Source organism: Thermobia domestica, chromosome 5 (genome assembly GCF_964235325.1).
Source record: "Thermobia domestica chromosome 5, izTheDome1.hap1.1, whole genome shotgun sequence".
In the NCBI taxonomy this organism is placed as follows: Eukaryota; Metazoa; Arthropoda; class Insecta; order Zygentoma; family Lepismatidae; genus Thermobia; species Thermobia domestica.
This window is the reverse complement of record NC_137458.1, coordinates 208,157,882-208,229,970: the sequence shown is the minus strand read 5'-3', so window position 1 is coordinate 208,229,970 and position 72,089 is coordinate 208,157,882.

Sequence of the window (72,089 nt, the reverse complement as noted above, 5' to 3'; positions counted from 1 at the left end):
ACCTTTTTTTTTTTTTTTAACTAAGTAACATGAAGTCTAGGTATGCTGGTACATGTTACGTGTTTTGATTCGACTTTCTGTTTAAACATTTCCATTTAACTGCTATCCCAAATAATCTCAATCCAACAAATGCATCACAGAAGTCATACTGCAAGAGGTTCCGTCAGTAAAGTTTTAAAGTACACATTACGTAAGTTCTTCATACAAAGCGCACATTAAGCAGGAAAGACGATCATGATAAGCATATTGAGTTCTGCGAAATTATCATAGACTATAGCAGAACATGAGGGAGCTTTCTGAAAACGTTTGCTCCTGTAAAGAAAGTTCTTTTTACCTGGATGGGTGTTAAACACACTATATTCCTCTGGGAAGTTTCAATTTCCACATTTCTAGAGAAGGAAAAACGCAGTTACTACAAAAACAAACATACTATCAAAGGATGTGATAGGATCTATGTGATAGTATGTGTATTGGAAAAAATAAACATGAAAAACGCATATACTACATACTATAACAGGACAGTAAGTGACTATCTGAATGAACGATACCAATAAGTGGATTGATCATCGTACTCCCATCGAGTGATCTCTATGATCGCCTGATTTATCTCATAATGATTTTCTTTGAGTCATCGGTGGATCACAAGAATGAAAATATCTCTTATGGGGAAGAATTCCTCACTGAGACACTTGTACACATTTTAAAAATTCCATCCCAGTAGAATGAAGGAAAGAGCCATCTAACGTGTGTTATATATTTGTTCCGAATAGTTAAACAAAGATCGATTAAAAAGTAATGCACAATCCATTGTAGTTCAGTAATGGTAAGCACAAAAGAAAAAGAAGTTTGTAAAAAGAAGCATTGGTCCTTTGGTTAACTCAGTCAACATAGTAGCCTCAGTCAGTGAGACTTTACCGTCACTTTTCAAAATAGTCTTTGTCCACCTCCACACACCATAGCAGTCTGTGTATCCATCTTTCAAAAGCATCTGCAAAGTCATTTTGGGATGTAAGTTTTAGACACTTGTATGTGGCAGTTTCAAGAGAACTTTTGCATTAAACATGTCTGGCTTGCAATGGATTCATGAGCCTAGGAAACAGCTAGAATTCCCTGGGAGCAATCTCTTGGGAATAAGATGGGTCTAGGAGAGATTCGATGTGTTTGTGCTCCAAAAAGTCGAGAACAATTCCAAGTCTGTGCATTGTCTCACTGCAAGGGAAATCCAGAACTTCCGAGTTGTAGTCCACAGACAAATCCATGATATCATACCAACATCGAAAAGGGATTCTCTTTATACCCCCTAATGACAAACATGCAGAAAAATTTGCAATCAGAAATGTGCAATTTTGTATAGTTAAAACTTAAGACACATAAAACTATAGACACATCGTATGATCCATTTTCTTCACTGTATTGCAGCAATCGTTGTTACAAGACGCAAATACAGGTTTGTATACTATTGAGGTTTGTCATTGCACCACTTTTCCTTAGCTGGAATGGGCTTCTTGTCATCTCGAAATTATATCTCACGCAGACGAGCCGTCAATCGTCCAAACGGATGGACATCCGTTGGCGCTTGGTCGAGACTATATGGGGTTGTGCATCACTATCCATCACAGTCGGTTAATCTTCTGAACTGTCATGTGTGCAGCATGCGGCCTTGTATTACTGTGATGCTCTTTGATGTGTCTTTGGGTGTAACTTAGGCCTCTTTTTTCGTACGATACGCTACATATTGTCAAATAACGAACAATATCGTTGTTTGGTAATGGTCGTTCCTTGTTCGAGAAAGACTGTGAAACTCTCTCTCCTCTGGGTCCTCAGATATTGTCCCTACTAGTTTGTTGTTGATCTAGTAAATCGCATCTTCTTTCGAAGTGGAGATCCTTAATGCCTCACTACATCAACTTACTCTTGCTTTCAAGATCGAAACTAAGCACTCAGGTTTCGTCACACATGATGACTTCATGAAAGTATTCTGGACAATCCCCAGAAAAACTTTGTAGACAATAATCACACATACCCTTTCAGACTTACATCATCTCCTTTGCCAAGAATCATGGAACCCAGAAAGCACAGATTTTTCTAAATCCCAATCGTTGGATTAGCGTTAACACAGATGATTTTGCTATTCCTGTGTGCTCCATGATCCGCCTTATAGTGATATATCTGTTTTGCTTAAATGTGAAACTCAATGACTGATGTGTTTTCATGTGACAGTTGACGATCTATCTGATCATAATTGGTCCTGATAATGCAATCACACATTACCATAATTTATTGTATTGTGCCCATACACTAATAACATTTTATTTTGAATCGACACTGCTGAGTTAACCCCGGATTTGTAAGAGAATTCGATCACTGTAGGGTGTTTGTCACCCACGGTGACTCACTTGGGATACACAGGAAATGAAATTTAGACATTTAGGTTTGGTCCAATATTTGTTCCTGCAAAATGTTATTTTCTCTAGTGCTTATGATTACCAAGCTATAGTGGATTGTGTTCATTTTTTTCTTACCGACCTTTGTATGTGGTCACACCTGCTTTAGAGAAAATGATTCTATCAGTCAGTTTACTAGATAGAGTCCAATATACAAGAGTCCATGATACCTAACTGGTAGAGCGGTCACCATTGGGTACCAGTGGTCTTTAGTTCAATCACAGTTCATGTGAGTTTGTGATGAACAAGATTGTGTGATTCTCAAGGATTTTTCTTCCCACATTCCTATTCTATCAATTCTTTTACAATAATTCACTTTCATTAATCATCCGTCTCCTTTCATCTACAGGACATGACAGTGGGACATTCAACTACAGCTTTCATTTCATTTTGATATACAAGATACTCAGGGATGAAGCATAGAGAAAAGAAATATTCATACTCGTAAATGTTGACAACAATAATTAAGGGCTAGGGTATGTATATGTATAAATATGTTTAAGGTTGTTAATTACTCACTAAATTTACATTAAATACGAGGGACAGTCAAAAAATTTCCCGGAATTCTGTTGCAACTTTTTATTACCACAGACCCTAATATAAGTAAACATTTAGACCTACTTAATTACCTTCAAAGTTGTTACCTTCGGAATATCCACACACACGTTTGTTCTACCTTCCCTGCGATTGGTGGAAACACTGACGAAAGCCTCTTTTGGTACCTTCCGAAGTTAAACCGTCGCGTTAGTTTTGATTTCTTCTACGTTGGCGAAACGGAAAAGATCCATTTTTAGCTTTGGAAAGAAACAAACCTTCGATGGTGCTAAACTATTTTTAAGGCTATCAAACTCTCTGGATCAGATTTTCCTCCAATTTGCACATGAACTGGTTGCTTACGCGCTGTTTGATCTGTAAAACTGCGCCGACTGTTCATTACACATTCCTCCGTTCAGATATGCTACTCGTACACTGCCACCTATGACCTGTTTACACTTGACAACTTCATAATTAGATAACCTGAGGACTGTAATGTACAATATTCATTGTGATTACATCACAAATACCAAAACTATAACAGCATTCCTGGAACTTTTTGAATACTCCTCGTATATCAGTTTATCATACGGTTATAGGGTAAGGATCTTATTGGTAGTATATTATAAAGTCAATGAACTTTATGGTTGACGATGGACATAATTAGGCCTAATAGTAATAATTTCTGCAGTTGTGTCACTAAATGTTTAGTATCCTTTTCAAGTTTGGGAAACCGATGTTCGATTCCCGAAAGGAGTACATCTGGTTCGGATCTCTTATAAAAATAAAGATTCACATCTAAGACAACCTGTGTAGTGAAAAGAAATACATTGAATATAGAATAAACAGAAATGCATTCACTTGTATACCCTAGCTTACCTTCTGTTTGTAATACCTTTTAAGTAATCAAAGTTAATCACTGTTCTTTGTACTAAAAATATAGCCTCCCTTGTTAACTGTGCAATCATTTTTTTTTCTTGTTCGAAATTTTAAATGTCGTTTGCTTTATTTTTTTTCTTTTTTTTTAAAAAAAAACTGAACACTGAAATGCACTTTTATATTGATCACTAGTTGTGTAACGTGTGTTTACTTTTTCATATAACAACGTTGCTCCATATTTCTGTAGCCATTTCCGTCCTTATGAGCTAGCACCACTGCTTAGAATAGATGACAGCATCCAGAACAGGGGGAGGGAGGAGACGTAGTAGGAGGAAGGAAGAGCATTGTGAAGGAAACAGCCGGTAGAAAATGTCTTTGTCAGAAATGTCATGGCAGTCAATTATCGGCGAGAAAATCGTGTCCAGGCGTGACAGCAAGAGTTGACGCGTGTCACAGTAGCCTGTCACTATGTGGCAACGGAAACCTTCGGAAGGTGTTTGGGGAGAACGGAGGAGAAACCCTTGTCTGTCAACAGATACAGAGTGGCAGGCAGAGGGCAAGCGACCTTCTACCTGAGCTTACAAAACTATCACATTTCGATTTATTGTAGAACATGTCCGAGTCGGTCAGAGAACAATAAGTCACCTCAAAAGTAGTTCACCCTTGTTTTGTTGTCATTGTGACAGTACAATTATTATCACTAGCTGTAATTCTTCCCTGAAGATCAATAATCATTTTGGTATTTCTAAATCAAAATATCTTTTACCAATATTATATGATATAATTCCTTTACCAATGCCCTTCCTGGGATGGAATTACCTACAACGTGTACTAGACCAGCATTCTCCTTTTATACATTAGGAAGTCCCGAAGCCATAATATTCGGTGTAGATACTCCAAAGAGAGCAATCCGAAGATTAATTGTTGTCGTAAAAAAAGCTGACTTGATGGAATGCGGTACAAATACATAATACTACCCAGCCGGAATATTTCCTTATTCCGGTCTATTTGCGACAACGTAAAATGGATTCACTATTCCTCTTTTTAGTATAGCCAACTGATTTTTGCCATTTCTTTCCTAATAGTTGCATGCCAGTAGGAAATAACGTTTGTTCCCTCCTTCCTCTAGCGTATTAATCGACAGCATCCAATGCTTAAATTTTGGAATAAATAATAATCACTTGAGACCAAGTAAGTTGAATATCGTAATGATTAATCATTTGATACCTTGCTTGCCTTATACGAGGGTCATTTGGAAAGTTTCGGATTCAAAGAGGCTTACAACAAGAAAAGACCTCTCTTAACTAAGGACCAGGCACTATTGGACTAAGGAAGAAGATGTTCAAATGCTATATTTGTAGTATTGGACAGTATGGTTCACAGACTTGGACATTACGGAAGTTAGAGAAGATTGGTTGATTGTGGTTTAATGGGGATGTAAACATCGATACTATATGTTCCCGTCATGATGAACACGATTGCTCAAACACGGACAGCCGTAAATACAATTTAAAAACGAACATATCAAAATATAATTAACAAAAATACTGCTGCAAAATAGAAATAAAAACCTACAAGAAGAGATAAGATCATAAATATATGAGAATAAAAAATATATAATAATATTAATAAAAAGTAATAACAGAAACAATAGAGAAAATATATAACAATAACAATAAAGAGTAAAAACAATAACAAGTCAGCATAAAAGAAAAAAGTTTAGCAAAAATAAATAAAAAAGCGAAGGACTAAAAAACTCAGAGAACGTGAGAGCAATGTTACAAGCGTGAATAACAGCAAGTACACACCCAACAATATCAATATGGTTGTCCAATCTATTTACAAGTGTAAGCGGCAGTCCGTGATGCTCTCTGAGATCTGAGTATTCAGGACATTTAACAAGAATGTGCCGAATACTCAGTGCTACGATACACTCTTCACAATCCATACGATTCAAACCACGCAGCAAATAACTATTCATCATATGAGAGTGTCTGATATGTAAACGCGTCAGGAGCACTTCATCTCGACGACTAGGGCGAGAGGATGTGTGTCACTCTCCAAGGAGTGTTTTACCTCTTGAAGTTTATTTTCATTTGCTGGTCCCAATCTGTTTGTCAATGAGATCGATCCCAATCTGTTTGTCAATAAGACCGCATCAAGATGTGGAAATAACTACAGAAAATCGAAGTGGGAAAAACTATGCTCCAATGCTACTTACACCAAGATGGCGTGCTTGGCAGCTGTGTTAGCACGTTCATTTCCCAGAATGCCGACATGACCCGGCGCCCAGCAGACAACGAAGACCTAACTCGGTTGCTGTAGTTAATAGTATCTCACAAGAATGTCTTTAACAAGGGCATACTTACTCAAGACATTCTGTAGGCTCAACACTATGCTCTGAGAGTCAGTGCAAATCAGTACGTAACGAAAGTGGATGGTCAAGGGCAAACTTAATTACAGTTAAGCAGCAGTATATATTGAACATAGGCTGCGCAAATTTAATTCTGAGCTGCCCTCGTAGACAAAGACATAGCCAACAAAAATCCCATCCTTAAAACCGTCCGTATAAAATACATTTAAATCGGGGTGCTGCTCTAATAATGCTGCAAACTCCTGCTCGTATAGCTGGGAACTAGTGTGCTGTTTCGAATGTAAAGACAAGCGCAAATCAAGTCTTCGTATACGAAATATAAATGGAGATAGGCCTACACAGGAAAACGAAGCAACGAGAGAGACCACACGGAATTGTCAGAGAGAAAACTCTTATACCACGGATGTACCATCGGCGTGTAGCACAAGGACGTGCAGCATAGCGCTAGCAAATCCGCCCAACACGAATACAAGGTCTACAGGAGTGATTAGTAACACATCGCACGTACTCAGAATAATTGAGGAGGAGTCTCTTACGACGAAATGTCAACGGAGGTTCGTTGGCCTCAACATAAAGGCTGGAAACGGGACTAGTGCGGAAGGTGCCAGTAAATAATCGAATATCCAGGTGAAGGACTGTGTCAAGTTGTCTCAGCAGAGAAGAGCGAGCAGACGCATAAACAATATAGTCATATTCTAAATTAGACCAGATTAGAATCTGGTATAAGTGGAGCAGAGCAATACGATCATCACCCCAAGTGCGGCTGGACAGAACATGAAGGAGATTCAGAGTGTGGAGACAAAAATACTTAAGATAACTAATGTTCGGTGCCCACGTCAATCGATTGTCAAAAATCAGACACAGAAAAAGGACAGTATCAACAAACGACAAATGAGTGTCATCCAGCTACAATAAGACAATTGCGTTGACGGCAGAAGTGGACACATTGAGATTTCTTTGTGGAAAACCGAAATCCTGTCACGTTCGACCAGCGGACAAGACGGTATATAGTCAGCTTAAGTGTCGAGTAATATTGTGAAGGTGTCGGGAGAGACAATAAATTACAAGATTGTCAACATAAAATTTACCATGGACAGGAGCTTGGAGCTGCGAAAGAATACTGTTGAGGGCGACAGCAAACACCGTGATACTGAGTATACTAACTTGTGGAACATCATTTTCTTGGACAAACACTTTAAAGGACTAGATCCTTCACGCATTCTAAAATGTCGCTCATGAATAAAATTCACAATAAAGTGAGCCATATACCCACGAAGACCACATACATACTCAGGCATATAATTGTTTCAATATACCATAACGTCAAGTGAAACCATACACCTTCTTTCAGTCGAGAAAAAATGCAACAAGATGTTCCATAAATGTGCAGATGCAACAAGATGTTCCATAAAAGTTCCAAGGCATCATAAATGTGCCCCTCGAGATACGAAATTGTCAGTAGTGCATCGGAAGGAGCAAACTCCACTCTGATAGTTGCTCAAGAGGGGATTAGATTCCAAATACTACACCAAGCGCGTATTCACCATGTCTTTAAAGAACTTACAGATGCTGCTTGTAAGAGTAATAGATCTAACTCATGAAACTAGTTGCAAGTTACCCTAGTTTCAAGATGAGAAGAACCAAACCATCACGCCAACAGGATGGGAAAAGTTCCTCAGACCAGATGCGAATACACAATTGCGATAATGCAAGCTATGTGTCACAGGAGAGGTTACGTAACATTTCATAGGAGATGCGATCAAGTCCTGGACCAGTATTGGACGATTCTCTGAGAGAAGACTCAAACTCGACAAGTATTATAGTGCTGCTGTTGGCCTTATGGAAGATTAACGGGTTTCCCTTGTCTGAAAACGAGCAAACGCAGCAGGGTAGTATGCTGACTCAAAGATAAACCCAAAGTAATGGTTCAAAGGTTAACTATCTCTGAACGTTTAAATAGGCAAGATGAATAGTCTCTAACACACTATTCAGTGATAAAGCAGATACATCAACAGAAGAATTATTACCAGTATAAGAGCGAACCCCACACCACACTGTAGACAAGGACGTTCGACAACTAAGGAAAGAAACATAATATTTCCAGCTTTATTGCTTCAAGAGTTTTACAAGGCGTTTAGCCCGAGACGCAGAATGCAAATAAGTGAAAATTTTCGTCAGTTGAATGATGATTAGAAGCATCAACTGCTTGTCAACGAGCCAAGACAGCCTCACGGATTTCTGTAGACTATCAAGGAATTGGCCGACGGGGACCGTCGCATTGGCATTCTGGAATGGAATCACAAGCAGAGTCTGCTGGAAAGCCTACTTACAGCAGCTACAAGAAGATTATGACGACAATGAAACGCACTGAGAGCACGAAAGTTAGACCAGTCCGTACGCTTCAGATTGAAGCGATGGAGAGGTAATAGGGTAAACAGGGACACCTTCGTGGAACAACCGAAAGTGATCACTGCCTCAAAGAACAGGATGCAATCTCCAAGTCAATGAGGTTAACAGACTAGAGAGGCCGATGCAAAAATACGTAACATGAGCAGTAGAGAAATGGATAGGATTGCCATCTTTGAGGATGAAGAACCCCTCTTCTCAAGAAAGTCCCTTACTTGACGCCCACGATCGTCAGTACAAAGGGAACTCCACAGACGGTAACAGTAAATAAGATCTTCAAAAATAAGATCGTGATAGAGCTTAAGCAGATCAGCATTCGTAAAGGCTTCACATTGAGGATTGTATAATGAACAAATGATAAACGAGCAATGGAAGAAAACTCGCAGTTGGATAACTATGTTGATCTGCTTAGAATGAGAGAATCGGAGACACATGTGACCACGCTGCCAGAAGCGCGATCAGCACCAGGCTTGTCACATCGGTAGACAGTATAGCTAGAAATAAGAGAGAACTGCGTAGCTTGAAATGCGTTTCCTGTAAAATAGACAAGGACTGGTGAATAGTCTGAGAGAAGTTGTGTCAATTCCTCAAGATTATGACTAAAATAATTGAGATTCCACTGAAGAAGTGTCATGTCGTTAACCTGTCTAGCGTTATAAGTAGTAACTTCACCAATAAGGAAAGGGGAAAAACCTTTAATAGCACTCGGACAGTTAGCTTCGGCATTGGTACTATCAGTATCTTTAATTATAAGATATCGGACTACAGGCGTCCCGATACTTGTCTTTTCCACACTGTTTACAACTTGAGAGTTTGTTTTTCTTTGGTTTGGGCTTTTTAAGAGAGGATAAACCTGGACTCAACTTTTTAGTTTTAGTAGCCATAAAAGGTTGGTATTAAATACACATTTATGGATAGAAAATGTATGTAAACGCAGCAACTTCACACCGGGGTGCGTTCGAGAACTTACGCTACTCCCCTGGCTATCCCATAAGCACGTCCTCACCTTAGGATCAACGTAGGGCCGACGCCGTCAAGGGAAATGTGGGTGCAAGAAAACCATTTCCGTCGACAAAAACGCATGACCCCAGAAAGAGAAGAATTGGAACTAAAAGAAAGAAACTGTCGAACCAGAAAGATAGACCCCACCAGGCCATAAGAGAAAAAAGTTGTGGATTTTTGCTTTAACTTTCAATACTTTTTATGCTTTGTTATCATTGTTTGCACTTTCAAAGACTCGGACACCGGACAACACACAAACTGGACGCACACAACTGCAGGCTGGGATGGGTGCATGCCCACTTTAGATGGTGGAAGACATCCACGGACTGTCCACTTCCCAAGACTCACACCAACCACCCGCGAGTCTTCGCGGCTATGAAGGTATACGAGAACATGTGATGATTGATTGAAAGGGTTTGGATGAGCGCGTCGACATCGAGGTCTTTTGTACCCTTCTCTGACAGTAAAAAATGGAAGTACCCAAGAACAAAAAGCATAGTAGCGCAGAAATAATAAATTAAAAGCAAAGTCATGAGCACGTAAAAGGTGTCGGGTCACTTCCGAATTAAAATGTCATAGCATTAAGAAATGTGCAAACTCGATACACAAACACAAGGACGGGTTAGTATACACAATAGCATGTTAATCTTCTCTGCCGGGGCAGCTCGGCAATAGATGAACATACGTGGGGCAGCCCAGAATTAGTTATGAATATGACAGTGCAATAAAGAAGATAAAAGCAAGGAAATGCTATGACAAGCATAAAAACGCCATGAAAACAAAGAGGAACAGTAGATAAAATCAAAAATAAATTAATTAAAAGAAATTTGAGAAATGCACTCACAAATCAGCCAGGACGTGCAGATGCTGCAAGTAGGTGAAAGCTTTCTGGATCATCTGGAGTTCCTCTCCAAGCAAGGTAGACATATTAGCTAGTAAGCCAAGGCGGGCTCGCTCAGGAGCATGAGGAACACATTCCACAAGAAGGTGGCGGGTGATCAGGAATGCACCACAATGGGTGCAGGTAGGTGGGTTCTGCCGACGCAACAGGTAGCCATGGGTCAGATGGCTCTGCCCGATACGTAGGCGAATCGTCGTTCTTCCAGTCTTGAAGGACGAGAACTCGTGGCCCAAACAGCAAGTCGCTGCTTGACAGCATGCAATTTAAGCTGAAGGTGCTCATCCCAGTTTGTCTTCCAGCGCTGAAGGGGAAGACGGTCGATTACAGGACGAATATCGGAGCTGGGGAGCGGTGACGGATAGTCAGGTCCTGTAAGGGCAGTTTCTTTGGCAACACGGTCAGCACGCTCGTTCCCTGGAATACCAGCATGGTCAGGCACCAATCAAAATTGGACGTCGCAACCTTCAACAATGATAGGAATGGCAGGAGAGTAGAATTTGCTGAACTATAGCGTGCGCAGTTGACACATCAGTGAAACTACATAAAGCGCTGCTGGAGTCAGAGCACAGGAACAACATATCGAAGATGGCGTCGACGAATATAATGCAGAGTCACCAGAATAGCAACCAATTCAGCAGTGAACACAGTGAAAGTAGGATGGAGCTTCAAGCCAGCGCTATGATCATCCCTGACGAAGGCACAGCTAACAGAATCTTCATGCTTCGAACCATCTGTGTAAAAGACAGCGTAGGTACGGTACACGTCCAGAAAAGAGAAGAACTCCTGACAAAGTTGTTGATTGCTGGTGACAGACTTCTTAAATTGCGTTAAATGAAAGCTGACAACTGGTGGGAGAACAGTCCACAGAGGAATGGGCAGGAAACCCAATGGACTGATGGCAGGGACATCCAGTCCAAGAGAAGCCACAAGGTCTATAGCAGTAGGTCGTGCTTGATATCTGTCATAGCGAGCATCAACCTCAAGGGCAAAGGCCGAAGAATGGTCAGGTACGGCACGGATATGAATGTAATAGCGCAGGAGCAGGCAGTCACGACGGTGGGAAAGAGATGGTTCATGAGCCTTGACATAAAGACTAGGAATAGGACTGGATCGGAAAGCTCCAAGCGCCAAACGAAGGCCAAGATGATGGACAGAATCCAGATGACGTACTATGGAAGGTCGAGCAGAACCATATGCAACACAGCCATAATCCAATTGGGAGCGGTTGAGGCTACGATATAGGCGCAGCATCACCAGAATATGTGATGAGTGGTGATGCATGCAGGAGAAATGAAGCCGCCTTTTCAGGTCCACTCCCTTCCAAACGATGACAGTCCGCGACATGGAGGGGAGAAAGTTAGAGAATAAATATTTAGAGAATTTGGAAATGTGGTGTGGAGAAAGATGGAGAAGATAAAATGGACGGAGAGACTGACAAACGAAGATGTTTAAAATCGGGTAGAAGAGAAAAGGGTGTTTTCAGCCAGTATCCTTCTTAAGAAGGTAAATTGGATTGTACGCATCTTACGAATAATTTCTTCTTCGTACCGCCATAAATGGAAAGATGGAAGAAAACATATGAGTAAGAACACAAGTAATCGATGATTTGAAAAATAGAAGAAAATATTCTGATTTAAAAGAGGAAGCTGAAGATCGAGAAACATGGAAGAAACATTTCCAGACCTAAACCCAAAACAGAAAGAAAGAAACATCATTAGTCAAAGGGCCTGCCAACAGGCAGAATACTTAATCGTAATACTAATACTACTAATATAAAAGTAACCAAGAAAGTTCTATTGCTTTTTCACTCACCACCTTCAAACATCCATATGTCACCTAAGACGTACTTGGAAGATCAAAAATAGTCTCCATCGGCATCGACGACTTTCTGCCAACGTTCTGGAAGCCCATGGATTTCATCGCGGTAGACTTGGTGAGCCGTAAAGAGAAGAAGGTATAAGTGCATTTTGCACCTCTACTATTGATTTGAACTGGCGTTCTCTAAGATAATTGTCCAAGGAATGGTACAGGTGATAATCCGACAGTGCAATGACCGGGGAGTATGGCGGATGCAATAGTGTTTCCCATCCAGAACGTAGAATGGTGTCTCGGGTCATCCTAGTTACGTGGGGCTTAGCGTTGTCCTGTTACAGGAGGACCCCTTTGCCATTCAGAAGTGCTAGCTCCAGAGTTTTTAGGTTTTTTTTTGAATACGCCTCAACTGCTGACAGTACACAGTTGCATTGATGATCTGATCAGCTGCTAGCAGTTCCGATGCACGATGCCGCGAGCAATCGACAAAACACACAGGAGAATCTCCTTCTGGTGCAGTGCTGGTTTTGGCTATTTTGGAACCGTTCATGAAATGCTAACCAATGATGACGGCACCCTAGAATTTCGTACAGGACCCACTTCTCATCGCATGTTAACACCCTGTCCAGAAATGGCTTCTTCCTCAGATGAGACAGAAAGTAAATACATGTGTCTCCTCGCATTGCCTTCTGGCCCGGAGTCATATCATGTGGGACACATCGACCCAACTTGTAGTTCTTCGCAAGTTGATGAAGGTGCTGACGAATGGTTTCTCTATTTACACTGAATTGTAGTCCCAGTTTCTCACATGTCTGGCCACTGTTCGCCTCAATTGCTGTCTGAAGATCTTCATTTTGTACATATGTTGGTATTCCGGCAAGTGTTGCGTCTTCGAGTGTTTCGTTATCGTCCTTAAACTTGTTAAACCACCGCTACACTGTCCGCGTAGTGACGACACCCTCACCATAGGCCTGGCACTTCTTCCTCCATCTTCAGAATACCTTTAGTTAATATTTTATGTGGAAATGTGACAATAGGTAACCAGGATCTTTTACATAGAAGATACGAAATTTTAAGCAAAGTTGACTCATTATTTTAACGATAGTTAAATGAAACTTTAATTTCCATCGTTCTGTTAATAGTATTTTATGATATTGACTGTATCTATTTTAATCTTATTTTATAATCAGCTTTAATCTTGTAATGTGAATATATTAAACTTCTGACAAGGGTCTTAACCTACTAATATTCATTCTATATCACAAATTTTCTGGTCTGTTTTAAATGATTGCATAATAGTCTTAACATAGTGCTGTATTTTTGCCAATGAGCTGTTCACGGCACTGAAAATAAAGTTATTATTATTATTATTATTATTATTATTATTATTATTATTATTATTATTATTATTATTATTATTATTATTATTATTATTATTATTATTGGAATTTATAACTGTGTGAACGGCCCCAGGCTTAAACAGCTGTCCGAGTAATTCTACATTTAAAAAAACAATCATTCTCACTGGCCTTTGTAAGCTTTTCCTTGACAGATTAAGTTAATGCTGGAATAGTAGATATACACCAGCTTTTCAAATACGTTTGTCTGACAGTGTGCACAAGACTTAATAATGTATTAAGCAGTGATGAAACACCTTTCAATATCTGAGAAAATGTCTGATAAGGGAAATTTTAATCTACCTAGAAGAGCTAGATTTGCGGGTTTTCTAATTTGCCTTCTCGCTTTCAAGAAAAAAATTAAAAATGCAAATTTAAATAAAAAATGTGCAAAAGATACCATTTTCTCTTTTTAGTTTACAAATTTTATTTCTTTTAGAAAATACTTTAAGGGGAAGAACGTTTTTTGGCTTCGTCTTTGTCTATTTTTCCTTTCTTTTTCAGGGTGTGCATTTATATTATTTTATTTCCTTTATTTAACAATCACCAGATACACGTCAAAGGCCATTTTATGCTGGATATCTAACAATAACAATGGAAAGAATTTGGGTAGGTATTGGCCAGGGTCTGCCTAGTAGATACTATCCCGGCATTTGCTTGCTAGGACTGAGAAAAAACCTGGAAGAAAACCAGCCAATATGGTCAGCAGCGGGAATCGAACCCACGACCTCCCGAATGAGAAGCCAGCGGTCTACTACTTGAGCTATTTCACTCGGTAAGATTGTCATTTGTGATTTTTTTTTCTTTTTGAATCTCTCCTGACGGGAAACCTAAGCCTCGAAACATCTTGAATGTAGCATTTATCGAAAATACAAGTAGTTTCCTCTGAAATTCAGCATACAACTTCTTCTAACACTATTGATGTTTAAAGTTCAATTTTATGCAATTTCCTGCGCTTATAACTTGGAAAGAACACCGCTTTCGAATTCGGTGTAATAAATTATTTTGGTCTACTTTCAACTCCCAAGTGCTGTATTAGAAATATATATAAAGATAACCAAGGAAGTTCTGTTGCTTTTTCACCCACCACTTTCGAACATCGATATATCACCCAAGACATACCTGGAAGATCAAAAACAGTCCCCATCATCATCGACGACCTTCTGTCAACGTTCTGAAAGGCCGTGGATTTTATCGCCGTAGAACTTGGTGGGCCGTGAAGCGAAGAAGGTATGAAGTGAATTTTGCACCTTTACTAGGGATTTGAACTTGCATCCTCTAAGGTGAGTGTTCAAGGAATGGAACAGGTGATAATCGGACGGTGCAATGTCCGAAGAGTATGGTGGATGCAATAGTGTTTCCCATCCAGAGGGTAGAATGGTGTCCCGAGTAATCCTAGGCACGTAGGGCTTAGCGTTATTCTGTAACAGGAGGACCCCTTTGGGATACAGAAGTGCTGGCTCCAGAGTTTTGAGTTTTTCTTGAACACGGCTCAACTGCTGACAACTGGTAGCAGTTACCGATGCACGATGCAGCGAGCAGTCCACCAAAAGCACAGGAAGACTTTCTTCTGGTGCAGTGCTGGTTTCGGCTGGTTTGGAACCGTTTCATAGGATGCCGTGGAGCTTCGTACAGGACCCACTTCTCATCACATGTCAATACCTGTCCAGAAATGGCTCCTTCCTAGGGATGCGCTCGAGTCGAGACATGTCTCGAATCTCGACTCGACTCGACTCGAATTCGAGTCGAGATTCGAGTCGAGACACACTTTGTAAAATTCGAGACGAGTCGAGACAAACGTATTTCTCGACTCGAATTTTCGAGTCGAGACACGAGTCGAGTCGAGACGGCTCTTAAAAATCTCGACTCGACTCGAATGTCTCGAAAATCTTTCTATATTTTTTAATATTATTTTGAAGAAAGTATTCACTCAGAAACAGCCTTGAAACCAATTCCAGCTTTTATTCCTTCAGAAAGGTACAGAACGCATAAAATTAATAGTTAATCTTTAAAGATCAAGATTTAATTTTCAGCTCAATTCAGTTAATTAGAACTAATAGTTAATGTCGTTGTATTGCAAATATAATGATAATAATAATAATAATTGATTATCTAGTTTGTATAAAACTATTATCCGTAGTCTAAATCTAGTTTGTATAAAACTATTGCGATAAAGTGAACTTCATAAATTCTCTCAATGAGCAGTTGGTAGTCTATAGTAATTAGGGATGGTATCGAGACGAGACGAGACGAGACTTTGTACAGTCTCGGTCTCGTCTCGGTTGATAAATAGCGGTCTCGGTCTCGGTCTCGTCTCGAGTAAAAAATCATCGTCTCGGTCTCGGTCTCGTCTCGGTCAACAGATGCTTGTCTCGATCTCGGTCTCGGTCTCGAGTACCAAGTCTCGGTCTCGTCTCGAAAGTCTCGAAAGTCTCGAAATAAATAGTGTGAAATTAAAATAGTGAAAGTGTTATTCTCGTACAGTCTATCGTTTTCGCTTATTTTTTCCTTTCATTTTTGACTTTGAATTATGGTAAGGTGTACCTCTTCATAGCTGATTTGCTAGTGGTAATGCTTTCCATGCGTGTATTCCAGGCTCAATGATCAGTGGGTATATCACCCTAAAACTCTAATAGTAACCCATATTTCACTTTCAGCAATAGACTGACTCATATAGCCTCAGAACTGTCTATACAATTAAACTCTATTAAATTAATTCCAGTACTATATAGTAGTGTATTTCCTTCCTTTAAATCAGAATTGTTCAATACCGTACCTCCTAACGAATAACGTAACACATAGCAGCACGAATGTATTTAATCGTACCGAAATTCAAACTTTACAATTTCTCGTTTATTATTCAATACATTCTGCTTTGACTATTTTAAAAACAGAATATGACGTTCATTATCTTAACAATTTTATTTTAACAAAAGAGACACTGACCAAAGCTTAAAATTTTACTTTATTTTAAATTATAATTTGTAACTGTTTCGGATATCTAGCATATCCTTCTTCAGACACGATCGAAATTAATGAAAATACAGACATATATATAAATGTTGTTATAACAGAGTTTAAATTCTTTCTCACTCTGTTATAACAACATTTATATATATGTCTGTATTTTCATTAATTTCGATCGTGTCTGAAGAAGGATATGCTAGATATCCGAAACAGTTACAAATTATAATTTAAAATAAAGTAAAATTTTAAGCTTTGGTCAGTGTCTCTTTTGTTAAAACAATTAATCCAAAGCCATGAATAGTCTTATATCTTAACAAATAGGGTAAATAGGTACAATATACGTATTTTGTTTCAAATTGATGAAATGCTTTATTACCGTTTCACGTCTTCATGTTTAATTGACACTTTATAACACGAACGTCCTGAACCTTGTGGTGGGAGCTACTACACTCATCTTTGCTATGTGAGGTCTCGAGTTGGATCACAAAACAAGTTAGATTCAAAGTCCGATGTTTCGCATAGTTCGCGTCTTATTTTAAGTACATTCTGTTTGTTAAGGTCGTAATGCATTACGTAAGCACATATCCAGTGCCGTAACATAGATTAATCTTATTTCTGAGCTCTCAACGGTGCATGCAATCTTTATTCGAGAAAACTAATCGTGCGTTCATTACGTTGAAATTTTATATTGATTGAAAATTACTTGCGAAACATGGACATACGTATTATATAAGTATATAGGTAATTCGAGTTATCTGCATCTATTTTTGCTCACTCGCCAAAACAAGTGATTCTTAACTTTCTAGTTTTCTTTTGTATTACTCTTCGTAGTTTTGCTGCAACGTGATGGATTGAATAGTCAAAAATATTTTTTTCGCTCTACGACTTTATTAAATTTTGGATCCATTTTTACCCTACTTTACCTAGTGAAAGTTATATATGTATATATATTATGCTGTCACGTTTTGGTCGAAATTGAGTTAAGAATGCTTTTTTAATAGACTATGTTCTTTCTAGCGGTGTAATAATGTAGGTCTGAGTGCATCCTACTACTTTGAAACTACTTAGTAAGTTTGAAAAACAGTACTATAGGTCTTAGTTGAGGAACCGGTTTTTCGCTTCTGTAAAATTACGAAATTATGACTTGGTTTAGTTTACCTCCGAGGTCCAGCTATAATAAAATCATCACCATTATCATAATCAACCATTATCAATCAATTGCTGGATGAAGGTCTTTCCAAGTCTTCTCCACAACTATCTAACTGGGCCATTATTTTCCAGGTTACTCCTCAGTGGTTCTTGATTTCCGTCACACCTTCCTGTATGCGAAGGTTTCCTAGTCTGTTTTTATCTCGGGGTATCCAGTCTAGAATTGTTTTCGTTCGTCAATTATAATTTCTTCTTGCAATACGTCCAGCACATTTTCCAGCTCATATTAAATTATTTCATTAGCACCATCAGTATTCATATCTATATATTTGGGCTACAAATAGTTCGAATTCGCTACTTTCGGAGTACAGACACGCTAGTTTTTAATCTTCGGATCTGGCAACACTGACTGAATGATTTAAATCAACACAATGTAAGGACTCTCATTTGATCTAGCGGCAAGCACGCTTGATTTCGGTTCGCGTGGTTCCGAGTTCGATTTCCGGTATAAAGTTGAACGACCTAAGTGGTTCGGATTCCATTATAATCATTAGCTCCACGTCTCATTTAGCCGCCCTAGCATAACTGTGGGACCTTAAACTAAAACAAAACAAAACAAAAGTGAACACTGTGTATTACTAACTGTTAAGTCCTGGAATAATTGCATATAACTATACGGAATGGATCGAGTTTGAGGTGGTCGGTGGTCAAACTAAAGCAAGTGAAATTAGGGTGTAATTAGAACTTTTAATTAAGCACGGTCTTAATCTAAAGTGTACACCAGGCCTAAGGCTTAGGGGGAACAACTAGTGTTACTGAAAAGTATCAGTTACATTTAATTTCAGTTAATTTGCATTTACACGTATTGCTGGAACGAAGATTTAAACATTAACATTATAAGTAGCCCAAAGACTATGAAAAACCTCTCTTGAAAGCATTCTTGCACCATAAAACAAATTATGAGTAATTTTAAAATATTTTGCAGTTTATCTACGTTATTTGCACATGTTTAGAATAATATTTAGCAATTTATTTAAGTGGGCAACACTGCTTGAAAGAATGTAACTGCGACTTGTTGTAATTAAAACCACCAAAAACTATTGTTGTAATGTTATAGAAGCAAAGGAAAGCAATAATCATTATAAAAATTTAATACAAATACGTCATTTTAAGCAGTATAACACTCACTACCAAAATGTTTGGTATCTCTGAAACGATTTAAAATAATAATTGTTGTAAATGACATTATGTTCACTTAAATCTTTTGGAAGTATCTACATGATGAGACGTGATATGTCAGCACGTTTTCGAAGTAAAGTATTTAGAAACAGTTAAATTTTCCGTTCCGTGTAACTTTGTTCCTTCATTCATTCAAAACATATTATACCATGATCATAGTATTTGACGCTAAGATACAGTTGATGCGCCTTGCACCGTCCATGGAATTTGAGTTATTAGAGATCTCCAAAATGTTGATGCTAGCGATACTGTGGTGTACTTTGTTACACTAAATAATGTACGGGCTATTGTGGTTTTGTTAAATAATTAAATTAGAAATATGTAATACTTTACGTAGCGCAATTTGAGAAAATATAACAATTTTGCTTTAGCAGCATTGCTTGTTTATCTAGTGGTATTGCATAGTATCTAGAAGAATTTCTAGAAGAATTTCCTAACTTGGTACAAACTTTCAGCATTATATATATATATATATATATATATCAGATCCTAGGGGAGGGCTTTAGGGACTATAGCCCCCCTTAACGCTCAGGTATACACTAGATAAAATGGGCTTCAATCCTGGATAAAGCGGCAAACCATGGTTTAGCCCCTCCCTTGATCATATACTGTGTCCGCGGCTATATATATATATATATATATATATATACAGGATGGCCCATTTTAATCTTTCCATGGAGATATCTTGAAAACGATTGAACATAAATGAACCGAACCAAAACTCAAATAGGAAATGCCATGGGGAACACCGAATGGTGTTGTCGCGTTGCCTCCCGGGGCCGCCCTTCATGGGATCCCAGGGCCAAACTTTAAAATTTCAAATGGAAACATGGGGCGAGTAATACCTCGTTCCATAGATCTTTAAAAAGTAAAAAGCGTTGTGGCAAAAAAGATTTTTCATAACGGTCACCGTATTCAAAATGGCCGCCAAGACATTGTGCCTGTATCAGATAAAACGTCCAATACCACTAGACCCCTAATATGAAAATAGTTGGAGATAAATGAACAGAATAAAGCTCGTATAGGAAATCACAGAGGGTATTTATCATTCCACGGCTCGAGTATAATGCAACGGAGAAAAATATTATTAAAGTATAATTGACATAATGCAAAAGAGGAAATGATAGAAAATTATCTTTCCGATCTCTGTCCGTAAGTAGGTGAAGCGGGAATGAATAGTAAAATCTCAAATGAGAATCTCACTTTTATTTGCAATAGATATGGTTTGTCTAAAACACTTGTGTGTACAAATGACTAGTACTATAATGAATAAAAATAAAGTGAAATAAGGTGAATAAAAATAAGGTGAAATTCAATTTTAACAACATTTTGCCCGCCCCTGATAATTTAACGCAATGCGTGCAAGACTTTTGGGATATATCTGCATCAGTATGTACTGTTTCGTTACTAAGGATCGCAACTGAAATTACCGTTGAAAGTTATTCGGAATGGAACTGTGGACAACATCTCAGGGAAACTCATATTCTATCACATGCAAGAAGACAGAAGGAAAAGAAGTGAACCAATATCATGCAGACGACTGTTGAACAAAACCAACGTTTGTAAACATTGTTCTAACATTGCATTGTTCGACAAATTTGTTTCGCATTTCAGTTGATTCATTTTTGCATCAAACTATTGCCTGCAATCAAAATGGAAGGTACCATTTAACAAGAATTTTACATACTTTATCCCATTACTGAGACATTTATCTCTTATAATAACACACTTCAAATAACTTTGTTTCGTAGGTACAATTTGCAAAAACTAAGGCTCTCATTTGCAATTTCACCGATCCTTCCCGCTTCACGCAATTACGGAGTGAGGTTGGAGCGATAATATTCTAGGAGTTAGATTTATTCCTTTCCATTGTGGCACTTTCATTCTAATCATGATCTTTTCGACTGTTGCAACATTCCCGAGCTATAGAATGATAAATACCCTCTGTGGTTTCCTATTCGAATATTTGTTTTGGTGTTTTCATATTAGTGATAATGGACGTGTTATTTGATGCAGGTACCATGTCTTGGTGGTCATTTTGAAAACGGTGACCCATATGAATAATCTTGCGCCCTGGGCCCCTATGAAGGGTGGCCCCTGGGTGGAACCGCGCGAGAGAGGATTTTATTTGCATCAGCAGTTGATTTTGTTACGGGAGAGGCTTGAGGAACGAGTAAGAAACATTTCGTTGTACGTACAATGCAAAAAATGACCACAAACTTATTTCGGGAGGGGTTTGAGCCCGATAACCATTCCCTAAACGCCACTGTACATCAGTCAACCGTTCTCATATTATCTAACACAGCAACAAAACAAATTTTGAGTGAATGCAAATTTAGTATCTATCAATATCAATATTCGAGACGAGACCGAGACTTTCGAGACTGACCTAAGTCTCGTCTCGATCTCGTCTCGATTTATAGAGGTATGTTTCGGTCTCGGTCTCGTCTCGGTATTTAAAAGTCCGTCTCGGTCTCGGTCTCGTCTCGGTTTATAAAGCTCCGTCTCGGTCTCGGTACCATCCCTAATAGTAATTTAGCATAGTTATAATTATTGTGTTTTCGTTCCCATGAACGCAATAGGGTTACGTAACTTCTGGATTATTCGCTTGCCCAACTATTCTGAGGTTTTAATATGTTGCAGCATATCACGAGCTACGGATAATATATAATGTAACATTTGTTGTAAATCACATATTATGATACGAGACTATTTTACATAGTATATCTTATCTAATATAAATAAAATAAAGAGTTTGTTTGTGTGTTTGTGTGTCTGTCTGTGTGCGACCTGGGGACCAGACGAGTGGACCGAGAGTTCCCAAAATTTGGTCACGGGTACCTTAGTCCAGGCCCCAGATCAAGAAGAAGCGATTTTTTTTAATTTCGAACCAGCGGGGTCTCGGGGGGGACGTTTACTGGGACCGACCTGGGGACTAGACAAGTTGACCGAGAGTTACCAAATTTTGGTCACAGATACCTTGGTCCAGGTCCTAGTCTAAGGCGAAACGTTTGTGTCAAAATTGGAACCAGGGGGTCTCAGGGGGGCGTTAAGCTAGACATGTAGTAAAAGTAATCCAAATTGATCGACATTAGTGTCAAATCCATAGTTTTCACGGTCGCTGAGATCAATGGTGACACTTCCATCAGCGATGACTTGCAAATTCAGCTACTACTGTATGCGGGCCGGGTGTCAGCGGGTGAGGAATACCGAGACATGTATAAATAGCCCATATTGATTGATACTAGTGTCAAATCCATAGTTTTCGCGGTCACTGAAATAAATGGTGATACTTCCACAGGTGTTGATTTCCAAATACAGCCCCCATGCGAAGAATGGGTATATTAAGCTAGTATTACAATAAATGGACTGCTTGGATGCCAAGAACTAGTACAGATAAGTACCATTCACTTCTATGAATAGGTATTTTTTAAAAGGATTTTTGTAAACACTAAGTTATAAAACAATGAACTACATACAGTAGTTATAGTTTTGGTTCCCAACATAAAAGAAATATGGATTGTTCATGAGATATTGAACTTCAACTTTCACTCCTGGAAAATTTCAATTTTGGAGTTAGGCCACTTGGCATCAAAGCAGTTCACTGTAAGATAAATACATTCCGCACATTAGTAACATAGTTGTTCAGGGGCCTTCGATTTTCATCCTCTCAAATGAAAGCTGAACGATTGCTTGATACATGCTGACTATATAGGAGAAAGAGTGTATTAAGTTTTCGAGCTTTGGTGCATATCCGTATTTACACTCTGATATAACTTTAAGTTCACACTCAAATCGAGCTAATTGTTTAATGCATTTCGAAAGCTTTTGTTTTTATGCAGCTCGTTAAGGAAAATCTATTTCATAATCGTAACATTTATGTACTAAGAAACTATGAACGTAAAGTGGACTCGACCTAGCCCCGTGGCCGCTGTCACTCAGTGGCACAGCTCTCACGCTTGGTGTGTGAGGACTCTGATTCTGTGAGTGTGTGTCAACTCCGCGGCTAGTGTACGCGTCTTTGCCGTGGAAGACTCGGGTTCAATTCCCGGCGCGAGCTCATGTAGTTCGGATTCCACGTTAATCAGTAGGTCTACATTTCATATATCCTCGCTGCTGAAAGAGACGGTAAAGTCAAAATCAACTCAACAATATATATGTGTGTGTGCTTATGTGAATTTCCTCGTGGCTGTATGGTTAACACATGCGCCTTGATCGCGGGAGACTCTGGTTCGATTTACGGTGGAAGCTTATGAAGTTGTTACCGGTATCCCACTTTAAACTGTAGATCCATGCCTCATATAACTATAGATATAATATATATGCCTTTGATACACTTATTTTCCGACTTGGAAGCCATCGAAAATTTCCGGACACAGAGTCCCGTAGACCGAAAATGAGAAACATGGGTACAGAGTAAAACAGCCATAGAAATTTAAGCTTTTTAGGCTAACTTAATCCTTACATATAATGCAACTAGCTTGGCCAAGTTATAATGGAGGAAATGCTATCATTGCAAATAGAAAATGTTCGTCAGGTATTACTATCCCCCCTCTCCTGCAGAATGAAAACCATGACTAAAACTCAAGATATATATATATATATATATATATATATATATATATATATATATATATATATATATATATATATATATATATAAAACTATTTTGTCTAATGTAACAAACAGTGGCGGATAGTATTCATGTTTCCTTGCAGAGGTCCTTACGAGGGTTCGCTTCCATCTTCCTCTCCCAAGAACTAAAATAAATTAAAAAATTGCTATTACTTGTTAATCTTGTACAAAGGACGCAATTAAAGTCCCAGTGTAACACCCCTTCACATTTAGATTTTTCCCCTGGAAGAAAACCAGTTATTATTGTTTCTTGATTTCTCAGTCTCACCTACATAAACATACGAATAGAATTACAGGATAGGACATGTTTAGAGTGCTTGCACGTGACATCTATCTATATTTCTCATCAAATGTGTCACAGATGAAAATTTCCGTTTGTACTGCCTCTATTTTCTGGTACATATGATTCATTTATGTTATGTTGCTAAAATTTGTTAGGAAATAAGTACAGACTGCGCCTGTGTGCCTGACAAAACGTAAATGTACTGGATAATTATTTCTTCACTTTCTTCTAGAAAAAAAAATAACCCATCTCAAGTCGGCTAACAAAAGGAGGTAGCGGACCAAAGATAGCCGTTATTTACCTAAGGTCGTTACACAGCAGGGTTTTCATTCAGTCAGAGGGAAAAGAAAAAATATTTTAAGGTTTCTACATTTGTTTTGAACTGCAATATACTTTTTCCTTTTATTTTAAGAACCATTTCCTTCTCATTTCTCTGCATCAGAAAAAAATGCAAAAAAATCACTAGAATGTGCCTATTTACCCAAAGTACGTACTAGATCACTAGTTCAATAGTAAAATCACTAAATCTAGTACGAAATCATAAATGTGGCATCCCTGGGTTGGAGCGAAAGTAATGGTTGGAGTAAAAACTAGTCCGTATTTCTACTGCGTTCTGTTGTTGAATTCACAGAAATGTTCAAAAATAAATTCAAGAAGTAAAACACGATCCTACAAAAGACTGTTTACTTGCTCACTGGTTTTCGTATTGTGAACTGAAACTCAAGTGCGCAGTCAAGTTGAATACTTCTGTCCCTTTCTACTTTACAACTTGAGGTGGGATGAGGGTCAGGATAGATCTAGTGATATACCGCTAAAGGAAGTGCTTCAGTACAGAGTCGGAAGCGGTATGTATTGTTTATACTACTTACAACGTTACCCACCACATAAAATATAAATCACCCTTTCTCCCTTCCCTTTTTCGAATACAATGAACCGACTACTTTGCTGAAGAAAGATGCTAAAAGAAAATTGAAACATCTGTGTCTAAACTTTCTTTGAAGCGCAGTCTTTTGTATTTGTAAGGTTTTGCGAGTGTTTTCGAGATAGCCAAATCTTTTACCATGGACTCCTGCTGCGAACTGACCGTGAGTAAACACCCGATCTCGCTGTGCTCAATTTCTCTCGCACACGTGAAATGGGTTTGTTGTTTCCAAAACAAATAGGAAGTTACCTTGTGCTTTTGCATTTCTGCACGCACACAGGTACCATTGTTGTTTTAATGATCAGAAGAAATATCAAAACCATCCGATATATATGATAGGAAACAGCTAACAGAGGGAGGCAAAGATAAAAGTAGGCCTATACCAAGTTTTCCGCGTGGTACCATTATGGAGAATAAATATTTGATAAAGTCACGTAGATGCGCTTAAACCTATTCCATCTGTCCTTATAACTTTTCTGGTCTCATCAATTTCTCAGGAGAATACGTACAACATATGTCCAAATTCCATATATACTCTTTCTAAACTAATGAGTAAACTCATTAAGAACACCAACTGATATCAATAAACAGGAAAGAAAACAATGCTTTATACTTCTATCATTTGGTACACATCTCTATGAAGCACAGCTTGTTTCTTTTCGAAATAGCTCCTTCGTGTCACAGCTGTGGTTAGTTTTGTTTTGTGTCAGGATGAAAGAGAGAAATGCAACATTTGCTTCGCGGTGAAGTTATATATATTATTAAGATGAGCGGTGTTAAGCGAGGTTTAACAAAGAGTGCCTTTCGGATGCACAATTGAACGGGTAGTTGCAGTCCGTGTTGAGAATCGAACCAAAGCTATGTAAGACATGTTATGATAAATCCAAAAGGTGTGTTGTATCGGTGCAGTACCAGTTTTTCACATTGTTCAAAATGTTCCAAAACCCAAAGAATAATCTTTAATTTCTGATATTTTAGTCGTCACAAATTACAATTTTATAATGTAGTCAATGTTTATAATTACTGGGCAGTTGGGCGTTTAAACTAATGACATCATAATGAAGTCAAAACCATAATTTTGAGTTGAATTGATTCTGAGTTTAACGTCCCGTCAGCAGCGAGGCTATGCGAGACGTGGACCTACTGATTAACGTGGAATCCGAACCACATGAACTCCCACCGGGAATCAAGCCCAGATTTCCCACGCCAAAGGCAAGTATGCTAACCGTTAGCCACGAAGGAGCTCCACCATAATTTTAGTGGGCGATAAGAAATATCTCGCCAGTGCTTTTACAATAAATAAAATTTTATAAATATTAAAGAATAGTGGTAAGAGATTTTATAATAGCTCTTTTATTTATGAGATATGAGTATTTTGAAAAAAAAAACAACAACTAAAGAATAGGTTGGCGGAACCACAAAAGACTCGTAAAAGAAACTTTCTTTTAAATACATACGCACCTTACTCACCTTTTACAATTGCCATGCTTACGTTCTCTATAAAAACAGAAATTCTCTTTTAGTGATACTTTACACAAGATCATGAAGTGGGTTCAAATTTAATTAAAGGCAAAATACAATATAATAATCCACAAATATTGCCTCAAGTGAGTTTAAAGATTTCTAAACACTAGTGCGAAACGGGGCTCTGCCGTTGCGATTGATTTACAGGTCTTGAGACGAAAGTAAGAAGGGACTTACGCACACAGTAAGTAAAAACAATTAATATGCCTGTAACTTTCCCCCAAATGGGTGTATCTTAAAACTAACCTCACCATTATTTTTCTAATTAAATTCTAGCCCGAAATTATGTATCATATTACCCTATTCCCATTTTGAAAACTTGACCTTAATTCAAAATGGCGGATTTCAAGATGGCTGCCATCAAGGTCATATCTACCATACGATTTCCCCCCAGGACTTATATGTGTCCACATGGTTTTTCTTCACTTTTCTTCATTAACGCTCCGTTTACAAAGGGTAGTAAGGGACTTCTGTAGTAATCTCTAATAACGACATCACAATTATTAAAAGTTATTTTAAAAAATAGAAAACATGCACCACGGCAAAAATTTGTCATCACAAGTAATGATGCATACATGCCTTCTATCAGCAAAAAAAAGTTTCATTGAAATTGGAGCTGGACATTTGAATGGTGTCCCTTGTGGGATGTGATTGAACGTGACGTCAGAACACATCGCCCCCTTCCCGGAATTTACGGGAATTAGGTGACCTGAGTGAACACATGTGGTGCCAGCTCTCTCCAGCGACCTATCAAGGATCATTGCGTATATGCCAAGACGTGTCGCCGTTTTTATCCATGCCAAAAGTCGACATACTGACAATTAGGTAGGTGGTCATGATGGTCTGGCTGATGTGTGTGTATATTTTAACTCGTACATTTTGTCTCGACTCGAATTTCGAGACGTCTCGACTCGAATTCGAGTCGAGTCGAGACAGAGACTGTCGAGTCGAGACACGAGTCGAGACAGAAACATATTTTCGAGTCGAGACACGAGTCGAGACAACATTTTCTCGAGACGAGTCGAGACAGGCTTAAATCTCGACTCGACTCGACTCGAATGCATCCCTACTCCTTCCTCAGACGAGATAGCAAAGAAACACAGGTGTCTGCTCGCGTTGCCTTCTGTCCCGGGGTCCCAGAGCGATTAGTAAGGGATATATACTCTGAATCATCATTCGACGCCGCTGTGGGCAAGACATCTTACTTTTTGAATTTGAAACCACTTTTTTTGTGCTGAAGTTTTGTCTCCACACTGGAAAACATCTTATAAATTTTTTTATCATTTACAAGAACTTTGTAAATTTTGTAAAACACTAGTTTTATAATAAAACGGTGAAGGGTTCCCAGACTTTTCTTAGACTACACAAGCAAAATATTGCAATATTTGCACAAGTTTAGAGAATTGATGCGTTTCCTTTCCTCCTTTTTGATATAATAAAATCCTTTCTTTTCTCAATGGGATTATATTTCTGCTCACATAAAACTTGGTTTTCACAATTTCTTTTCAAGGCATTTATTGATGCAAAGTGCGTTATTTAAACCGCACTAAAACACGCAGTTCTTCTGTAGCAAATTTATAGCCTATTATTTTTAAATAGAATAAAATTTTATGGCAAATCTAATATCTCCAATATAGCATGTCTAATATGCATGTGAGCAGGGGTGCCCACCTCCATAAAGACTTGGATGCAGCTACTTAGCTTTACTATTCTCCTCATCAAATTAACGTCTCTTCCACTCAAATTTACCTCTCTTAATACAAATTTGCCATTTTTGAGTTTGCATCATTTTTAATGAAAAATTTTGTCCTCCCAAATATTCTCATGGGCATAATCTGCGCAGTAAAACCCAGCTATGGACACTCCTGCTTGTAAGACAAATCAAGAAAGAATTTTCGTGGAGAAATAAGAGATGAGATAGAGCTCTTCCTATGGAAAGAGTTACACTTTCCGAGACGAAACATCATCTTCACGGTACCTTTTCGAGACGAGACGTTCTCAACACTTGTCTTAATCAATACTAGGAACTAGTGTTTAGTGGCGTGTTCACTTGGGTTTGGAGTATCTCCAATGGAGATCTGCACTAACCATTTACTTCAATGAAATAATATGGGTCATAATCGAAGAAAAAATAGATTCGTCTTTCATGCGTGTAAGCTCAGAAGATCACACGATTATTCGTCATAAAATAGCCTATAGAGCAGGTACACTAGAAGTTAAATAAAACCTGAAAAGTAACAAAGAAATATATCAATGAAGCTTCTATAACTTCACCTCCCTGAAGAAAGCTTCAGCATAAGATGTTCTCGACAGAAAACTTGAATGAAGTTTGCAGAAGAATTAATGGAAAAGATGAATGAAGCATTCAGTATTCTCAAAGAAAAGTTGTGGATAACATCCAACATAATTTGCTTGTGCAAATGTGCATAACTGTTTCATTTCAAATAGTAAATCCCAACTAGACTCATACAAAACTATATTTCTTGCTTCTGCAAATAAGGTGTGGCAGTATGTTTGTTGAAAGTATTTTATGAGCTAAAAATAACAGAAACAAAGGGGATGGGGAGAATATAATACATTCTTTTTATTTGTTTTCATGTGTATCTACTTTGTTGCTTTATCCTTGCTTCTCAAGTTGGAAAACGCATTGAACGTATCCGTCATCGTTCACTTGACAGTTGCGCTCATTTGCTGTTCACGTGTTGATGATGATCGTCTCCAATGCACACACGTGTCCTCAGAGTTTCAGTCACCAACCTATCAATCACAAAATGGCTATAAAAGAGACGTCGAAAATAGCAACTGCCATGTCAGCGGAATCCCGCGACTACAGAGATCATCACCTCGTTAATCATCCGTTTTTTGCCCTTCCACTTCTCCTCTTGGACTCCATGAGTGATTTTCTGAAATAACAAGGGAGCTAAACATGAAAAGTGATGACTGCCAGAAGACCTTTGCATAGATGTACGTACTTCGTTAAAAAAAAAAAAAAAAAAAAAAAAATCTTTGGTCTCTCATCACATGAAATGGAAACGCTTGTCTGAAGATGCCAGATTATGAATGTATTATGTTTTCTCCAAGGACAAAACACACGTGTGTTGAGAAATGTTTTCTCCTTACTAAGTGCGGCATGAAAATTATCCAACATGTCATCATCATTATCATCATCTCTTATTTTCCTCTTCTCCTGTTCTTTTCTTTCATCCTACTTCTTTCTACCTTTCTATCACAACAAACTTTGTTTTTCAAGCAGAATTGCTAATTTTTTCTTTTTTCTTTCTTTCTTTTTTGTTACGTTATTGGTATACTAGTATATAAATACCTTTTTTTTTTTTTTTTTTTTTTGCAAATTACTAGTAAATAAATCACATACGCAATGAATTACATTTCTTTACCTGCCTCCCTAGCATTGATCTTCGTCACCAGTTTTCGTAATGTGTAATTTTAGAAAGGGATACGATTCACTCCAACATAGAGCAAGCTTATTAGTATTTCATCAGTAAATTCTTGTAATTTAAGCAATGTTTGAGTGCTAAAATTAAACTATTCTTGAGTACACAAAGTAGCTTAATACCACGTACTGATATGGGTCAAACAACTAATCTTGTAACTTCTACCAGAGAGTGAATTTAACAGTGTAAAATGTGTTGCTAGTGCTTTTTGTTTCTAAATCGGAAACTAGGAAGATGAATACGTCAGGCTCTATGTAATGCAAATTTCATGTTAGAGATCTGGAGTTTTGACATTATAAAAAACTTTATATCGAATGAATATAAATTGACTGTCCAAGTGAATACTTTTGTTTAGATTTAGTACTTCTGAACTTAATTTACAATCTATCATTCCTTTGGAGTTTCTACAGATACAGATAATGTCGATTCTTCACTTCCAAGGAAGTGGAAAAGCGACTAGCCTGTTTGGGCTTCTGTGCTCAGAGTGTTTTCTTCTGAACTGTTTTGGTGTTTAAATCTTCGAGAAGTTTCCCAAAAAGAATGATAATATTTATTCTATTGTAATGAATTAGTTCCTCTCTTCCTCAAATTGTGAAACTCATTCTGATTGGTTCGTTGAAGCAGATCTTCTATCTTCTTGTTAGTTGAATTTATTATAGTATTCTTTCTTCTGATTGGAGATCATGCTCGTACGCATTCTTAAAAACTTTATTTGTGTTGGGGAATGTACGAGTGTCCTCTGATTGGTAAATTCAAATTAAATAGTTTGCAGTTTCAGATTGGATAATTCTTCTTGTGTCGTTTTATAAAAGTATTTTTGATAGCAAAATAGCCGAGTAGGGCTATGCACAATTCACAAAGAGTGTAATGAATGGAAGTTGGAAGTAAATCCAAATACAAATCAGCTAAGTTATTAATTACATATCCAAACAGGAAAGACACAAGGACTGATCTATAAAAATAATTCAAAGTAACAGTTCTTATATACACCCAGTGATTGGACTTTAAAATTTTGGGGGGGGGGGGGCAAGATATGATCTGAATATTAGTATATCAATGTTAGTTTTCCTGGTTGTTCCTAACATTTTGTTTGTCTAAAGATTGTATAAATAATGATACTATCTTTCTCAGTAAAAATACCGTATATTGTATTTCATATTTTCTAAAAGTAATTTGATAAGAGCAATGCAAGTGGGCGCTAGCTCCTTGTACTCGTAAACAACAAAGGTATAAGAAGAGATTTGATTCCTTGCTCATGAACATCTTAAAATTCTGTCTGGAAAATTATGTGATCAGTGTATTTAATAACAAATATTTGGAACTGTTAATCTTTGTGCAACTAAAGAATAACTTGTGAAAGACATTTTTGTGAAATGTTCTGGCAATTATTTCCAAAGCGGCTCACTAACATATCGAGCCCTTGTAAGAATAAATGAAAGTACGCTGGAATAGTTGTGCTCCAATAGGTTAATTTTTGGATCATTTTCCGTGGCAATTGAAATGCAATTCTTATGGCTTTCTGAACTCCACGGCAAGACAAATAACCAATACGTACTCACGCAACGGCAAATATCATATGGCAACATTTTTTTTTCTATGAACCAATAATTCATACAAAAACTTAACATTTAGTAATGATACTATAAACATTAAGGGTCCCTTCAAAAAAGTGCGGGACAACTGCCCCCTCGTGCCCTCCCTAATCGCTTCCCCTGTATACACTTAACCATATGTTAAATAGTTAGGCATCAGGTATTTGATAACAAACTCAAATTAAACAAACATATACTGCAGACCATGTTAAAAAGAAAGCAATTAGAATTATATAAATATCTATTATATAAAAGAGAACGCACAAATCCTTTGTTAGTTCATCACGCTAATACGGCTGAACCAATTTCTTTCATTTTTGGGGGGTTATTAGGATTTGGACCCTAGATGGTTTTTATCATATCACTTTAATTTTTAATTACCAGTGTCTTGAGATAATTGACCATTCAAGTGTCCATAACGTACAAATCCTTTGTTAGTTCATCATAGGTATAAAAATAAACGTATTTATATGCAACCCGCATGACCGTGTCACTCGGCGGGTTAACATAAATGACAGGCGCTATAATGTTAACATTTACTGCAATTTGAAAGCGAAAAAGTAAAAATTATCTAAGTAACAAAGTTTATTGCGTTCCGGGGTGACCGCAGCGAAGCGGGGTGAACGCTGCTAGTTGAAACATATAGTGAAAAACAACAATTGGAAGACAATATAAAAACTAAATTATACAAAACAATCATTCGATTTCATTTAAGATATAGGTCTCCTTTGTTTAAAATCAAAAATATAGAATTACTTGAAACAACAGAGAGAGGATGGCTACGATTAACCACAAAAATGAATATCATCAGGGACTTAGACAGTACCAAATCAGAAGTCGAAATATTATCAAGAACATGAACAAATAAGAGATGCTATCAGATTAATGAGCTGACAAATCTATGATGATCATTTCAATGACAATATACAACAACAAATATATATTCCTAAAAACATTATTCAAACACAATGTAGTAAAGAATAGCAATGAAACGTATTTTTTATTTATTTATTTATTTTTTACAAAACTTAACCATAAATTTTTAAAAAGTAAATTGTGGATTTGGATCACCTGCTTCTATCCAATCGACTATGCGTTAGAATGCAAGAACTAAGACATTGGGTATCTTCTGTATTGTCGCATACTTACAGAAATTAGAGTTTCCCACAAACGAGACAAGACAGAATTTTCATAACGTGATACCAAACGAGACGGAGCAGATACATTTTTCGGTTTACGACAGTTTTTTTTTTTTTAAATACATATTTGAGTTGCCCAATTCCAAAAAGTTTCACGTAAATTTTACAAAACTTTTAGGAAATCAATTTTTATCTTACCATCTTAATTTCTACGTGTGGAAATAAACAAAATAAAGTGTTCCAAAATGTAAATACAGGGTACTAAATATACATATTTTTTTATTCTTAATAAATAATGGATAATAAACAAAACTTTATAAAAATAAGATTAATTTTTAGAAGCCACTTACGACAAACGTTTCGTTACTGAGCTACTGAGTGGCAGAATTCTCTTTCATGTCCTTTTATCATTCGACATATAATAATTTGTATAGTATAGTTTTACTTGTTGGAGAAGAACAACACAATTGCATATATTACGTACTAGCTACTTATACTTTCCTGTTGCATAAAGTATGTTTAATTGAATGAAAACTACTCAAAAATACATTCGTTTTGCTGTGGGAAAAGTGGGTTTTCTTCATTTGAGTCTACGGTTGTGAGCTTGATTTGTTGTTGTTACTTTATAAAGTATTTATAAAGTTGAATAATAATAATCATAAAAACACCCACGCGATTTACTCTGTTGTACAACAAGCTCGAGAAAAGGCAATTCAATAAATTTACAAAGATAAAAAAAGAGTAATGAGTAATGATTTTCAGCTATAAATCATAGGTGAGGAAACCACAAACCTAATAGAAAATATATTAAAATTATATTTCAATAACCACACAAAGTGTTGTTATGAGGCAAGAAATCTTCCGTGTCGTCTCGATTCTTATTTCAAAAATGACACAAGTAATTCGAGACTACACGAGAAGCATGACAATTTTCGTCTCTTTCTCGAGATGAGATTACAAACTTCATGAGTCTCTATTACATCAATGTCTTAAGTCTCAAACATTATTTTAGTAACTACAAGATTCTTAGTATGAAAACCATAAATTGATAAAGTGTGCGTTCAAACACAATGAAGAGCATTTATCAACGTTTAAAGATACACAGGTTATTACACAATATGCTTCAATAATGAATAGGCTTTAAATGTTATTGTTACATCCTTCATCATACGAAAGAATTTTGACCTCCCACGATGCGGAAGAGTTTTGATAACATTTAGATGAAATTAAGAAACAGGGCATAAATTTCGTATGTAAATTTGCAAAACGAGTTGTGAAATGTTTTGAGTCGAGGCTAGAAAATGTTTTCGAAACTAGACTTCTTCAAATTTTTCGTAACCGATAAAAAAAAATCTTATTCCTCGTCTCGCCTTGTGATCAACAGTAACCACGGGCAAATAACCTATCAAAATAAAACTTACAAAAGTAGGTAGAACATCATAACTTTTTGGTAATCAGTTTTTAGTTTGTTAATTTTTTTTAAAGTTAAATACTTGTATGTATTACTATTTGTTAGTAATTTCCTAGTTTGTTAATGTTTTTAAAATTAAATACTTGTATGTAGCACATGGAAACTATTTGATTATTATTTTGTTTTATCTTTTATACTAGATAGTTTCAGCTCTATCTTTGCTTTTTCAAATTAATTTTAAAAATATTTTTGTTGAAAAATTACCTTTAACAAAGTTATTGTTCTCATATTTGACAAATAGTTATAATATGCTACTTATTTTTGTAAATTCTTTTCTTTACAATTTTTTTTTTTTACCTTTGGTACAAATCATAACTTTTTAACATGTTTTTGTACTTGTACCTACTATTGATATATAAAAATTAATTACCCATTATTATTGTCTTTGTTTGTAAGTTTATTGCAGTATATGAGTTACCTTTTGTTAGGTTGGAAGGGAGTCGTTCTTGTTTTATTGATTGCGATTGCTGGTTTGTTTTCCTCGCGTTAAAAAAATAAAAAAAAGCTTGGCACTGAGATAAAATACCGTAGGAATTATATTTCTCTGCAGCGTTTATCGTATCGTTTCGTTCTTGGTGCAGGACAACTCGAAGCCTCTGAACTAACCCTCCATCGGTTTCTTTTCCTGCGGCAGGGCAATATCAGAGCTATTTTGTTATAAGCTTCAGCTCTTTTTATAGGGTTACTAATAGTCGAAGCGCAGTATCACACTAAGCTGATAAAAGTCGAATAGTATCTCGCTTACGTAAAACTTTTATTTTTATTTCTTCTTCCTTTTTTTCTGTATTTCTTTTCTTCTCTCTGGCAGTGTAGAAAGTGCATTTACGGTTTCATTTTTACAGTTCTCGAAGGGATAATATTCTCCTACGGGGACTATTTTCGGCTTTTGGAAAAGTTTCGAAAGAAATTGCTTACATTCGATCCCCCCGTTTTGTATATGTGTTTGTTTGCACCACATTGAAAACGGAAAATAGACAGAGAGGGAGAGAGAAAGGAGCAGAAAGTAGATAGGAAATAACTGACATGTACAGAAAGGATAAGAAGAATGAAAGAAAGATATTAGAGAAATTTAAAACATATCACCAAGGGAGATGTTAAAAAGAATACAGGCACAAAGTATACAATAAACGACAGAAGGGTAAACACACACATTTACAATGTTGTGAAAACCAGGGAATAACTTTTCTTAATAATATTATTGCCTTGCATCTTCCAAAATATCACTATTTCCAACTAATTGCGAAGGCATTAAAGTTTATTTTTCAACGAAGATACAATGCACAAATATGCTTCAATTAATGTTACTTTTAGTATTAGTTGTCTACTAGTTTGTCTTCTATAAATCAAATAACGTACAAGAAACACCATCAATATAGATATCCAAACAAAAGAGGGACTTCAATTTCAGCCAGAAACTGCTATTATGAATGAAGCAGAATGCAAGAGAACAGAAAAGGTATTGTAGCTGGCACACTAAGATTGCGCACGAGACATAATTTTCGTGATGAGTAGAGACCGGATGTTTAGGCACTAAAAACCTGGAAAATAGGCAGGCAAATAGGCACTTAAAATTTAAAAAATAGGCAGTAAAATAGGCACTAAAATGTAACTCGAAATAATGAAGATAAATACTCAATACCATTAAAAAATAGATTCAAGTCATAGATAATGTTCAAAGAATATAGAAACATACTTGTTTGTTAATAATATCTTCTTTTACTGTATGTACAAAAACGAGGCATGTTATGCATTGCACGTACTGGGTGAATCTGAAAGATGTGCACATACTTCGGGATGTAATTCGTGGCATGAAAAGAAGACAAAAAGTGCTGTTGCATGTTGTCGAATTCTGCGTCGTGTTCGAGTGACAGCCGTGCCAAATTGGAATCGAAATTGAATCCTGACAATTGGAACGGGACATAAAGGTGCGCACATACTTCAGATGATGATTCGTGAAATTCAAGAGGACTTTTATCTTCTTTTCATGTCACGAATCACCTCCCGAAGTATGTGAACATCTTTGAAGTTCATCCTGTATATATATATTGTAACGTACCACGAGCTTGTGTTTACAAACACATAATATAAGTAAATATGTGTGTATTATGTTACGTAAATTATATATTTTCCCAATGAAGGCTTATTTTGAAGAAAATGCATAGAATAGGCAATATTAGGCACTAAAACAATTATTTAGGCAGTAAAGGTCGAAATAGGCAAAATAGGCAAAATAAAATTGGCTTAAATCGAAACTATAACCCGCCATATAAACTTTAAAACGTTATTTTTGATCCTATCTTTAATATTAAAAAATAGGCATTTTGCCTAACATCCGGTCTCTAGTGATGAGACAGCCTAAATCTTGTCTTGTTCATAGTTATTGTTGTAGAATTAGATGGTCAACTAAACCATAAATCAAAGGATTCCCGTTGAGCTCTCAATCAATTCCAAAATTTCCTTAAAAACCACAACCTTTGTAGAATAGCACCGCCTATTGCCATGTACGACATGTACGAGGGGCTATTGGAAAGTTTTAATTTATCACCATGAACTAATAAAGACGTAGTATTGAATTGTATATGTTTTCTTAAGACATATCTACATAGTTTCAATATAGAGCTATTTTATTTCTCACACCGTTTTTTTTTAACCTGTCCAAGGCCGTCATTGTAGAATTTTGTAGATTGTATGAGAAACCACCATACCACCTTTATTATGATGTCTTCGTGTTGTCAAAATAACGATTCCAAAGTAAATTCTTCATCTGTGAGAACGGTAAGAAGCTGCTTGGTACCAGATCGGGAAAATAGGGTGGGTATGATCATATTTCTATCCTACATCTAGCAGCTTCCATGACGCTGCTTGGGACACATGAGTGAGTACCTTGTCCGAAAGGAGGGAGATTCTTTTAGTGAGCATACTGCGACATTTTTGCTTACCAACATCTTGCAATTTCCTTAGAAGTGAGCAGTAGCATGTGCCATTGAGAGTAACACCCTTCTGAAGGTGGTCTGTAGAGATGATCCCACAACAATCAAGAAACCAAGAGCATGATCTTACCAGCACACTTTTGGCACCTTTGCCTTTTGAAGGAGGAGGCGAGGAAAAGTGCCATCTCCTTTGTCCCAGGGTTATGTAGATAGTCATTCATCCATAGTTATTAGAGAGCAAAAAATCCTCCTCATCTTGGTCCAAAAGATTCAACAAATAACGCAACGTGTCATACCGCGTTTCTCTCTGAAAAGGAGTCGGTAAACGCGGAATCCAACGTGCTTACGCCTTAGACAGACGTCTTCTGTTTCTTTAAATCCTTTGTCAAAATTTCGTGAATCATGTCTTTCGTCGTATTTAATTCCTCCGTCATCCATCTCATAATCGAATTCGCATCGTGGCCCCGCGTAGCGTAGTTGCTAACGCTCTCGCCTTCGGTGCGAGCGGTCCAGGGTTCGATTCCCGGTGCGGTCACTCGCTCGAAAAGGTGTAACACGCTTTTTCAAGCCAGCCACTCTGAATGAGGTTTTCCTAAGTTTTCCTCATTCACACCAGGCAAATGCCGGGGTGGTACCTAACTTATAGGTCCCAGGCCGCTTCCTTCCTTCCCCCAATCCCTTCTTCCTTAACTTTCCCCGGATTGTGTGCTCGCTGAGGGACGTCACCCCCCAAATCGTGACGGGCTAAATGACTTTAGATGCCGAAAGCTCAGAAATATAAATCCTAAATCGAATTCGAATTGTGGGCGATCATTTCACGCACTTGTTCAACCAAGTCATCACGAATTTTTGTTATTCGATTTGCCTGGTTTGCGTCGTCTTCCAAGGACTTACGACAGTCTCGGAATCGCATATACCATTCGAACACACGTGTACAAGATAACTACTCATCACAATAGACTTTTATCATCATTTCCAATGTTCGTGTAAATGTTTTAACTTGCTTGAAACAAAAATTAATATTTTGACTCTTCGTTAAGACGTGTTTTTTGTGACGAGGTGACACCAGATACAGTCACTTTTCTTGCTATAACTTACACTTTAATCGGTTCTCATGATTGATTTTATTGAGCAGATATCCAGCCTTCCGATGATACGTGGTTATCTGTAAAGAAAAAAAGTTCCGTTACTTTTCCGACATACTTTGTATGTACCCACAGTAAATACTAACTAACCACCTAACTAACTAACTCTATGGCCTATGAAACCCAGAGGTTCAATGCCGCGTTCACAAAAGTTCTCCACTGACTTCTATCCTTAGCTAATTGGATCCAGTTTCTACTTTGTATTCCTACCTCTGGGAGATCCATCTTAATATTGTCCTCCCATCTGCGCCTAGGTCTTCCTAATGGTCGTTTTCCGATGGGTCTTCCAGTCAAGACTTTGAAAGCGTTTCTACTTTCTTCCATTCTAGCTACATGACCTGCCCGCCTAAGCCTCCTAGACTTGACGACCCTAACAATATTGGGTAAACCGTATAAATTATGTAGTTTAAATTACTAACCACCTAAACATTCATTATACCCACTATAAAACATGATTATTTCATCTGCAAATCAGTTTCTAATAGAAACATCACATTAGAAAAACCAATACAGATATGCAAAGATCCGAAGTTTAGTAATGTCATTTGATACGTGTTTAACTTGTGTCATTTCTTCTGATCTAATCCATTTGCAAGAAGAAATTAAATATTCTGAATTCACTACGTATTCATATTATGTTAAAGTATGCATTAAACAGAGGTACGACTACAATGTATTAAATTGTAAGATTTACATGTAAATAAAAAAATGAAATCTTTGAGTTTTACGTCCCACGTTTATGCCGGTAGGGTAAAGGAGACGGTACATTTAAATAATATATAATTGGTTGCGTATCTTTAAATGTTGATAAATACTCTTTCATTGTATTTACCAATATTCTATAAATTTATAATTTTTATACTGTGAACCACTAACACTAAAACAATGTTTAAGACTTTGATAAACAACTGTTACACACGAAAGTCGTGAAATTTTTCGTATCAGATACGAAACAACAATTATCATCTTTTTCGATTCGTTAGAATTTAAAAATGTACTTCTCGTATCATTTTCGAGACGCAATTAGAAATGCCAGTGTCGTGGGGACACTACTCAGCATTGATGTGTATATCCACATTTTTCTTAAATTCAAACTTCAAAATGACTGCTTATTCTCTTTTATTTCACTGCGGGAAGTGAGTCAATAAGACGGAATCGAATGGCACCCAACACCATGATGTTATGGTCGGTATGGCGATGCAGAATGTAAGCTTCACCCACACTGTTCCTACAACACCGTCAGATCAGGCAGACAGAAGTAGGATTCGTCCAACTTGCAGTCGAGTACTTCTAGACTGTAAAGCCGAATGTGGAATCAATCTTATTTCTTCTTCTTGGTGTTGTGTTTTTAATGTCCAGCAGTATATTAATTAATACTGCCATACGCTGTAGTGCGAATTAAACGCATTGTTTTAAGTTGAGAGTTTTCATCACCATTTAAATGTGCGATTTCAGTGCCAACTATTCACACGCCCCTGACTGAAATTAACCCCATAAACTAAGTTTCGATCAGCTTATCAAAAGTCCATGAAAACTTTACGACATTTATATCATATCATCAACAATACAAATTTCTCGACAGAGCACACTACCTAAGATCTTTCCAGTAAACTTCTTCGTACATTCTAAGTTCTAGAATGTTCTCCAACTTAATAAAATCAAAATTATTTGATCTTGACTTAGATGTAGAATAATTTTTGTTCCAACTTCGTTTTTTCTCTTAAAACGTATATACCTAGGTATATATAGTGTAGCCCACAAGACGAGACGAAAGGAGAAATAAGGTTTTCTCGTATCATCTTCTAAAATCTTGTAAAAAATCTCGTTTCATCTCAATTCCCGAAGAATTCCTTCTCGCTTGTCTCGTTTAGTGATATACCAAGATAGTGATATACCAACATTTAAACCATATTTATAATTAGAGTATATTGTGTAATGACTTGCGTATATTTAAAACGTTGATAAATGATCATCATTATGTTCATACTAACGCTTGAACAATTTATTGTTTTTATGTTATGCATCATGTGACACTAAAACAGGGTTTGAGATCTAAAGCTTGGCTGAACTAATCTTCCCCACGAGTAGAAAACGAGTCGAGCATTCTTACGTTTATCGTCTCGTATCGAATTTGAAAATGCACTTCTCGTCTCGTTTTCGAGACGAGAAGAGAAATTTATCGTATTGTGGGTAACACTAGTTATCTAGATATGTATACACTGTCAGAGGTATTATTTTCGGCTGCGTTGTGATTGCAATTGGCCTCCAATCTATATATGTGTCTATATCTAGATATAGATATATGTCTGTCTATATCTATATCTATATCTATATCTATTAGGGATGGTACCGAGACCGAGACGGACTTTTATATACCGAGACGAGACCGAGACCGAGACCGAGACGGACTTTTAAATACCGAGACGAGACCGAGACCGAGACAGACCTCTATAAATCGAGACGAGACCGAGACGAGACTTAGGTCAGTCTCGAAAGTCTCGGTCTCGTCTCGAATATTGATATTGATAGATACTAAAATTGCCTTCACTCAAAACTTGTTTCGTTGCTGTGTTAGATAATATGAGAACGGTTGACTGATGTACACTGGCGTATTTAGGGGGTGGTTATCGGGCTCAAACCCCTCCCGAAATAAATTTGTGATATTTTTTTTTGCATTGCACGTACAACGCAAATGTTTCTTACTCGCTCCTCAAGCCTCTCCAGAAACAAAATCCACTGCTGATGCAAATAGAATTCTCTCTGTCTCTGTCTCTCTCTCTCTCTCTCTCTCTCTATCTATCTATCTATCTATCTATCTATCTATATATATATATATATATATATATATATATATATATATATATATATATATATATATATATATATATATATATATTGTAAACGACACATGAACTGTGTTTTAATTCAATTTACATGTTTAAATTTTGCGTGAAGATAAGAATAATTTTGCCATTTAATTAGTGATTTGCATATGAAGTTTAATAGAATTTGCATACGTATCAGCGGGAGCATGTATCTTTTATTGGTATTTTTATGTATTTATATTGTGTATTTTAATTATGTAATATGAACATTGAGTGACAAATGGATGTAACATTAGATTGGAGCAGTGATATTTGAATATAATTTTATGTTGACTTCGAAGAAAACAGAAAACTCTATATTTTAGATACGCTATTTTGCTGGCAGAGAAGCTGCGAAACCTCACAGAGAAAAAAAAAACTTTAAAGAAAGCTTGTGTTCCTAACGGAGCCTTGGTCACCCACGTCGTGGAGAATATAGGAATCAAGGTAACCATCTTTATATGGATAGAATTCCTATGAGCTCCAGTTTTCACATATATGGATAACTAGTCTCACTTCATAGGATAGTTGTAGGCAGGAGCATACACTGCCACGATAGCGACACAGAGTCCACGAATACAATGCTTTCAAAATCATAAAAATTTTAGCGTGTCTATGAGAGAATCCAGAATACAAAGAGGTGCTAGGTTTTCAAGACACACCCCTTTTTAGCAAGTTTGGCTCTAGATGCGTCGTTTGGTCAACGATCTACCGTCAGAGAAAGGGAAGTTGACAAATTCAAAATTGTGGAAGAGTCCACTTGAGTATTAGTGGTAGACGTCGAGAACTCTGTTTGTCGTAGTACAGTGACATCCGCTAGATGTCTCTGTTAAAAGATTGTTTCTTCTGCTCCGCTGATAATAGTATGTGTGATGTTATGTAATTTTGTTATGTAAATAAACTTTCTGGGTGTTCCCGTAGTTTTAGAAATATTTAGCTCGATATATACTTTGTTTACAACAAATGGCTTGTACTAATAACAGTTCTAGACCTAGCTGATGGTTGTGGAAGGCATTCAAAAGACGAACACACACCTCAGTTTAGTTTTTTTTTAAACCTTGACAAAAAGTCCCTACTGTTGGCAAAGAGAAGATAACTCGCTAATTGTTTTATATATTGCTTATTTTGATGTGTCAGGCTACGTCAGCCTCATTTAGGGTTCAATTTATATATTAGTATTTTGTGTAGTTCATTTAAATTGTGTCATTAATATAAGTAATCAAAGAATGAGCATAATCCTTCAATGCATCAGTTTCAGAAATTTACAATATTCAATGTCACTTGGACAAGCAGTTACGGGGGTCGCCACTAGGTGGGACCACTTGTCAAGTTGTGTACGGAAACCTGCAAGTGATCAAGTGTGAATAATTTTGTTGTTTATTTTAATTTTTCAATCTATATTCAGCACAGTGTTAGTAAGTGGCATATACTAAACGAAAGCTTGTTTAATAAGCTATCTAACACACATAGTGACTGTAAACGATGTCATTGAAGTGAAGTACAAAATGCAAAAGAATTTGAAAAAGTGTTGTGTATTGAGATATTTAGGTCATGAGAAGCCTACAGGTGAGCGACATACCTCTCACCCCTATTTTGGGTGAAGCGTGCTAAAATGGTTTGGCCCAACCCAAAAGTTGGAGCGAACAATGAACCTGAAGGTAAATATAACTTTACGGGAGACAACCAGGAGGACAGTTGCTTCTTGGATCGTGAATCGTGTACATCGAACACGAATTTCGGAGTATTGTTTTTACCGTCAGTTACTTGAAAGTTGATAATCAACATTCGTTGTGTGCAGATATGTGGTTAACATATCAGTGATTTAGTATCAAAACATTTACATAGGGCGTGTGTGATATTAAATGTGCACTAAGCACTAATTTACCATCTGTTTATCTTCATAACGCTGAACTCATATTCTTGTGGTAGAATGAGAGCGTAGAAGGAAATAGTAACATTTACTAAAGTGCGGCTTGCAGAACTGTCTGCAAAGTGATTTTTATATTAGTTAAAACATTTGCAAAGTGTTACTAAGTGAAGAGACAATGCTTCCCTGTATATCATGGGAAGTGCTTCGCACAAGTTTCAACTTTTGCTGTGTAACGTCACACGCCGTATCACCAGTCAATATTGTTTGCAGTTAGGCATAGTATTGGTAAAAGACAAACTCTCTATGCCTGATCTCTAGGCAATAACCAATACTACGATACAGTGCAGTGTATTTAAATGCTGTGTAATACAAGTGACTGAGCTTATACGCTTGTATCAATTAGGCGCGGTGAGTGCATTATAACTCCAGTGCTTCAGATAATGGAACGCTAGTGTGAACTTTTAGCAAATATATATAGCTATTCACTAGTCCCACCATACAGATGTCTACACCCAGAAACACCACTAATGCCGCAGAACTCCAGAGTTAAAGGGAGAACGTCTGGTAGCAGAGGCTAGCAGCACGACAAGAGAAGACGGAGAATGGTCGCCGGAAACAGAAGAAATACTCCAAGTAGGCGTATACCGTAGGGAAGTGCAGAGACTCTACAAGTGAGAAGATACCGGGATAAATAATTAAAACGTGCACGAACAATTAAAACATGAGAGCTCAGAAGATGTGATAAAATTTCCAAGAGAAATAATTTTATTCAAATTAATATTATTATTTTTTTTCTTCTCTCAGGTCTCATTGCGAGACCGCGCGCGTGCGTGTGCTACTGTATATCACAATTTCATGTGCATCTAATATATTGAAACGGTGCAATTAAAAAGAATTATCCCTGGAATATTGGATTTCTTTGCTGTCTTCAGTATGGCCGAAGGTATGTGTTACCCTTTTGTTCTTTTGTTTCTTTTTCAGGCCAGAAGCTGGGTTTGTGAATGAATCATGAAAGCTATGTACGTATTTTGGGTATCTTTCTCACCCAGGATGGGTGTTAAAACCACAGAGTGCTTGAAAATTAGAGTTTCATGCTAAAAATAATCTTGTTTTATTTTTCAAAATTTTCATTTAATTTAACTTAAGACTCTACCGACTGAACTAATTTAGTAAATTAACTTTGTAGCAGGAGGTTGCATTAATTTAAAGTAATTTTGACAGTAAATATAACGTCTCCTACCACATTTTCCTTTTATCATATTAATAATTCTGTTAATATTATTCATATTATGCAATCTTCCTTCCTCCCGCTCACAAAGAACTTGGCTGCCGTGCGCGTGGGGCTCGGCACACACACCATCCTGGATGTATGTTTTATAATAATGTCCTTTTTCAAAATTTTGTTTTAATAGTAAATGTTGTGGCACAAGAATTAAAGTAAAGTTTTGTTTTTCATTGTTCTGTTCAGTAAAGTTTGTTGCCACAAACATGAAAGGTACCCAACGTTTTCATGGTAACTTAGTACAAGCCAGACGCGGGTGTCAGTAGATGTTTTTCTTTCAGGTGTCGCGCTGCCATCCAGAAAGTTTACCATTTATGTGTGTGTTATTTTTGTGTTATATGCATTTATTATTTTTGTGAAGTGTGTTGCAAAATTCTAAACCTTTTGGAGGGGAATATTATTTAGAGAAGTTAGGCCTATTAGAGCACATTTTCGTTTATTAGAAATCATAATCACACGTATGGTAATAACGCGGAGGCAAGCTAAAGCGATGGAAGGCTCTGCAGGCGATAGTTTAATTAACGAGCAGTTTTCGCAAGTAATGGAGTTTCCGGCGGAGTCTCAGGACACCGTGAGCGATCCCGTAAGCAATGTTAACACCTCTCTCCAGGAAGTAGTTCCGCCTGGAGAAGGCACCGTTAGTAGTGAAAGGTCTATTGAATCGGAGCAGGTTAGGGAACCGATTCCTAGCACCTCAGCGCAAGTCACATCTGTAACTGACCCGTGTCTCGCGTCGTTGTTTAGCATGTTAAAGGAAATATCAGGGAAATTAGAATCTCAGGAAAAGAAACAAGAGAAGTCGTTAAACGAAATTTCGAATAAGCTAGAAAAACAAGAAAAGAAGTTAGAAACGCAAGAAAAGAAGCAAGAAAGGACATTGATAGAAATTTCAGAGAAGTTAGAGAAACAGGAGAAAAATTTAGAAAAACAAGAAAGGGTACATGCAAGAACACTAGAGGAGTTAGCAAGTAGCCAGGAGAACTCTAGCAGAGCGATGCTAGATAGGTTAGAGGCTGTCGAGAAGCAGAGCACTGCCAGTTTCCGGCATGAGATGCTTCAGAATGTGACAGAGCTTGAGGCCAGGATTGATTCCTCAGCGGAAGCTCTGGAATCCAAGATCGCAGCATCCTGCCAAGAATTAAAGACGTCCGTAGAAGCAACCGAGAATAAGATCAGTGAATTGGAGGTACACACTGAAAACAGGATATGCGAGATATCTGAGGTCCTTGGTTCGGATCTCGCTCAGGTCTCTCGGGATGTCAACCAGTTACGTGGTGACATGGAGAGAGTGGGGGAAAATGTAGCAGCCGTTTCTACAGAAATAGATCGAGTGAAAGCAACAGTGGATAGTTCTGTGGGTCATCTGCAGTCTAAGTTACGTAGAGCAGAACTAAGATGGGAGGAACAGTTGGAACTGTTAAAGGAGTCGGTGAGAGAGAACGGTTCCAGCTGTCAAAACACAGCCTCTGTCTCGCATGAAGGAATTGACACGCCGGTCGCTGGACCGAGCCATGTGAGGCAGTTCCCTGAGCTCCCCAGGCGTGAGCACTCAGATGAGCAGGCTGCCCCTCCCCCTCAAAACATCAACAACAACAACATTAGTAATGGTAGTGTGGCTACTTGCCAGGTTGCGTCGGCATTAGGACTACTGCACAGAGATCTGTCTCTGCCTGTGTTTACAGGTAGCGAATCGGAAATTCAGGCCCACAATTTTCTAGTTGAGCTAGAGAATTATTTTGATCTAACGGGTGTACCAGAGGAGAGACGGCTGGCGTTTTCTTCCCACTGCTTCCGTGGCATCTCACGCCAGTGGGTACAAGTCACGTTGAAGAAATGTAACACGTATCAAGACCTTGTTAAGCATTTTAAGGACGCTTATTTAAGTGAGGAAAAACTTGCTAATCTCCGCGCCTCCATTTTGACGTCACGCTTTGAGACACGGGGAAACAAGAAACCGACGGAATACTTGTTGGAGTTGCTGCATACCAACAGTATTCTTGACCCCCCTTTACCTCCCCAGGTACTGTTGAGAGTTTTGCCTCGACAATTGCCATTCTCCATCTATAGATGTATCGTTTCATCGAAACCTCGCTCTATAGATGAGCTATTAAGTATTGTTGGTGAGCTACAGTCCACGTACCAGCCACCAAACAACAATAATAGGAGGGGAATAAACACACTCACAGTAGGGGAAGAAGAAGAAGAAACTGGACGATCTTCCCCACCCCCACGAAACAGTAGGCCGAGTAACCCCACTAGAGACAGAAGGTTCCACAGGGACAATGGGCCTTATCACAATAGGGGTACAAGAAGAGGCAATGGAAATAGGAAAAATAACAATAATGGCAATTGGCGTTCGAGAAATTCCAGTGGTCAGTCTCGTGACACTGGAGGTTCTCGAACAGGAAACCAGAACAATCGAGGGCAAAGACGTGGAAGGAATATTGGTCGTGGAAACACGCAGCCACGTGAGAACAATCGTAATAGTGACTATGCAGCGGTGGGTAATCAGCTCCGAGTTCAAGACGATAGGACTGCACAGTCTTCGAGACAAGTCTCGTCTCGTTGCAACTCGCGTGCGAATAGCCCAGGAACTAGTCAACGCCACTGAGAACTGTCCGCATGTTCTCAGAGCGGTGACTTGAATACTTGCGTACTGGATATTCAGGTTCAACCTTCGAAATCTATTTCTGGGAATGTGCGTAATGATATTATAGAGTATAATATTGATTTAGAAGAAGAAAAGAAAGAAAATTGTGAGACACTGGTAAAGACTTTAGAGACACTTGAGAATGGGGATTGCGAAACTTGTAGACGTATAATTAGCACCACACATTTCGATCGTGAAGGAAACAACGTCATTCGTCATCCTGAAATTATGTTATTACAGAGAAATGGGGACAAAATTAAAATAAACAGGGAATTGTTTGACGAGACCAATGCGATCTTTAGAAATCTGTTAGAAAGTTCAACCGAAAAACTACCCACCAACAATTTGGTAACACTTCCCGAGGTAGAAGTAGGTTTATTTAATAAAAAGATTCTGGCATTATTGGATAGTGGAGCTAGTATATCAGCTATTTCGTTGCAATGTTGGGAAGTAATACGTCAGCGAGACCCCCCACCAGCGTTCATCAAGTCATCAAACATTAGAGTTAGTTCAGCGTTCGGTCGCTCCGTTGCTTCAATCATCGGTCAAGTCTTGTTAGAACTTGTTATTGCAGAAAAGGAGTACTATACTTCGGCAATAGTAGTGAAAGGGCTCAACCGTGAACTCATTTTGGGTTCACAGATCTTTGTAGAGAGTAGGGCGATTTTAGATTATGAGAAAAACGTCCTTTTGCTTAACCACCCCCACCATATAGAAGTTTCTTTTCGAGACATTCAAGTAGAGGAAGAAGACCTTTTCATAAGAAAATTATCCTGGGAGTTCGAAGAGGATGTGGTTGATTGTGAGAATCCCACACTTAGTAGTATGTGCGTGTCGAGGAGAGGACCGCTGACTACACCGCAGTTCGAGCGAGCGTCAGCAGGCGGAGGCCACCAGCAAGAGTTGGCTACCCTGCGCAGCCAGTTGGACGATGGGATGTTCCCAACTGCAGCCGAACTTGCAAATGTTGTTTACTCGCCACAGGAATGGGCGAAGGTTCGAACCCAGGCTACTCCCGACGAGATCAGAGATCATGTCGAAAAGTATACTGATTTGAGTGGGGAGGAAAAGCAAAAGTTGTACGACGTTGAAAGAAAACGTTAGTCCGTTGCCATAGAAACCGCCGTTTCCAGGGCAACAGATCCTGTCACGGTTAGCCAATATTGAAAGAAAACAAAAATAAACGACGATAAAAAAGAGCTAATGTAGAGGAGTCGCTACAAATTAATTCTCTTTAACGAGGACGATTTACGAAACATCATCTACTAATTGAAGTCATGATTATTTTCCAATACAGTAAATTTCAATAAACTTTCTTGTTATCGTTAATTACTCCATATCGGACTCCCGAAGAAAACTCATCGAAACAACTTATTGACCTTGCAAATAGCGACTACTCTGTCATGACTCCGTTTTCTTTCATTCAGAAATAGGAAAGAAAGAAAAGAAAGTAGAATGGTAAAAGAAGGAGGTAGGAAAAGAAGAAAGAAAAGAAATAGGGTATTTTAATGAGAAACAGATTACTGGATAATTCCGGAAATATAGTAAGAAGTCGAGAAAGTCGTTGAAAGATGAATCATTCTAAATGTTATTAACGACTAATCAATTTCGGAATGCTTCGAAATAGACACATGTTCCCTCATACCACCCAGACCTAGCTCCAGGCACCACAATCGTGGGGTTGCCCAGACCTAGACCTGGAGATGAGAAAAGTGAAATCATTCTTTGTACTGTTATTCCAACCGGTAATTGATTACCATCCAGCATCCGAACTCTGTTCTCTAGGATCGACCACACATACGAATTAGCCAAGAGAAAAAAAAAATCAGACTTATAAACTCAATATAAATTTATGTATCGTATCAACGAGAATTTCAACTTCCTGGAAGAAAGATGTCGTATTTAGGCTCATCCTGCTATTTTTGTTTCACTCCTAGAGCCGATTTAAACCATTAGTAGCGGTCCTTCATGACCTAGGTTATTTACCTTAACACATATATTAAAACACGACATATATTATAGATGTTAATACAACAAATGATATCACTAAAATTACTTATATTAAATCTATCATGCATTCACACGCTCACTCACTCAGGACAGTGTATATATGGTTAAAGGAAACCAACTAACTACAAAGATACAAATAATTTATTACATCCATAGTGAAAAGAAAAGACAAACAAATAATTATGAAGAAAATATTAAAAGCACAACTTCTTGGTTATATATCAATAGAATACAAAGAGTTATATTTTAGTAAATTTTTTATATATTCAATCATATTGACAAATGGAAAAGAAAGAAAAAAAATAATTACATGTATTATATCTTAGGCATGCTAAAACAAATTATGATTTGCGACATACGCAAAAAAAGACACTTATTTCACTTGAAAAAAAATTGACAAAGAGGAAAGAAAAGAGAAAAAAAGAACTTTTTGGTGTATCAGAAATTATATGAGTCTCTACCTCACATCAGGTAATAAAATATTAATGATTTTGAGCGTTCAAATCACAAATCACGCACTACTCGTAGTGTCCAAAACATTTCGCTCCATTTGACTTAGTTTGTGGTCATTTATATATATATATATATATATATATATATATATATATATATATATATATATATATAACTATCGATTTACAAAAACCATTTATCGTCTATATTTGGTTTATAACTCGTAACAGTTTATGTCTGCAATCGCACATTACGACGCTTTACCCATCTAGGGATTTTTAGAAAATAACTTTCACTAGAGGATGTTTCTCCTCTTAGACGATCCATTTCCAAACTTATTATTTGAATAGTTTTAAGTTATTTATTTAACACAGGGACACGTCATGAGACCTTTCTTTAGGATCACTTTCGTATATATGTCTATATGATTCGGATTTTAAAAAAAACGATCTCCCGCAGGTGTACGGAGTATAAAGGTTTAAATTGAGGATAAAAAAACTGGTCAAGTCACAGGATACATATGAAGGTGAGAAGGATTCAAGGTACACTTTCCACAATGGTTTTTGGGTTGGTAGTTCAGGGATAATATTCGTTATGATGTGGGTTACGTTTAGACCTGCCGTTACTTTCCAATACATGCCATTACATAATTACATAAGGTATCATTTACATTTATTCAACAGAAAAGGAAAATTACTGAAGTGCACGGCGGTATTCTTAACAAAATCTACATTCTTACATTCGTCGGAGAACTTACTGGTAAACTATAGCAACCAATACACGTTTAGGGGGACAGACACGAGCGCTCTTACATATATTCATAATACATTTAATATCATACTTTTACTTTAAAATCATATTCACATACTAATTACATATACATCTCGACGTATTCATTTCTCTCTCTCTATATATATCTATATTCAATAAATGCGCACACATTTAAATTAATCACCCCAATAATAAAATTTTTACAAGGTTGCAAACATTGTCCAAAAACAAATGACTTCCGACATTACATATGAAAAAGAAAATTGATTTTTACTTGATACCGCGCATCTATAAATTTTCACTTTTATATAATCAATTCGTGTTTAAATCATGAAGGAAAAAAAACTTTGGAAGGCAGGCACGTAACACAGAGCATTGCTAAAGATATAACTAGATAAACCAAAGTACAATTTCTGGGCCCAGGTTAACTACAAAGTAATCGAAAACCAAAACAGAAAGGAAAGTGACCAACGGATTACAAAAAAAAAAACTTAAGAGGAACGACGGTGAAAGAACGTAATCGAATTGTCGTCAAATACTAAGTCTTTGTTCATTTCAGCGATAGGTCAAAATGTGATGGAGGACCCGATCATTATCTACTCCATTCATGAATCGTGTCTTGCAACGTCTCAGCTGGTAATTTCAGATCAGAGTTGTACGTTAAATAAATCGTAAGTAACAAGTTCAAAATCTTAGGGAGGGGGGGGAAGGTTGAAAAAATTAAAAAAAATACTTGAAGAAATGAAGACAGAGAGAGAGAGATAGAGAAGAAGGAAGACGAAGAATAGGGGCGCCAAAGACTTAAGTGAGAAATAACTAACGCTACAAAGATAGAAGTCGAATTTCGCTCTCAACAAAATCCATAGCCAAAATATTCTTAACATGCCAAAAGGGGTTCGGCTTACCAAATAAATAGCCGATAAAACTGTCTGCGAAGATGAGACAAGTCTGTGTCCACAATGGGATTTTCGGAAAGACAAAGGCTTTAGGGAAATCCCACCACTCACCGTATCCGGCCAACACCCTTGCAGACCCCGAAATCCTCCGGAAGGTTAGAGACGGCGTTAATTTAGGATTTCAAAAGGGAGAAAAAAAAATCATCCGACCTCTTGGAAACTAGAAGATTCCAGGATAGTAATGAAATTAGAGTAATAGCTAAGATATCCCTAATTAGTGATTTGCCAAAATAAAAAAAAAATTAAATAAACTGAATTTTGGATCGGTGATTTCTATGGCCAAACCTCACCGATAGCTACCCTGCGCAGACACGCCACAGTCTGGGATGTCGTTAATTTCCCTCGTCTAATTAAACTAAGAAAAGAAATGAAAATACTTAAAGGGACTAGGGGTCGACATCCGGGTACGCGAATAATAAATTTCAATAATTAATTGTTTTGCTTCTGTAACCCTGTCAGAACTGTCGCCTCCATGAACATTGTAAGCTAGCCCGAGTAGGTAACGTGAAGGAAAAAAAATCTCACGGAGCAGGATATTCTATTTTTAAAACCGACCAGAAGATATGATTCACTACAGCCCCGTTCTATAGCTACTATTGTCTTTTCATAACTTATTATTCAATATGTCTAGTCAGCGATTATATGATGCTACCCCTTCTATCAGATGGTATTACTATGGTTGATTATTATTATAACACATAAAACTACAAAGTATTACCGTAGTCCGACTATATATCGCCCTCCGGTCCGCGTGATATTATGGTGCAGGGGTCAGAACCTGAGATGTTTGTAGTTACACGTATCTATTCAATATCTATATATCAACACACGGCGAAGTATTCACTGGGCTACTATATATATTTAACTATATGGGCGTTCTATCTTCTATATTCATTTACTACAATATTCATACACTTTATATTCATATTCACATTAATATTCATTTGCCACGACGCTATATTCTACAAACACCCTGTTTCCTCTATCTACGCCCAGCCTATTTACACATTTCATCATAACACTTTAAAATCTATAGTGACTACAAACATTTCCCATTCCGATCACCGCACGACAACCTCACTCGAACCCAAGACTCTTTCATCCCACACACAATACTATGTAATACTCGGTAGCTTTATTAAGAAGAAAGAAAAAAAATCCTACGTATGTTAACTGAAAATAGAATTATCCGCGATAATATTTAATGTTTATAAAATTCTGCAGCAACAATGGACTTCTGCAGCCACGAAGAAAAAATGGACATTTAATATAATTTCAAAGCGAGGAACTAGCATCATATCGCCCGACTTCTGTTAAAAAATTTACGTATTGTTTATTTATTTAAGTATTTCGATTTCTAGACTAGGCAGAGTGTTGAAATTTTCAGAATATATTAATTTTTGGTCACTTGACCTAACTGTACATTCATATGGGCTGTGAATTATACCTTCTAGGTTTTATTTCGGAAAGAAAGGTCAATTTCATGAAATCTAAATCACTAAGCACCTCGACGGAAGAATGGCGGTTAGTACTGACTTTTGACACTAGGGCTAGCGACGATATAATCAACCCTTGAACAACTGAATGTGACCTTGTACACGGAATTATTATACTATATTACGTTCACTTAATGACGGAGTAATAAAAATTTTATCGCATAGTAAATACTACACTGTCCATATTTAATTATCTCACACACTCTTTCATCACTTAACTATCACAATTACTACTACTAGAACATGTTTCTACATTACGAACACATACATGCCACATTCATACTACACACTACATTAATACATGTTATACTAATAAATATACACAGAAAACATTCATATTTTACCATGTTAAATCGGCTCTATGAAAAGTAACGAAAGGAAAGAAATGAACAGGGCCAACTGACCCTTATATTTACTAAATCACATTCTTTACTTAACCTGCTTAATCAATGCCCTGAGGGAACATATCGGAGTATTAGCTAACAATAGGACCCCTGCCCTGAAGGGGCAGGAACCCGGAACAAACTACATGTTCAACTCATCCCGCTGGAAGCCGTACTCCCAATTTGGGAGTCAGATATTAGCCCTTACTGTAAATTTACACGTACATTGTGATTACTATTCTAACTACAACAAAATTAAATACCGCCATGTATGCTAAAAAAAATCACTCGCTACCTACATAAACAAATCTCTATGTGGACAGGTCTTGTAACCCTCAATTAGCAGGAAAATTGGAAGGTGGAAATATGATGGGAAACACTGATCTTCAGAACCGGTTTTAGAAAAGAAAACAGAAATCACACCACTTCTGAATCCTGTCCATATCGATCGGCAGATGAAATCATGGCGTCAGTATATTGCCCTTACTATTTCAGCCTTTTTTAGTCCAGTTTTGACTATGAAATTTAACAGTTTTTGGCTCCTCGAGACTTCCAGAGATTTAGAGGTTAAAAAACTCCCAAATATTACCTTGTTTGCAGCTTTTTCAACTTTATGATCGAGAAGATCCGAATCTGGCTGTTGTCAGTGAGACGTTCCGGCATGGAATGGAATAATTGCGCCCTAATATCATAGCGTGGGTTTATCAGCCAATCAAAACTAAGCATTTTGGCGGTGGGGCTTTGAAACGAATAAAATTTGGTAAAATCTGGATCAAACTAGATTTTAGAAGGACCTACGTATCTAAAAGAGAGGTGAAGGGTGGTCCTGAAAATTCTGTCGAATTTTAGATTGGTTATTTGATCTGGAAAGTTCCGTCCAATAGTGGATCTATATTTTCGGATAGCACTGACACCGTAAGAATTGTAATAATCCATTTACACATCCATATACAAGACTTATAACTAATTTAAAATATAAATAAAGATATTGATTCCCAAAACTATCATTCCCAATGAATTTTTTACAGTTTTTCCATGTTAATTTGAAATAGAATAATGAACAATATTACGAATATTATGAACAGCCAGAAATTTTTTGTTAAACGTCAAGTACAGTCGGTGCAAAAAATTTCGGGCACCCTCCTATTAAGAACATAATATCATTAGACTGTAATGGCATATTACAGTTCCCCGGCGTCGTTAAAAAAATTTTGTTTGAATAACAAAATTTTGTTGAATAGAATTAACATGTATTAATACTAATAAACTAACTACTCACTCATACTCTCATGCACTCAAATGAGACAGTGTAACATTCACTTTGGGTATTGAGATAGAAGTTCCCGTTTTTTGTCCTCAGTACAGTTGAAAAGCTTAAGATTTTGGAAATTGTGAGTTCCGATACTTTCACCTTTTAGATTGTGTAATACAGCGCAATTTTTCAATAATTTAACTGCTAAAAACGGGCCGGTATAGACTTTCATCCATTTTGCTGACTCATGCTTTAGAAGTGAGGATAAATTATGCAGTTTCAACATCACTAATTGCCCTTCTTGCAGATTTATAGCTTTTGACGACTGTTTAGTATGACTTTTTAATTTTACCTCTACTTCAGCGTATCGGAAACGGTTATCTACGGAATCTAACTCTTTGGGCCATGGGAATACTTTCCTATAGCTATCAACGGCAGAATAACTAAGAAAGCGTTCCGCAGGCGTACAGCCAATACTGGAACAATATGAATTATTTAGGAGATCCTGAATTTTGACTAAGTACTTGTGCCAAGTGGTTTGATCCTCATGACACCATAATCTAACTAATCTATTGAGCTCTTTATGGCTACGTTCTGTAACGCCGTTAGCCCGCGGGGAATAACTGGAAGTTTTCTTATGTTTAATTTTATATTTGTTACAAAAGTCCTGCCATAACTTAGATTGGAACTGTGGTCCTTTATCGGATAAGAATTCCTGTGGGTAAGGCAATAGATGAAAGTATCGTCTCTCTAATACTGTGATTATTTCCTTAGTATGAGCCTTTTTCAGTGGAAGGAAAGTAACGAAACGAGAATAAATATCTGTTAGAGATAAAATATAATAATATCCCTGACTGGGTGGCAATTTTCCAATAAGGTCCACCCCCAGAGTCTCATGGGGTACGGTGGCTTGAATATGATATTCCTGCTTAGCTATAGCACGGTTTGTAAACTTTGTTTCGGCAGATTCTATTCAATTTCGTATGAAGTTTTTAATCGTGGTTTTTTGATTCTTCCAATAAAATATAGCTCGACAAAAACGATAACACTTCTGAACTCCAAAGTGACCGGTAGAATGGACAACACTGATAATTTGGGGTATACAACTCTGCGGTATCACTAAGAGCCATTTCTGAATACGCAAAGGTTTAATATAAATTAACCCACAGTACATTGTTACTCTGTCCAGATTACGGTTGTTTTCATATTGCTTTAACAGGTTCTTACATAATTCATCTGTTATTTGATTTTCTCGAATAAAGTCTAGATTAATATCGGCATCCTGCGTTTTGGTTAAAAAATGAACATAATGTGTTTCGGGCTCAAGCAATACCTCCGGTGGGTATCTACTAATTGTATCGGCTACAAAATTTTCTCTGCCTGGACAGTGTTGAAAAATTAAATCAAATTTCTGCAGTTTCAATAGAATGCGGGTGGTTCGTGGCTCAAGGTTCTTTTGGGTGAATGCATGTGTGACTGCCGCGTTATCTGTATGGACATAAGTAGTACGACCCATGATATACTGCTCAAAATGTTCACAGAGGAACAGGACTGACAGGAGTTCCAGCTGAGATATTGAAAGAGACAACTCATAGGGTTTCACCCGTCGACTGGCATATCCAATGACGTTAGGATTATCTTTATCTGAAGGATATTGTGCAAGTAGGCCAGCCAAATTTTCCATGCACGCATCACTATGGATGTGAAAAGGCAAGGAGAAATCTGGCTGACTTAATGCAGGTGGATTACTAAGAAGAGTTCTCAGTTTATTGAACGTTTCCAAGGCTTCGTTATTCAGTACGAATTTCTGATCCTTTTTCAGGAGTTGATACAGATTAGCAGTGAGACCAGAAAAGTTTGGGATGAATTTTCGCCTCCATCCTATAAGCCCTAAAAACTTCTGTAATGCTTTCTTGGATTTCGGTACTGGAAAACAACGAATTGGCTCATTGAGTCGAGGGTCAACCCTTATTGTTCTGCCACTAATTATATGTCCTAAAAATTTGATTTCCCGTGCAAAGAACTTACATTTCTTGAAATTTAATGAAAAATTTGCTTGTTTAAAGATTTCGAATGTTCTCTCTAAATGAACCAAATGCTCTTCTTCAGTAGTTGGTTTTACTAGAACATCGTCTAAGTACAAAATGACAAAAGAACGGGTTGAGTCATTAAAAATTTTTGTCATTACCGATTGAAATACAGCAGGACTACTTTTCAACCCCTGTGGCAGAACAGTAAGGCAATATTGTCTTCCCTTGTACACAAAACTGGTGCATTGGTAAGAGTCTGGGTGTAAACTGATCCCATAATATTCACTTGACGCGTCAGACGACGAAAACCACATTGCCTTTGAAACACGGTGTAGTAACTCATTGATAGGTTCTACCTGCACCTGTGGAGATATAATTTTTGAGTTGGTAGCCCTCAGATCTAGAACTGGACGTACACCGCCAGAGGCCTTCCGGACGACATGAATAGGATTTCGATATGGAGACATTTGTTCTATTGCTATCCCCAACCGTAACCATTTATTCAACTCTGCTTCAAACTCAGGTTGTATAGCCTGAGGGACGGAATAACATGGCCCAACAACTGGTTCTTCATCCTTCAACTGTATTTTATAGGGAGGCGCGTTAACGCGGCGTGGGTACTCAGAGAAAAGAGAACGGTACTTTATTAATAATTTCCGAAGACCTGATTTAATCGGTGATGGTAAGTCATCCCGAGTGGCAATATATGAATCAATCTCTTGTTCCGAGACATTGCATTCGGTGCCCAGGAGTGGATCCAGCTGATCTCCCCTGTTAACCCCTCCCTTGTGGAGAGGTGTCACTGCACAGGCAGCTTGACAATATAAACTGGGGTCAAGCATGGGTTGATCCACCACCGGCCATCCTGATTCACCGATTGCAATCTCTTCTACTGGTAATTTCACTAGCATTATGTTCGGTCGATCCGTAGGAACAACAACAGTGTTTCCTAAACTGTCTTTCATTCTAATCTCTTTCTTTTCCCGGTCAATGATACAATGGAATTTGTCCAGAAACGGACATCCCAGTATTAGGTCCGTTCGCAAATATTTTATGACGAAGATGGCTATTTCGAATATATGATTTTGTATGTTTAGGTTAAAATTTTGAACGCCCTGAACCGAAAAACTTTCTTTTCCAGCGAAAGCGCCAAGTGTAAGGCCCGTGTATGGTCTCAATTTAGCGGATGGAAACCGTTGCTTTAATTTTTTCCACACCTCCCAGTCCATTAGGCAGAGCTCCGAGCCACTATCTATTGTAGCGACAAGTTCAACGCCGCCGATACTTCCTCGTAGGCTGGGAGAGGTAGAAAAATAGCGTTCTTCACTTGAAGCAAAGGGTTCCTCATCTATAACAAATTTTATAACAAATTGTAACGAGTCCCGAAATGATAAATTTTGTGTCCACAAATTAGATTTACATTCGTGGTCAGTCTGATTTTTCAAAATAATGGGGTATATTTTCCCGCAACTATCCTCCCCCATTTCACCAGGTAGTTGCGGAATTAGTTTGTCGATTTGACAGCGGTCTCGCGACTATCAATCCCTCGAGTGGCTAGAATTCCATTTCCGCCATTAGTTGGTATTTGCGAAGGGGCAGAATTCTGAGATCTACTTGCACAGTTATTGTTAACATTGCCGTTTTGACCATTACCGTTTTCTCTTCTCCGGTACGCCCCGTTAAAGTTCCTCCTATTATCGTCCCTATTCCGGTTCGATTCCCCCATTGTGCGGTCATAGGGGCGATAACCCCGGCGATTATTAAACATCGGTCGGTTACGGAACAGACGTCGACCGTTATATTGATTGCTTTCTGAGACACTCCCACTCGGATAGCGAGATCCAGCTTAGGTGTAACTCAGAAAGTCCGTTTGGCAACTTGCCGTTGCCTTGCTTTTCACGGGTTTCACAACTTTTGCTTGTCGGGCGAAATACCTCTTTGGTGGGCCTCCAGTTTCTTTCCCACACAGGGCAGCTAGGCGTGACGTAACTTCTCGCACCGTTTGGCACAAGTGGGAAGCAATAGCCCGCGACTCATCTGGTGGAAGAGCGTTCACTATTATGTCTACTAGCTCGGCTTGCGATGGATTTTCCGCGATCTGATAGTACAGTTCGATGATCTTCCAAGCATAGTCCAAAAGGGACCCATACTTGGCTCGATCATATCTTAAAGATTGGAGGTTGCGTTTCTGAAGCCTCTCTATATGTTCGTTGCAGTATTCTTCCTTAAAAAGGATCAGAAAATCATCAAACGTATGAATTCTATATTTAATAGAAGCAAACCACGCGCCTGATGCTGCAATTAAAAGTTTTTCAACTATTTGTAAACGTTCTCTATCGGTCAGCCGATACATTTCTAAACACTGCTGCAATCTACGCAGAAAAACACGAGGCTGTCCATTGGTAATATTCCCGTCAAAAGTGGGAAAACGTTCGATGTCCCTCAGCGAAACCTTGGAACCCATACTAACATAAGCAGGGGAATAGTTACTGGGAATTAACATATTATCCTGCACAATCGGAGTCGTCACCGGATTTACCACCGACGACGTCGTAGCGGTGTTATAATTACCCATGTAAGTGAAAGGGATTTTGTTGGTCGTATTGAATATGTTGGGCTCCATCCCCGGACCAATCGCACCCATGAACAACGACTCAGAATGGCACCCATCTCCTCTTCCCGGCAACACGCTATGTGATTGTATACCTCCATGTAAGGAGGGAGCACTCACGCTAGTGACCGTAGTCGTCACAACACTCGACTGATTCGGCACACTATTGGAATTGAACCACGACTTTGGTTCTGACCGATGCATGGGGTAGTGCGTCGCAATATCCCGTGCATCAACTGACGTTAAATTTTCTTTTCCTGCGCCACGGGTAGTTGTTGTAGCGGGTAATATTTCTAAGGAATCGCTACCGGGGAAAGGATAGGTTACCTCTGATTTTTCGCGACTAGATTTTGTCATTTCTTTTTGAATATTTGCTATCTCGTTTTGAATTTTCGAAATTTTCTGCTCAGTTACTTCCAGTTTGGTTTCCAATGATAAGTCTGACAAGGTTGACTTTAAACTATCAATTTCGGCCTGCTGTGTTTCTAATTTATTGTTGATTTTATACAATTTAGTATCCAATTGTTCAATTTCAGAATTTACATGATCTAATTTACTTTCAGTCTCCTGCTGAAGTTGCTTTATGGACTGTTGAGCCTCGCATCTGACCAAATCAATTTCAGTAGACGTTTGCTGCCTCAATGTAGTTATTGAGGAAGCAAAGTCCGAACATATGTTGTCAATTTTCTGGGTTAATGCCTCGAATCGAGATTCGGTTTCTCGTTTCGAGGTGTCAAATTTTTCATTTATTTCACGTCTCATCTCCAGGCTATTATTATTTATTTCGCGTCTCATTTCCAGGCTACTATTATCAATTTTCTCATTTATTTCGCGTCTCATTTCCCGGTTATTTTCATTCATTTCTTGTAGCATTTGTTGCAATGAAAGGAGGAGAGCGTCATTATTAGATGACACAGTCTTCCTTTGCTTTTCTTTGGGTTTATCACCAATTGGATCCCCATCTTTTTCATCATCATCGAGGTCAGATATCTCCACTGGAGATATTTGGCCTCGGTTCTTCGGGGTACTATACCCTCGCTCACCGTCCGAATCGGGATGTTCATTTTCTTTTTCAGAGGATAAACTCATGGGTTCACGCGACTGGTGGAGCTTCCCCTCACATTCTTTGCAGTATTTAACTATTTCACCAGCCCGGACCTTTTCTGCATTTTCAGCAGTATCCTCTAAATTAATACAACTGAAATGAATCCATTTCAGCCCACATTCGTGACACCTCACTAGCCTACGAGAGACGCGAGCTCTTTTCTCATTACTTTCTAAAGTACATTGTGTACATGAGACTTCCGCGTTCTCGTGTGATACTACTTCCCTATTGGTTGCCATAGTTTCCATATAAAAAGACACAATATAGACACATGCAATTATATCCTTATAAACTAACAATACTTATTAATCAGGTACTATTCATAAATTAAGGGACTCCTATGTAATTCCCTCCTTGGGTCAACTTCCAGCATTTTCAAATTTTAGAAGTCACTTTAGCAAATTCCTTCATTTCCCCCTTTCTACAGAGAGAGACAAAGATAGCAGAACAGCCAATGACTATAATTATTTAATCTCACTGTAACTTTTTAATTATGCACCTTTTGTATCCAAGTCAATATGTGCTCGATCCTAAACAGTGTTTAATAAATAATTTCAGATTCGTTACCAGGGAAAACAATTGTTTCCATGGTAACTGTCCGATGTCAACGGTCGCCAATTTTGAAAGAAAACGTTAGTCCGTTGCCATAGAAACCGCCGTTTCCAGGGCAACAGATCCTGTCACGGTTAGCCAATATTGAAAGAAAACAAAAATAAACGACGATAAAAAAGAGCTAATGTAGAGGAGTCGCTACAAATTAATTCTCTTTAACGAGGACGATTTACGAAACATCATCTACTAATTGAAGTCATGATTATTTTCCAATACAGTAAATTTCAATAAACTTTCTTGTTATCGTTAATTACTCCATATCGGACTCCCGAAGAAAACTCATCGAAACAACTTATTGACCTTGCAAATAGCGACTACTCTGTCATGACTCCGTTTTCTTTCATTCAGAAATAGGAAAGAAAGAAAAGAAAGTAGAAGGGTAAAAGAAGGAGGTAGGAAAAGAAGAAAGAAAAGAAATAGGGTATTTTAATGAGAAACAGATTACTGGATAATTCCGGAAATATAGTAAGAAGTCGAGAAAGTCGTTGAAAGATGAATCATTCTAAATGATATTAACGACTAATCAATTTCGGAATGCTTCGAAATAGACACATGTTCCCTCATACCACCCAGACCTAGCTCCAGGCACCACAATCGTGGGGTTGCCCAGACCTAGACCTGGAGATGAGAAAAGTGAAATCATTCTTTGTACTGTTATTCCAACCGGTAATTGATTACCATCCAGCATCCGAACTCTGTTCTCTAGGATCGACCACACATACGAATTAGCCAAGAGAAAAATAAATCAGACTTATAAACTCAATATAAATTTATGTATCGTATCAACGAGAATTTCAACTTCCTGGAAGAAAGATGTCGTATTTAGGCTCATCCTGCTATTTTTGTTTCACTCCTAGAGCCGATTTAAACCATTAGTAGCGGTCCTTCATGACCTAGGTTATTTACCTTAACACATATATTAAAACACGACACATATATTATAGATGTTAATACAACAAATGATATCACTAAAATTACTTATATTAAATCTATCATGCATTCACACGCTCACTCACTCAGGACAGTGTATATATGGTTAAAGGAAACCAACTAACTACAAAGATACAAATAATTTATTACATCCATAGTGAAAAGAAAAGACAAACAAATAATTATGAAGAAAATATTAAAAGCACAACTTCTTGGTTATATATCAATAGAATACAAAGAGTTATATTTTAGTAAATTTTTTATATATTCAATCATATTGACAAATGGAAAAGAAAGAAAAAAAAATAATTACATGTATTATATCTTAGGCATGCTAAAACAAATTATGATTTGCGACATACGCAAAAAAAGACACTTATTTCACTTATTTGACTTAGTTTGTGGTCATTTATATATATATATATATATATATATATATATATATATATATATATATATATATATATATATATAACTATCGATTTACAAAAACCATTTATCGTCTATATTTGGTTTATAACTCGTAACAGTTTATGTCTGCAATCGCACATTACGACGCTTTACCCATCTAGGGATTTTTAGAAAATAACTTTCACTAGAGGATGTTTCTCCTCGTAGACGATCCATTTCCAAACTTATTATTTGAATAGTTTTAAGTTATTTATTTAACACAGGGACACGTCATGAGACCTTTCTTTAGGATCACTTTCGTATATATGTCTATATGATTCGGATTTAAAAAAAAAACGATCTCCCGCAGGTGTACGGAGTATAAAGGTTTAAATTGAGGATAAAAAAAACTGGTCAAGTCACAGGATACATATGAAGGTGAGAAGGATTCAAGGTACACTTTCCACAATGGTTTTTGGGTTGGTAGTTCAGGGATAATATTCGTTATGATGTGGGTTACGTTTAGACCTGCCGTTACTTTCCAATACATGCCATTACATAATTACATAAGGTATCATTTACATTTATTCAACAGAAAAGGAAAATTACTGAAGTGCACGGCGGTATTCTTAACAAAATCTACATTCTTACATTCGTCGGAGAACTTACTGGTAAACTATAGCAACCAATACACGTTTAGGGGGACAGACACGAGCGCTCTTACATATATTCATAATACATTTAATATCATACTTTTACTTTAAAATCATATTCACATACTAATTACATATACATCTCGACGTATTCATTTCTCTCTCTCTATATATATCTATATTCAATAAATGCGCACACATTTAAATTAATCACCCCAATAATAAAATTTTTACAAGGTTGCAAACATTGTCCAAAAAAAAATGACTTCCGACATTACATATGAAAAAGAAAATTGATTTTTACTTGATACCGCGCATCTATAAATTTTCACTTTTATATAATCAATTCGTGTTTAAATCATGAAGGAAAAAAACTTTGGAAGGCAGGCACGTAACACAGAGCATTGCTAAAGATATAACTAGATAAACCAAAGTACAATTTCTGGGCCCAGGTTAACTACAAAGTAATCGAAAACCAAAACAGAAAGGAAAGTGACCAACGGATTACAAAAAAAAAACTTAAGAGGAACGACGGTGAAAGAACGTAATCGAATTGTCGTCAAATACTAAGTCTTTGTTCATTTCAGCGATAGGTCAAAATGTGATGGAGGACCCGATCATTATCTACTCCATTCATGAATCGTGTCTTGCAACGTCTCAGCTGGTAATTTCAGATCAGAGTTGTACGTTAAATAAATCGTAAGTAACAAGTTCAAAATCTTAGGGAGGGGGGGGAAGGTTGAAAAAATTTAAAAAAAATACTTGAAGAAATGAAGACAGAGAGAGAGATAGAGAAGAAGGAAGACGAAGAATAGGGGCGCCAAAGACTTAAGTGAGAAATAACTAACGCTACAAAGATAGAAGTCGAATTTCGCTCTCAACAAAATCCATAGCCAAAATATTCTTAACATGCCAAAAGGGGTTCGGCTTACCAAATAAATAGCCGATAAAACTGTCTGCGAAGATGAGACAAGTCTGTGTCCACAATGGGATTTTCGGAAAGACAAAGGCTTTAGGGAAATCCCACCACTCACCGTATCCGGCCAACACCCTTGCAGACCCCGAAATCCTCCGGAAGGTTAGAGACGGCGTTAATTTAGGATTTCAAAAGGGAGAAAAAAAATCATCCGACCTCTTGGAAACTAGAAGATTCCAGGATAGTAATGAAATTAGAGTAATAGCTAAGATATCCCTAATTAGTGATTTGCCAAAATAAAAAAAAATTAAATAAACTGAATTTTGGATCGGTGATTTCTATGGCCAAACCTCACCGATAGCTACCCTGCGCAGACACGCCACAGTCTGGGATGTCGTTAATTTCCCTCGTCTAATTAAACTAAGAAAAGAAATGAAAATACTTAAAGGGACTAGGGGTCGACATCCGGGTACGCGAATAATAAATTTCAATAATTAATTGTTTTGCTTCTGTAACCCTGTCAGAACTGTCGCCTCCATGAACATTGTAAGCTAGCCCGAGTAGGTAACGTGAAGGAAAAAAAATCTCACGGAGCAGGATATTCTATTTTTAAAACCGACCAGAAGATATGATTCACTACAGCCCCGTTCTATAGCTACTATTGTCTTTTCATAACTTATTATTCAATATGTCTAGTCAGCGATTATATGATGCTACCCCTTCTATCAGATGGTATTACTATGGTTGATTATTATTATAACACATAAAACTACAAAGTATTACCGTAGTCCGACTATATATCGCCCTCCGGTCCGCGTGATATTATGGTGCAGGGGTCAGAACCTGAGATGTTTGTAGTTACACGTATCTATTCAATATCTATATATCAACACACGGCGAAGTATTCACTGGGCTACTATATATATTTAACTATATGGGCGTTCTATCTTCTATATTCATTTACTACAATATTCATACACTTTATATTCATATTCACATTAATATTCATTTGCCACGACGCTATATTCTACAAACACCCTGTTTCCTCTATCTACGCCCAGCCTATTTACACATTTCATCATAACACTTTAAAATCTATAGTGACTACAAACATTTCCCATTCCGATCACCGCACGACAACCTCACTCGAACCCAAGACTCTTTCATCCCACACACAATACTATGTAATACTCGGTAGCTTTATTAAGAAGAAAGAAAAAAAATCCTACGTATGTTAACTGAAAATAGAATTATCCGCGATAATATTTAATGTTTATAAAATTCTGCAGCAACAATGGACTTCTGCAGCCACGAAGAAAAAATGGACATTTAATATAATTTTAAAGCGAGGAACTAGCATCATATCGCCCGACTTCTGTTTAAAAATTTACGTATTGTTTATTTATTTAAGTATTTCGATTTCTAGACTAGGCAGAGTGTTGAAATTTTCAGAATATATTAATTTTTGGTCACTTGACCTAACTGTACATTCATATGGGCTGTGAATTATACCTTCTAGGTTTTATTTCGGAAAGAAAGGTCAATTTCATGAAATCTAAATCACTAAGCACCTCGACGGAAGAATGGCGGTTAGTACTGACTTTTGACACTAGGGCTAGCGACGATATAATCAACCCTTGAACAACTGAATGTGACCTTGTACACGGAATTATTATACTATATTACGTTCACTTAATGACGGAGTAATAAAAATTTTATCGCATAGTAAATACTACACTGTCCATATTTAATTACCTCACACACTCTTTCATCACTTAACTATCACAATTACTACTACTAGAACATGTTTCTACATTACGAACACATACATGCCACATTCATACTACACACTACATTAATACATGTTATACTAATAAATATACACAGAAAACATTCATATTTTACCATGTTAAATCGGCTCTATGAAAAGTAACGAAAGGAAAGAAATGAACAGGGCCAACTGACCCTTATATTTACTAAATCACATTCTTTACTTAACCTGCTTAATCAATGCCCTGAGGGGACATATCGGAGTATTAGCTAACAATAGGACCCCTGCCCTGAAGGGGCAGGAACCCGGAACAAACTACATGTTCAACTCATCCCGCTGGAACCCGTACTCCCAATTTGGGAGTCAGATATTAGCCCTTACTGTAAATTTACACGTACATTGTGATTACTATTCTAACTACAACAAAATTAAATACCGCCATGTATGCTAAAAAAAAATCACTCGCTACCTACATAAACAAATCTCTATGTGGACAGGTCTTGTAACCCTCAATTAGCAGGAAAATTGGAAGGTGGAAATATGATGGGAAACACTGATCTTCAGAACCGGTTTTAGAAAAGAAAACAGAAATCACACCACTTCTGAATCCTGTCCATATCGATCGGCAGATGAAATCATGGCGTCAGTATATTGCCCTTACTATTTCAGCCTTTTTTAGTCCAGTTTTGACTATGAAATTTAACAGTTTTTGGCTCCTCGAGACTTCCAGAGATTTAGAGGTTAAAAAACTCCCAAATATTACCTTGTTTGCAGCTTTTTCAACTTTATGATCTTAAGATCCGAATCTGACTGTTGTCAGTGAGACGTTCCGGCATGGAATGGAATAATTGCGCCCTAATATCATAGCGTGGGTTTATCAGCCAATCAAAACTAAGCATTTTGGCGGTGGGGCTTTGAAACGAATAAAATTTGGTAAAATCTGGATCAAACTAGATTTTAGAAGGACCTACGTATCTAAAAGAGAGGTGAAGGGTGGTCCTGAAAATTCTGTCGAATTTTAGATTGGTTATTTGATCTGGAAAGTTCCGTCCAATAGTGGATCTATATTTTCGGATAGCACTGACACCGTAAGAATTGTAATAATCCATTTACACATCCATATACAAGACTTATAACTAATTTAAAATATAAATAAAGATATTGATTCCAAAAACTGTCATTCCCAATGAATTTTTTACAGTTTTTCCATGTTAATTTGAAATAGAATAATGAACAATATTACGAATTATATGAACAGCCAGAAATTTTTTGTTAAACGTCAAGTACAGTCGGTGCAAAAAATTTCGGGCACCCTCCTATTAAGAACATAATATCATTAGACTGTAATGGCATATTACAACGTGCTCTACAAACATCGACGCATATTTGATGAGAAGCCCGGTACCATCAGGGACTACCAGCATTCCATTGAGGTGACCGATGATCGACCCATGAAGACAAGGATGTATCCTTACCCTCTTCGACACAGAACGGCTGTAACTAACACCATTAATCGTTGGTTGGCGTGGGGTATAATAAAGAAGCATCCCACTTCTTATCTTAGCCCACTTGTGATTGTTCCAAAGAAGAATGGGACCTTAAGAACTTGCCTGGATGCGCGCAAGCTCGGTGCCATTACGCGCTCAGAATTCGACCAGCCAATCCCTGCACTGTGTACATTACAAGATTTGTGTGAAAGGCGCTGGTTTGCAAGTTTAGATGCAGTGGATTCGTTTCAACAAATTCTAGTTGAGGAAAACAGCCAGAAATATCTAGATTTCCTTCACGACGGAATTACGTATGTATTTAAGAAGCTACCATTTGGGACCAAGCAGAGCTTAGCTTCATGTGTGCGTGCGATCAATTCCATTCTCGGGGATGAGTGTCGTGAATTTTGTGGCCATTATGTTGATGATGTGACAATATCGTCATTTTCTTTCGAAGAACACTTACGTCATCTTGATATTGTCTTAGGGAAGTTAAAAGTAGGAGGCCTTACCTTAAGATTGAAAAAGTGTCAATTTGCGCGCCGGAGAATTTCAATTCTTGGCTATGACCTCTCGCCTGCTGGAATTGAGAAGTCGCAGGAGAAACTGGAGAAGGTTATGGAATTTCGTAGACCCAGAAATGTGAAGGAACTAAGAAGTTTTATTGGGTACTGTCAATTCTATCGAATATTCAGTACGCAGTATTCAGAAATATTATATCCATTGTTTCAGTTGTTAAAGAAGGGAGTGAAATTTCAATGGTTGACATGTCATGACGTAGCGTTTCAAAAGATACGTGAAGTCTTCAGAGAAAATGTAGTGCTGAAGAAGCCGCTCCCTGACAGACAACTTATTTTGGAATGCGACGCTTCCGATGTAAGTTGTTCGTCGCATCTTTACCAACTGGACGACAATGGCGAGGTCCGTGTAATAGGGATGACGTCACGCATCTTTAATGCAGCAGAACGTAATTATGGGATTTCAGAGAAAGAGATGGCAGGTGTAATTGATGGCGTGTGCAAGTTTAAGCACTATTTGGTAGGCAACCACTTCAAAATTCGCAGCGACCATCAATCGATACGTTTTCTGCTATTATGTAGGCTTACGTCACAGCGTCTGATGCGTTGGGTACTAACTTTGAACATGCTTTCCTTCGAGTTTGAGTATGTGAAGTCTAAGGACAATTTAAGTGACTACCACTCCAGGTACCCACCAAATACAGGGGCCCAATTTGATAAAGCTAAGAAACTAGTGTTGAATGAATCACTTATGACTATACTGACACACATTCCGAGTCAGTTGAGGGAACTGATTGCAGTGTTGCCAGAGCTGCATACGTCTGACCCTGTATTTGGAGACGTCAAGAGAAAGCTGCAGAACCAGGAAAACTCAGGGAAAACAGCCAGCGAGAACCACCAGTACATGCTCTCAAATGGACGGCTATGCAAACGTGACCGTTCTGGTTTACGGATTTGCATACCGGAAGTGCTTGTGCAGCCATTGTTGGAATACTACCACAATGAGCGAGGACATCTGTCTGCTAGCAAACTCGTGCCAATGTTGACCGAATATTTTGTATGGCCGAAGATGAGGAATGCCATAAAGAAGTTCTCAGCTTCCTGTGGTTTGTGCCAGAAAGCATCCCCCCTCACATGTATCGTTCGGGACCACTGAACCCTGTTTTAGTGCGTCGTCCAGGGTACATGGTTTGCTTGGACTGGTTGGGGCCTCTCCCTGTGGGGGTAGGCAACGTGTCGTACATCCTTGTATGCGTGGATGCTTTCTCCAAGTTGATAGGACTGTATGCGTGCAGAAGGGCCACCACAGACACAGCGTTGAAGAAGCTGAAGGAGTTCCTGAAACTGTGTCCGTCTGCCGAGATCATATTGACAGACAATGGGACACAGTTTTCAAGTGCCAAGTGGAAGAAGGAACTCTCGGACTTAAACCTTAAGCCCATCTATAGTATTCCGTACTATCCTCAAGGAAACATGGCTGAGGTGGGTGTGAAATCGACAGTGAGAATGTTACGAAAATTGTGCCATGACAAGCAGAAGGAATGGCCCAAACATCTTGAGAAAATCGAAAAGTGTCTCAACTCAAGCGTACATCTGTCGACTGGTTTAAGTCCATATCAAGTGCACCTGGGAGAATCACCATCGAGAGAATTGGCGAGATTATTCGAGATCCCAGAAGTTGAGAGACACAAATCACTACAGTATTATGTCGAGCTAGCAGCAAGAAATCTGAAGAAGTCAGCACAGCGAAGAAAGAAGGCTTTCGATAAACGTCGCGAGCCAGCGCGTTTCGAGGATGGAGATTTGGTACTGGTGAGAGCCTTTCCCAAGTCTGACGCTTTCTCTGGCATAACGAAGAAAATGCTTCTCCTATATACGGGACCTTACATCACTCTCTCCACAGCGCAGAATAATGTGTGCGTTCTCGGTGATCCTGAGACGAGAGAAGTGTTAATGAAGAGGAACGTGTTTCACCTGAAGAAATACGTACAGCGTGAAACCACGCCTCCTCAGGACCCAGCTGACCTGATGACGTAGGAGAAGAAGAAGTGAACACAGCACGTCACGCAGGCAGGATAGCTGAAGATGTTTACACTCACAGACGCACCTCCTTACGTCTGGGAAACAAGAGAGTTGTTGCGCTGAGTGTAACATTGCAGAAGAAATACGGTTAGCCAATGCAGAGAGATAAATTTCAGATAAAATGACAATATATGAAGTGATTATGATATATTACTGATTTTGTTATATGTTATTAGTGTTAGGATATATTCATGTATTTAGGGAAATTTTGTGTTTAAAATGTTGTATATACAGTATATGTATGTTATATACGTAGTGTATTGGAACCTCTTCTAGGAAAATGCAACGATTAAGCGATTAACGGTTGCATTTCCTTAGGAGGGGAATAATGTAAACGACACATGAACTGTGTTTTAATTCAATTTACATGTTTAAATTTTGCGTGAAGATAAGAATAATTTTGCCATTTAATTAGTGATTTGCATATGAAGTTTAATAGAATTTGCATACGTATCAGCGGGAGCATGTATCTTTTATTGGTATTTTTATGTATTTATATTGTGTATTTTAATTATGTAATATGAACATTGAGTGACAAATGGATGTAACATTAGATTGGAGCAGTGATATTTGAATATAATTTTATGTTGACTTCGAAGAAAACAGAAAACTCTATATTTTAGATACGCTATTTTGCTGGCAGAGAAGCTGCGAAACCTCACAGAGAAAAAAAAACTTTAAAGAAAGCTTGTGTTCCTAACGGAGCCTTGGTCACCCACGTCGTGGAGAATATAGGAATCAAGGTAACCATCTTTATATGGATAGAATTCCTATGAGCTCCAGTTTTCACATATATGGATAACTAGTCTCACTTCATAGGATAGTTGTAGGCAGGAGCATACACTGCCACGATAGCGACACAGAGTCCACGAATACAATGCTTTCAAAATCATAAAAATTTTAGCGTGTCTATGAGAGAATCCAGAATACAAAGAGGTGCTAGGTTTTCAAGACACACCCCTTTTTAGCAAGTTTGGCTCTAGATGCGTCGTTTGGTCAACGATCTACCGTCAGAGAAAGGGAAGTTGACAAATTCAAAATTGTGGAAGAGTCCACTTGAGTATTAGTGGTAGACGTCGAGAACTCTGTTTGTCGTAGTACAGTGACATCCGCTAGATGTCTCTGTTAAAAGATTGTTTCTTCTGCTCCGCTGATAATAGTATGTGTGATGTTATGTAATTTTGTTATGTAAATAAACTTTCTGGGTGTTCCCGTAGTTTTAGAAATATTTAGCTCGATATATACTTTGTTTACAACAAATGGCTTGTACTAATAACAGTTCTAGACCTAGCTGATGGTTGTGGAAGGCATTCAAAAGACGAACACACACCTCAGTTTAGTTTTTTTTTAAACCTTGACAAAAAGTCCCTACTGTTGGCAAAGAGAAGATAACTCGCTAATTGTTTTATATATTGCTTATTTTGATGTGTCAGGCTACGTCAGCCTCATTTAGGGTTCAATTTATATATTAGTATTTTGTGTAGTTCATTTAAATTGTGTCATTAATATAAGTAATCAAAGAATGAGCATAATCCTTCAATGCATCAGTTTCAGAAATTTACAATATTCAATGTCACTTGGACAAGCAGTTACGGGGGTCGCCACTAGGTGGGACCACTTGTCAAGTTGTGTACGGAAACCTGCAAGTGATCAAGTGTGAATAATTTTGTTGTTTATTTTAATTTTTCAATCTATATTCAGCACAGTGTTAGTAAGTGGCATATACTAAACGAAAGCTTGTTTAATAAGCTATCTAACACACATAGTGACTGTAAACGATGTCATTGAAGTGAAGTACAAAATGCAAAAGAATTTGAAAAAGTGTTGTGTATTGAGATATTTAGGTCATGAGAAGCCTACAGGTGAGTGACATACCTCTCACCCCTATTTTGGGTGAAGCGTGCTAAAATGGTTTGGCCCAACCCAAAAGTTGGAGCGAACAATGAACCTGAAGGTAAATATAACTTTACGGGAGACAACCAGGAGGACAGTTGCTTCTTGGATCGTGAATCGTGTACATCGAACACGAATTTCGGAGTATTGTTTTTACCGTCAGTTACTTGAAAGTTGATAATCAACATTCGTTGTGTGCAGATATGTGGTTAACATATCAGTGATTTAGTATCAAAACATTTACATAGGGCGTGTGTGATATTAAATGTGCACTAAGCACTAATTTACCATCTGTTTATCTTCATAACGCTGAACTCATATTCTTGTGGTAGAATGAGAGCGTAGAAGGAAATAGTAACATTTACTAAAGTGCGGCTTGCAGAACTGTCTGCAAAGTGATTTTTATATTAGTTAAAACATTTGCAAAGTGTTACTAAGTGAAGAGACAATGCTTCCCCGTATATCATGGGAAGTGCTTCGCACAAGTTTCAACTTTTGCTGTGTAACGTCACACGCCGTATCACCAGTCAATATTGTTTGCAGTTAGGCATAGTATTGGTAAAAGACAAACTCTCTATGCCTGATCTCTAGGCAATAACCAATACTACGATACAGTGCAGTGTATTTAAATGCTGTGTAATACAAGTGACTGAGCTTATACGCTTGTATCAATTAGGCGCGGTGAGTGCATTATAACTCCAGTGCTTCAGATAATGGAACGCTAGTGTGAACTTTTAGCAAATATATATAGCTATTCACTAGTCCCACCATACAGATGTCTACACCCAGAAACACCACTAATGCCGCAGAACTCCAGAGTTAAAGGGAGAACGTCTGGTAGCAGAGGCTAGCAGCACGACAAGAGAAGACGGAGAATGGTCGCCGGAAACAGAAGAAATACTCCAA